Below are 69,853 nucleotides of genomic sequence, written 5' to 3'. Positions count from 1 at the left end.
ACGAGCTCCGACATTCGTTCGCTTTGCGTGGAAACGCCCGATTGGCCCTGACATGAGCCATTTTGCCTTCCTTGGACATATGGAAGTACATTAATTCCGGTAAGCAAAGTACATGTTTTCTGTATCGGGCGTCCGGACCGCTTTCCGGTCCAATCGAATCACTCCATCGGTGCTCTGACTCTGAAACCAGGGAAGTTAGGACCATTCCTAGATCATGCAGGTAGATCCAACTCACATCATGATATGGCGAACTTATGGACAGGCTAGTAGTCAGGCCACCATCGTGGCACATAGATCATGCGAAGATGGTGCCGAGCTGCCAGTACGCCTTTATGGTGGGGAGTTGCGTCAGTGATCACCTGATTCGACCGGAATCTGAAGCCAGCGGAAGGTTTTTCTATCACAGGTGTGCGTTGGCGTCCTTTTCAGTTTGAAATGCGCATAGAACCTGTCATCTACAGCGGCATTTTACATGGAAATGCACTGATTCGTTTCGATGATGATGATTGGGGTTTTAGGGCGCGTCGACTTCTAGGGTCATTTTGCGCCCATAACAGCTATGTGTTTACCGTGGTGTATAAATGGCTGTGAATCCTACGCTTCTTAAAAATGAAAACAGCTGTCCAGGGCCAAGCATGCGAGAATCGTCACCAATAAGGTCTGAAAAGGTAAGACCTGACGCATCTCGTCCGAAGTAAAGTGCCCGCTCTTCTCTGAACTGTGGGCAAGTGTGAATAACGTGCCGAACCGTATGTGGCGCATCACAGCGAAGACATTTAGGGCGTTCTTCACCGCACAAAAGGTAGCTATGTGTTGCGTGCGTGTGGCCAATTCGTAATCTGCTGAGGGTTACTTCTTCGCGTCTCAACTTACGTGAGCTTGAAGACCATAGACCCAGTTGTGGCTTGATCATCTTTAACTTATTGTTTACAATGGCGTCCCAGCAGCGTTGCCATTTCCCCTTCACAAAGGCCGCGATTGCAGGGTAAAATTCCTTTGCCGGCAAGGGTAAAGAACGGGTGCAAGGTGCACGCGCTGCCCGTTTTGCGGCCGCGTCAGCACGCTCGTTACCTGCGATACCCACATGACTCGGTATCCAACATAAGACGACAGTTTTACCAGCAAGATCCAGCGCTGTCAGGCGAACTAAAATATCCTGTGTAATGGGACAAGGTGGGTTATAGGTTGTCAGAGCCAACAGGCTGCTCAAAGAATCGGATAAGATCACATGTGAGTTGCTCTCACCAACTTCGACGAAGCATAGGGCTTTGCTGATTGCAACGAGTTCGAACGTGTAAACTGAGGCGTGTCTCGGTAAAGAAAAGGACCGGGTGGCTTGGTCATTCACAATTGCAGCATCAACGCCTACCTCCGTCTTGGACCCATCAGTATATGTGGCTTGAAAACCTATGTACGACCCGATGTGCTCCAGAGCCTTCGATCTCAGGTCGCATGGGATCGCTCCCTGTTTGCTTGTGCATGAAAGGGATACATCCACTTTTGGTGAGATTAGCTCCCATGGAGGCACTAATACGGGACGCGACCTTAGCACACCACGTAAACTTATGTCGCTTTCCCGGAACATCTTCTTCATGTGGACACCAAATGGAATAGCGGACAGCCTTCCGCTACTTCGGAACTTGCTTTCCACACATGAAAAGATTGCTCGGTGAGTCGGATGGTTGGGAAATTGAGCAAGCTTGCAAAAGTACCGCATGCCAAGCATTTCCCTTCTCAATGTCAACGCCGGTTCATTAACTTCCACGGTAAGGCTAGCAACTGGCGACGTCCTGAATGTCCCGTCACAATGCGTAATGCGGTATGGTGCACGGTGTCTAATAAGCGTTTGCTGGAACTCGGCGCGCGGTCATAAATAAAACAGTCATAGTCAAGTTTCGAACGTATAAGTGAGCGGTATAGCAGCAACAGTGTTCTTCTGTCCGCTCCATAAGATGTTCGAGACACATGCTTCAATATGTTCAATGCTTTAAAGCAGTTGTCATGTAGGTTTTTCAAATGTGACCCATACTTTAAACGGTTATCAAACTGCAGACCCAAGAAGCGGGTGCTGGATTCGTTCGGGATGGTCTGGCCGTATAGCCTTAAAGCCATAACGGAGCATCGACGACGTCGTCTGCAAAAGTGCATAGCGACTGTTTTCGAGGTCGAGAAACGTAGTCCGTTTATAACGCTCCATCTTTCCAGGCTGATCACAGCCAACTGCAAGCGACGTTCCAAAGAGGCAAAGTTTGACGAGGCATACCAGATGGCGACGTCATCCACGAAGAGGGAGCGGCTGACCGACTTTGGAAGGGAGTCACCAATATCGTTAATCATAACCGCGAACAAAGCGACGCTCAAAACGCTGCCCTGGGGCACGCCATTGTCTTGTTGGTACCTATCCGAGAAGTGTGAGCCAACACGAACTCTGAAAGAACGATCGGTCATAAAGTTCGCTAAGAACGTGCCCATGGCTCCTCGAATGCCATAACGAAAGAGCTTTTTCAGGATGCCATAACGCCACGTCGTATCATAGGCTTTTTCAACATAAGAAACACAGCGCCAACATGTCGTTTTTCCCTAAAACTGGTGCGGATGTTTGTGTCGAGAGCTATAAGATGGTCAATGGTACTGCGATTTTTCCTGAATCCACATTGAGTAGCCGTAAAAACGTTGTACCGCTCCAAAAACGACGACAAACGCACATTTACCATATGTTCCATCAACTTACAAATGCATGATGTCAGTGAGATAGGGCGATAGTCAGCAGGGTCAGCCCCACTCTTACCAGGCTTGAGCATAGGGACAATATGTGACTTACGCCACGACTCCGGAAAACCTCCATTCTCCCAGAGATTGTTGTACGTCGCTAAGAGGGCCTCAACTACTGAAGTGGGGAGTTGCTTAAGCATGGCGTTGTGAACTAGATCCGGACCCTCTGCCACATTGCGCAGCGATTCGATCGCAGAAATTAGTTCGGCCATTGTAAAAGGTCGGTTATACAACATCTGCTCCGTCGTGCTAAAGTCGACAGGGGATGCCTCGCAGCGGATCCGGTGACCTATAAAGTGTGGGACGGCACTGCCGTTACCACACCGTTCGGAGAATGCACGGGCGATTTCATTTGCTACGTCAGCTGGGTGTATAATGTCACGTCCATTGATACGGAGCACAGCGTGTGGTACAGACGAGTGCTGTCCCGCAATGCGTTTTATCCGTGACCATATGTTGGACACAGGTGATTGGCAATTTAGTTGGTCGACGTACGATCGCCACGATGCCCGCTTGGCCTCTAGAATGGTACGTCTAGCAGCCGCTCGTGCTCGTCGAAATGCAATAAGATTCTCAGTAGTGATCCGACGGTCAAACTTTCTAAGGGCCCTCCTACGCGCACAGATTGCGTCCCGGCACTGCCGTGTCCACCATGGGACAGGAGGATGACGAGGGCAGCCCGACGTTCGTGGTAAGCACCCTTCTGCAGACCGCAAAATCAGCGATGTCAAATCCTCTACCGACGGGGGTTCACTCGCTGGCTGCATAGTAGGGGAATGCTCGATCCTCGCTTGAAATTCAGTCCAGTCGGCTTTTCTAAAATTCCAGCGCTGTGGCCGAGAACCAAGAAAAACGTCAGCCCGGTACTTGATCCAGACGGGGAAGTGGTCACTTCCCAATGGATCGTCTGACACCGACCAGTCAAAACGGTTGATCAGTTGCGGGCTCAAAAGACTTAAGTCGATTGCCGATGCCTGTCCCGATGGGAGTGTAAAATGGGTCCGCGTGCCCGTGTTTAAGAGGCACAGCGGTTCTTCACGTATGAGGGCTTCGCAGCGTTTCCCGCGGGTGTTTGTCTTAACACAACCCCACGCTGAGTGGTGAGCGCTAAAATCACCTAATATGAGGACAGGCGGCGGAAGCTGAGCCACCAGGTGTCTGAGATGAGCAGACGGAAACCCGGTCCCCGGAGGCAAGTAGATTGAACATATGGTGATCGTATGGCAGTTAAACAACACTTTCACTGCGATGGCTTGAAGCTTAGTATTCAAAGCCAGCCTTTGTGCACACACGCTGTGGTGCACGGCTAGGAGAACGCCACCATGAGCAACATGGTCAGGTGGTAAGTCTCGCCGCCAAACAGCATAACCCGAAAGACTAAATCGCTGTCGGGTGCCAGTTTTGTCTCCTGGAGACATATCACCGCCGGACGCCGCTCGTTAATACATAGTTGGAGATCCTGGTAGCTTGTTCGGACGCCCTTACAGTTCCACTGTAAAACATTCGTAATGGAGCTAAGAGGTCAGGACGGTCGTTAGCTTCCTATCACTCCATGGTATCGACGCCTACCGGAGGGCGGGGGGCATGTGTGAGGGTTGTGAGTGTAAAACAGGCCTACTTTTAAGAAATACTCGGCTGCGCCGGCCACAGCAGGCCCAGACGGTCCAGCTACGGAGTGCAGGGACCCACCAAGATCTGATCCCACCGACGCCGGCCGGGTCCTGGGCCGAATACGTGGACTGCCGTCTGTGGGCGAGATTGGCCGGGGGGGGGGGGCACGCTTTTCCGGGCGCCCCACTCTAGACGGGGACGGCGCCGGCGAAGCCGTGACCCTAGATGGCGGCGCAGGAGGAGGGCCCATCGGTGGCTTCCGAACCTCGGATCCACCAGGGGCCTCTAAGCGTCGTCTGGGCGGTGGACCGGCTTCCTCCGCGGGAGCACGTCCCTGATCCTCAACTAGACGCGCTCGCTTGGCTTCGCGGGCGCGCCTGTCAGCTTCCTGACGCTCCATCGTCTCTGCTACACGTTCACATGCACTGGTGAGGGGTGTCTGAGATGAGGAGACCGGTGGTTCCTCAGATGAAGGAATACCGGACGGCGCGCGAGGGCTGCAGCCACGCCGAACCGTCGTCCACCCGTCATTTGTTGGCGATCCAACTGGTGCCGAGGAGGCCGGCAGCACGGCGGCCACCGACCGCTCGGTTGGTGGGGAGGGAGCTTGGGGTGCTGGCTGTGAGTCCGGGGCGCGTGCTGAGTGTACAACTGATAGGCCAAACGATCTCAAAGGTTCCAGAAATTGAACAGCCGTCATGTCCTCGATCACGTTGGTGTGCGGCAGCGAAGCTTTCACTTTCGATGCGTACGATGTTTTTGGGTGGATCTCGTTATAAAGTTCTCGAGCCTCACGGAATGATACGTTTTTAGAAGTTTTGCTTGATATGATTTCCTTCTCCTTAGCGTAGGCTGGACATGCACGGTCGTAGGACATGTGCGGAACCTGGTCCTTGCCGCAGTTGACGCAGTGGGGATCGTCAGAATTACATTCTTCGCTAATGTGGTCGAGGGACGCACATTTGCCACACGCAGCGCGGTTCCGACAGTTGGGTTTCGTGTGACCAAATCGCTGGCACTGATAGCACCGCACGGGGTTAGGCAAAAACGGACGAACTTTTACGCGGACGTATCCCACACGTATCTCGGATGGTATATCGGGGCGACTGAACGTGAGTATAAGGTTGTTCGTGGGCACGAACTCTCCTCCCCTTCTGACAAGAATCCGTCGAGCGGCGGTCACTCCAAACTCCGAGAGCTCCTCCACGATCTCTTCCTCATCAACGTCACGCAGGTCAAAACAGTTCACCACGCCCCTGGACGAATTTTTCGTGTTATGTGGTGTCGCCGACATTGACACTGTTTTTTCGCGTTTGCCAGCCCCATCCCGAACACTGTACAAAAATTCAGTTGCTTCCATAGCCCGACTCGCCTCCAAGTCACTAGCAAATTCAACTTCTATTTTTCCATCTTGGAGCTTGTCACATCTTATATTTTTTCCAAATTTGTCGCATCCATTTCTTCTCTGAAACGGTGACAAAACCTCCGAAACGGACGCCAACCTAATCTCGTCACTTCCGAAGTCGAGGATCCGTGGTCCGGGCATAGCAGACTCGCCTCTGCACCCTGGAGTCGTCGAGGTCCGCCCCCCTTTCGGAGGACGGGTGTTTTTAAAGGTAGAGGATGCCATGCAAAAAGGGGTTTGCATTTCGGCACCGGGGCTCCCCACCCACCACGGAGCCCAACTGGGGGACGGCCCAACACTCCCTAGGGAGGTGGTCACCGCCAGGGCTACCCCGGTGCTATATGGGGCGAACGACGCCCCCCACACAGCCAGGTGTAACCGGGGAGACCCCTCCCCGTCCTGACCGTGGTTCAGCGCCGCTGCCCCTTGACCCCTTAAGCCGCTGCGCGCGGCCAGGCGCCCCAAGCGGAGACCCGCACGGGGCACCCAACCGCAACGCGATCGACAAGCCGCTAGACCCGTGTGGGGCCCCACGGGCCCCCCACGCCCCCGGATATCCTGGCCAAAGTGGAGTGTTGGGGCGCGCCGTGACTGACCCGCACGACGCGCCCCTCAGCCACCAGGATCCGATCAACCCGGGGACGTGGGCGAGGGGGCACGGCGACCCCGATAAAACGAGGATGAGGAGTGGTGATAGGGCCGGATGCGAGAGTGCGGGTAATGTGGAGGGAGCGGGCGGGACAAGGAGCAGGAGCTCACGTACCGGCAGGGTCGCTACTTGCCGGATTGGTAAGGACGTCTTTGTATGTCCTTGTGGTGGTCGCATCGTTGTGTCGGCGTTGGGCCTCCCGAAACGAGACTCCTTCCTTCACTTTGATGTTCAGGACAGCTTTCGCTGACAAGAAGGACTGACAGCTGCGATGTGACGCCACGTGACCCTGACCACAGTTGACACATTTCACGGTTTCTGATTTACATTCAGAGTGTTGGTGACCTATTTCCGCACACCTTCCACATCTAACTTCTTTCCAGCACTTGTCCGTGAAGTGACCATACGTCTGGAATCGGTAGCATCGGACTGGATCGGGTACATAGACCCTAACAGGAACCGACTGATATCCCACGTGGACCCTATCTGGCACTCTCGCAGAGCAAAACGTCAGAATAATTGAATCAGTATCGGTCAGCTCTCCTCTCTCTCTCCTCTTGATACGTCTCATTTCCGTCACCCCTTCCTCACACAAGCCCTCAGCAACACCCTCATCACTCACACCGCGAAGGTCCCGGCAAGTAATCACACCCTTGGAGTAGTTCTTAGAGGGGTGAGGGTGCACCGATACGGGCACCCTAACCTCTCCCTGTCCTCGTACTTTGTACATAAGTGTGGTCATTTTAAGCATGCGCTGGATCTCGCAGTCGTCTGTTAGATGCACTTCTATGCCTCCGTCCGCATACGAAAAGACATCCTTGGGCGTCCCTGGCCAAAGTGGAGTGTTGGGACGCGCCGTGACTGACTCGCACGACGCGCCCCTCAGCCACCAGGATCCGATCAACCCGGGGATGTGGGCGAGGGGGCACGGCGACCCCGATAAAACGAGGATGAGGAGTGGTGATAGGGCCGGATGACGGAGAACGGGTAATGGGAAGAGGAGCGGGCGGGACAGGGAGCAGGAGCTCACGTACCGGCAGGGTCGCTACGCCCTGAGAGGAACAGCTTGCGCTGTCCATCCAGTTACCGGAGCTGGGAACCGAGGGGGCGCTAGTCCCCTACACCGGCCGAAGCCGGTGCCCCTGCGGGGACTGATTCGTTTCAGATGATACTTTATGCATTTTCTAAGATTTCGTACGCGTGGCTGACCTTTTCAGGTGAGATATGGGGGTCATCAAACACCCTCGAAGAAGAAAGTGGATCGTTGCAGGTTGGGTTGGTATCTCCGTGCTGCTGTGCAATTATAATGCTGTGCAATTATAGCAATGCACAGCATTAACAGCCTCGAGCATGCAACAAAACCCAGAAACTGTACACCATGAACGCTTAGCATACAGTGACAGTACAATTACGACCAGAAAATGACAATATTAATGCTTTCATACTTTTTCAACATGTTCTTCAACTGCTCTTTGGAACTACAGTTAGAAATCACAACTAGATCCACCCAGCTTCAATCTCGGATCGTTTTAGCGAAAAAGTATGACAGCGAAGAAAACGGGACTTCACTAGATATACCTTCGTTTAATTATTCATATACCGCACATGGTTTAATCTATTCATAATATTTTAAAAGTCTACATTGCTATTTCCATTACAAAATGCAGTTGGCTGGCGAAACCTGATCAGCTTTCCTCAAACTCCTGCGGTCTCCAACACAGTTCAACAAGCATATCATTTATAATTTAAAGCCTATCATGCCCTTGCCCAAAAAACTAACAGTGAACTCAGTGTTTTCAGTGAATTCATTGAAAAACAGTGCTTTCATTGGATTAACCAGCGAGCGTCCCAACAACAGAGGGCAGTTGACTAACAGTCAGGCAAAGATGCCGATTGCGTGTCTCGGTGACGACCCGCGTTTTGTAACAAACAGCACAAGCGTTTATTTGGGCAACTACCAATCATAACGGATATGAGGTAGAGAATCAAATCACTTCATAATAGGGCCCTAGCCGGTAGCGCAAACGCAAGGAAAAAGCATTCCATCACGGAACAATTGCACTACCGCGAACAAAGGTAAAAGCACACACAAAACCCTAGTCATGTCCATTTGCACGTATAGACCACCACCGCCACCTTACGGCGCGCAGAAGTGCCATAAATGAACCATGTCGTCCGCTAGTGACAACTCTGGCACGGTCGGTCCTGCAGCTACTCTCATATCGTATAAACGATTCATGGCGCATTCAAACGATGACGTATTAAAGAGCATGTTTACTAAATAGTGAAATGCTATGATTCGGAGCAGCGTTTTTACCTTAAAAGCATACTATTAATTACAAGTGAGCAACGACACAAGCTTTCAGTGGGGCCATCTTGACAATGAAAAGAAATGTGAGAAATGACGGTCCCACAGCTCACATTCATAATGAGACAGATGAAAGGCCTTTGCCAGCCAGAGGCTCCAGTACCCAACAAGGGGTCCTCCGAATCTTTTTACTCGGGCCGGTAACGTGAAGTGGTGTCTCGGTACCAATTCTTAGGCTTCCTGTGCAGGTAAGCTCAGGTGAGGTAAGATCCTTTTGTGTCAGCGAGGACTCTTGCGTCGATCCGGTTCCAGATGTCCCGGTCAGAGGGCCTGCCACATCACGGAGGGACAGGCGCGGTCTATGATGTATCCTTCTGAGAGGCTCCGGATCGACCAGGGGCTCCGGTCCGTATATCACTAGAATGGCAGCCACAAGGGACCCCGGCCTGGGACGGAGGGGCCCTGCAGCTCCTGATCGGAAATTTCGTCCGTGCATTTCCGAGATTGGTTCTTTGAATGAATTACCGGCCACAGTAACATGAAACATTGAATCGGAGACTAAGCTCCTAATCCTTCATCTCATTTCTCGCCTTGTCCTGCATCCTCGCGACGTCCCGCTTGTCCGGGGTACGCTGCACCCATTAGCCACGAGTGGGCCGAAGTGCCGCCTGACGAGCGCCCCGTCCGAGCGCCAGGCACACACCCGGCGGAGGCGGAGGGGTCGCTTTCCGGACAAAGTCTCGGCGGGGGTGGGTGCCCACATGTGAAGGGCTCCAGTCCAGTTAACCAAACGAACTAAAGATTACGACATTGCGTCATGAGTTCGTGGTGCTGCGCGTGCTAATTAGTTCCGAGCGTCGGTTTGAAAATTGCGCAGGCGAAAACTACGGCCCGGGATGCCTTCCACATTACTATGTTTTTTCGTGTGTCATTCTAAATTACAACTCTCCGACCGATACGCAGTCGTTTCCGCATGTCCGTTAGCCACCACTGGGTGTCGACCACGGGACCGACGCCGCGCGGTCCGTAGAGACTGCAACGCCAGGCGTCGGTGTTCTTCCCCTTGGCTGCGAACGCCGAGCGCAAATGATTAAATGGTTTTTCGCTGTATTATTAAGAAATGATGAATTTATCAGGTAAACAATGGTTTGACACGTCAATGCAATTAATTTACCCTGTTTCGATATCCCTTGCAGTTCATAACGCATACACTTGACGCGCCTTTCAGACTCAATAACTTACTACCTGACTCCACCCACGGAGCCCTCAACATTTTTTTTTTTAAAGCCTCGAGAAGATCCGACGAGCCCCTGAATGTTATTGTTTTATACAATGCGTCGAATGAGCCATCGTGCGGTGAAAGACGCTCGTGGTTTCTTGGATGTATTAATTTAATTTTATTCACATGCGTAATATATCAAATACTATATTAACACCAATATTTTGATGCTGCACTTTGCACTTCCCTTCAAACCGCGCTTTGAACACAAGCAAAGCAAAGGAATTCAACGACAAAATAACAACAGCAAATTCAGCAAGCATAAAACACTCAAACAAAAAAAAACTTGAACTCCTGCGCATCAGCCCATCACCAAGCCCAAACACAATAGACATACCTCTGGCCTTCGTCAAAATGGGGTCAGGGAAAACAAACATTTGTCGCTGTTTCTTACAAACTACCAATGCTTATTTCCATGAAAGTAGCCAACTACGCCCAACGTAAAGAGGCCTTACTTCATCTCATCCTGTCTACCCCGTTTGTATCACAGCAGCAGTTGTGAATTACTGATTCTTGCACAATGCCTATTGCCACTTACCATGCGTTTAACCAGCTTAACCTAATTTAGAGTAGCCCATATGTTGAACATCATCTCAGCTCACCTATCTGTTGACAGCAGCACTTGTAATAAGAACATGATAAAGCTAATTTTTGGCTGGTTTCAACCAGCATTTTTATACATTTTATTTCTGTATGCTTGTCGACATCAGAAAAGTTGACAACACACAAATCAAACACCTAAAATCACTTTGAACAACTCATTTTGATTGCCATGGTAACCTATGTCAAGGACAATAATGGGTATGCTCCACAAAACAATCTCTCTTTTCGAAAAGTAACATAACTTTTAGATGACCATGCCTGTATTGCTGCTCGCCTTTTCAGCTGAAGCAAAGGTATCTATTAGGCGTTTTAATTCATATTTAACGACAAAGTTTGGGATGTTCGCTTCACATTTTAAATGGGATGGTCTGACTATTTGCTACATACTAACATTTAACTCATATCGTAATTGCTATGCAGCTTAGAATATCCCTGTGTTAAAAATATAGTGCACTTATACAGTACAGTCATTTGCCAGTCAGCAAACCATGACAAGTATGGAAAACATCTGGTTAAAGCGGCCACGAGGGACCACTTCAATAAATTTTGGGCAAATAATCAAGAATATGGAACAAAATAAGTCCATTGCATGCCCTGTGGCATCATAATTTGTCTCATGACAAAACTCGATGGATTAAAACAAAAAAATGACTAACTCTGGTTACCAATTATGTGTTGAAAGCAGGTAAGGTAAGCAAGTAATTGGTCCACAGGAGACTTACTGGCTTCTTCCTGCTCCCCTGAATCAAAAAGTCAGTACCTTTTGCATGGTCTGCTGGCAGACAGAGTCCCCCCCCCCCAAATTGTGAATATCAATCATGTCCACCAACCTACAAGATTAAAATGCGAAACAAATAGGAGGTGTGCATGGTAAAATCTCCAGAGGGCAAAATTTCGCCAACAACACTTTGTATTAGGTGCTTCAGGTCTGTCCCAAAGCTCTGTATGACGATATTAGGGCAGCCTTGCCAGGCAGCCTGGTGAGTTTAGACGCCCGAAGGGCTTAGATTATCATCATTGAGCACCGCCATGAACTAAGAAAACTGTTAAGCGAGGGTTGTAACAGGGCAAAAAATTGCGGTAAAAATAAGTTTCGTGCTTCAAAATTGTTCTCTTCCTCCCGGTGAATGTTCACTCTTGGGTGATAATCAAACATATTTGGGCGGCTGACGAATTATCCAATTTATGTATGAAATACGCACAAGTTTGTAGTTGGAGCACCTTGCGGAGAAAATTGGTTCAACATTTAAGCAACAAATGGTACCTCTAAAGGCAATCAAAAAGGAAGGAAGAATGAAGGGGTATTGCCCTCGTGTGATACCAAGAAAAAAGGAGTTAAAGAAATACTGATACTTAAATATGCTTATATATTATATATAATATATATTACACACATAATAAATACTGATACTTAAATGAAAGACTGATACTTTTCTGGCAAAATTTTGTCATCAGCTGATTTGACCTAAAATATGTTAACATAAGTGCTCAAATGGTGATATTCATCTTGTAACTTAAATTTAGAAGACATTTCTTGAGTTTTTCACTCCTGCATTGAGGGATTGGTCCAATTTAGTGGTCCAGTTTCTTCGGGAAAAAGAGATACGTGGAAATACGTAAATTATCTACCAGGCCTTGCTGGTGTTTGCACCAGGCTCTGCTTTCGTGTTGTGGCAGCGAGACCAAAAAATAAGGGATGCGTGAAAACCTTGTATTTGGCACACAGCTGCTGATTGTGATGCGTTTTGTAAACAAACCAAACTAAATGTGTGCAAGCGGCTGGAGTCGCTGGGGCTCTTGGGCTTGGAGGTACCTGGCGCCCTTGCTCTGTGCATGCATAAGCATAATTCAGAAGAAGGTGAGGCAGGACTCAGCCATAGGTGTCCGAGTTTTGTGGAGCCTCGTTTATCCTTGGTGGTTTCAAGTGAGCTCGGTTTTGGATGACATCTGAAAACCTCAGAAAGGGAAATAGGGGTTTGGCATGTGCGATTAGACAATGTCAGGCAGGAATGAAAAATTCACATAAAATATGGGGCAAAAGAGTGAAAAATTGTTCCTCATAGGTTGTGCTTTACATCCAAAGTCGGCAGTTCCAGGACACTGCGCCTCCGCGTAACGAAAACGGTTGTTCATCAAACTTATCACCATGTTTGCACAATGGCCGCAGTCATGTTGTTCGAAATCTTCTGCCAGCGCTGACAAGCTCTCTCTTCGGAAGGACATTCGCTGACGCGCACGACACGTTCGTGATATGAGCAGTGAATTAGTGGCATAAAGTTTTGGGGTCACCCGATAACTTTGTATTCCAGCAAAAATTTAGAGCACTTGAAATATCTGGTCAACGGAAACGAGCATATCGAAACGAACCAGACCATTCGATATTATTTGCAATTCCCTACAATCCTACGTTCGTAGCTTAAAATCCCTTTTTGGCTAGACGCAATCCAACGGATGGATACGCAAACGGATGAAAATCTGAACAAGTAGCGGACATATATGCCTAGGTGATGATTTGGTCTTTAAAGCCATTTTTCTGGGGTGCACGAAGCATTGCGCGTAATGAATGCCTTTGAGGAAAGTTGCAGTAAAAATGGGTATTCACCAGGACAAAACAGCAAGTGCCCGCTGACATTTGGTTGGATTGTGGCGCGACTGAACAAAGACGGATGCAAAGCTCCATATGTACAAAGGTGGTGGCTTTCGTTGTTTTCACCGCAGATAACATCAGCCACGTATTCCGATGGATTGTAAGCTCGTATACGATATAAAAAAGTGCGCCGGCGATGCATCGCTGGAGTCACATTCCTCAATTCAATTTTTAGCAGTTTCGTACTCCTTCATAAGACTCAAAACATGCAGCACAAAACTTTGATGTTTTTCTGTTAATGCAAAGCCTTCTACACATCTCAGGGTTCCACATTCTTCAACCAGCAGGTCTATTGTTTCAAAAGTTAACGAATTTTACTGGTTTCGACGCTTTCTGCTACAACCGCAAACTTTTCAACATCCGTATCCCGTGATGTTACGCAAGTCGTTACGATTTAGAGTCCCTATACTGGTAACTGTTTTTGCTTTATAGTAGATATTCAAGTAACCTATTCACTGCGAGGTAAGCGACCCAAAAGAACAATTTTCTCCTGGTTTCGTCATAGTAAATTAACAATGGCAAATCTTTAGGGTTGTGCTACCGCGCTAGGCTTCGATAGAGTGTCGGATACAACTTTAAGGCATGTTGCAATGTCTTCTCCGAAATATTTAGCTTAAAATAACGGGATCCATCAGTCTATGGAAAACGTGCACGCACCATGGACCTACATATATACCTGCCATGTCTAGCCCAACGCGGTGCACAGAGGAAGATCGCATCCCGCAAAAAGATATGAAAAATAAGATCTGAAAATGAAGTGGCCGAAATCCGGAGCTCTTTTGTGCGTAGGCAGGGGTGGGGGTGAGGTGGGGGGGGGGGGGGGGGGGATGGAATGAGAGTACTAGGTTTCAGAGGGACACCACAGCGAAATGTAGCCCATTCCTGGATGAAATCATGTATGTGCCCAAACCACGATAACAAGGTTTTTTGGCTAACAGCATTTGGCAAACTTCCTTCTGAACGCTGGGGGCTGGGGCACAAGTTTTGGAAGGGAGAGGATGAAGAACCCTCGCTCCATACTGAATGAGAATCGACAACACTCAATGAGGTTAGGCAAACACAGCTGCTCTTTTTCCGATTTTTGTGCAATGGAGACCTAATCATCCGCATTTTATAATATTTTCGGCGGAAAAATAGCTCGATTTTTAAAAAGCCTTCGGGGTTTGCACTTTACCACTCGCAGGCTGCCCGTAGGAGCAACCTGGAGGAGGAGCCTCCAGGATTGCAGGAGTCTGTGATTGGTTGGAGGGGGGGGGGGGCGAATATGGCATTCTGCGAGGAAAAGGACCCAACCCCACGCAAAGCTTAGGATTACCCTTCAATGTTTGGAGAGAGCCACCGCCATTTGCCTAAGGATTGGGGACAAGCCCTCCTCCTTCTCTCCTTGTTCCCGCCTCTATGGACGGAATGTTGCAAGGCTCTAGAGCGAAGTGGTAAGAGAGGAAAGTAGAAAACGTTTCTTCGAGTGCTTCGGGGCCAGTTCGACCGCTTTGTGGCAGCCTACGAGCTGGATGCGAAGCTGGTGTAGTACTGACATCTATCGTTAAATTTTACAACCAGTACTTGTTGAAACTGCCTGTCGAGGGATCGAACGTAGAGATGGGCGCAGAGCAGAAACGGTTGTAATGTTATTATCAACGAGAGGTGTGACATTCTCTTTGGTTTTTCGCGATATTGTCATGAATAAAAAATCTGGTTGTATTTTTGGAACGAACAAAAATCCAGCTAGCGTAAAAAGTTCGTCATTGCATATAAGTACCACCTGGCGATTCATTCACGGAACACGGAGGCGTTGGCAATGTCCAGATGCTGAGCGCTGTCCGTGTCTTACTTTGTCTGCTTATGTACAGTCCTGTAAATTTACACGAACCTTTTCCACGGTAAGACCAGGGGCGGTTCGGATGACGCATGCTGATGTCATGGACATCTCCTTATTTGGGCAGCCAATGAGCGTCGAGGACGCTGGAAAACGGACCAATGAATGCGCTTGCTTTCTTCCACGATCAATGCGTCACGAGCCGGATGACGAAGCGACCGGGCTCTGACGTGGTACGGCATCCTCCAGTGAGATCGCAGCAAGCTGGTGACGAGAAATACGTAACTGGGTAAGTGTTCAGCTGTAGGAGATAATCAAAATGTGACACGCAGGTCGCACCTGGGCTGAATTTTGTGCTGGTGTGTGCTTTGAAGTAGTCGTGCTTCTAACAGAATGCGGGACAAGATGGCGTACGTACGATGGCAAGGATGTTGTGTACCGTTTTATTTTGCATACATCGTACTAACCACGCTTACCCGCAATGTATTGAAGGCCTCACATGGTACCACATCAGCCCTAGGGGAGATTTTGATAGCATTATGAATATTGGCATGTAGGAAATGGGCGTTGACATACATACATATATAATATGCCACATACATATATAATATGCCTGCTGCCCCATGCTCCTTCCTGCTCAGGTTCCTGTCTATGCAGGAGTTGCATGTAGTTACCAATAATTGGTGGAAATTGGAGTGATGATTCCCTGCTTTGTTTACACTTTCTGATTTAGGTGTACTCTCTGCTCATAATGGTCAATCTTGGAAGTAAGCTCACAGATTCATTGAGCTCAAAATGTAAATTTGATTTTGCATTTACCCTAGGAAAGTCATGAAGGCACACTTTTTATTATCTATGTGGTGGTGGTTATTTAGGTGTGTGCCATATTAAACCACACTGGGTGTCCTTTTTGGCTTATGGATACATCATTTTGCCAAACCAGCATGCAGAATATCAGGTGCCTGCTTCAGCCATAGTATATTTTCATCACCTTTACTACCTATAGTGCATGAGTGGAAGATGTGACTTCTGTGTGGAACAGGTTCAGGATGGCTGCTTTTAACTGGCATGTAAAACAGGATATTTTTGTACCCATTGGATACTTCATTGATTTAATTTTTCCTCTGGAATGGCATGCTAAAAACACAAAATTGATAACTCTTGGATGTTAGCCTGGTAATACACCAGCCTGGATATGGTTTCTTCTGAAAAATACTAGAATTATACTAACACATCCTTACCTGAAAGTGTTTGCTCAAAAATACTACACAACTTTTAGGACCAAATTTTGCAATCAGAGCCTGAGGATGCATTAGGACATTGTGACCCAGTTCTGACCTATCCATGAGCATGCAAGCTGTTTGTGAAAGCTAGTATTGACATGCACCATATTTATAGCTTGTCCAATTCCTTTTTAGCGTAAACATGAAATAGTACAAATTTACAAGGATAATTCCAGTGTCTTTTCCATGCTGATTTGTGCAACATAAATTTGTATGGCTTTGTATGTTATGGCCTGAAGCTTACATTTCATAGGCATAGAGCATATTCTGGTGGACAAAATTATTTATTCCATTTGTCATTAGAGCAGGCCTACCACTTAACTCCCTAATGAACACAAAATGTGTGACTTTGTGACTGATCTGCAGAGATTGTTTCCCCATGAGACCATATCAAATTTCTGCTATTTCTTTTTCTTCCCATGCAACTGCCAGCAAACCTGCTGGCAGGCAGGCTCAGTAGTAAAAGGATGTGTCATTATTTGTGTGTCAGAATGCCCATCAGGGGTGGTTTCACATTGACAGTTGACAGACTTCACAGAATGACACCCTCAGGTGGGCACAGTAGCATAGTTTGAATGCCAGGGCTCCCACAGACCTTGTGCAAACTGCAAAAGTCTTTCATTGAGGCTGGCTGGTGGCATATTGTGTCTCCTCATTCCCTACAGCACTTTGGGCAAGAGATGTCCATGCCAAGTTACCTAAGAGGTTGAATGAATCTTCATCTTGAACAAAGATGATAGCCCTTGGGTGAGAATGTCAGTTCATGTTTCCTGTGATGAGTTCCAACAGCTGAGTTGAGCAAATATGGTCTTTGCCATCATGCATATGCTCCTTTGCTTAACAGGTTGTTTTGCCCATTTTGGTTTGCGACATGATGAGTATTCGTCATTAGTCCCTGCAGTCTTCTGGGTCATGTCCCATTCATCTGTGCAGCCACCCAAGATGGGTATGGAAGAATGCTCAAGTGGCTGCATTGGATCATTCTGCAGGTGCCTTTTGATCAGTCAAAGTGTGTGTGTGTCGGTTTCAGGAAGTGCTTGTACGGCTTCCGTCGTAAATGCTAGTTTGAACACCCCCGCCTAATCCTCCAGCGAGCGGTATTTTTGCGGCTGTAGTCCGTCATAACACTGCGCATGTGCTGCTAGGTATGGACAACAACACCGAAGAAGGTCTGACCATCACGCCGGACGCGCCCAAGGACTCGCTCGAGGGTCAGACCGACACGAACAGTCCATCTGTTAGTAGCTCTAATGTCCGGCTAGTTCACGTGTCGATACCCAGTGTCTCCAGTGGACAGGTAGACAAAGCCAATCCTGTCACGCCTTACCAGCTGCTATCGCCATGAAGCGTCTTGGTGTGGTTTGCACCGGCATGAATAGTGGACACCCTCGTCCGTTAGAAAGCTGTTTTGACCTCTCAAAACAAAAGCATGTTTTGTCAAAAATGTTGCCCATCATTTCTTTCCGGGCAGCTTTTTGATGATGGCATACTACTCTGTCTCTGGAGTCTGGGTAGTGGGCTCTTCAGTGGTTCTGGTTACAAACTCGCTGCGGAGAGCAGATTTCCGACACTGGGTTTGCAGCTACGTTTCTTTCTTCTCGTTCGTGGTTATTTTAGCCATGAATCAAAGCTGTTTATTGATGCAGGTGGCACCACTTCTTGTCTGGGCTGCCAACTTGCCATGTGTTTGCTCAGAAACAAGAAAGTAAACTGAATACTGGCAATATTTTTTGCAATCTGGTAACTATTTCAAGTTCCTGCCATGCAACAATTGCCTGTATTTGATGTGCACCTCACTGGGTTCACATCACATCACTGTCGAACCAGTTCCAAGTCGTGGTCATATCGCATCGTCATTTTGCAGAACCAGCCGTCCGTCATCCAGTCGACACAGCCCATCGTGCAGATCAGTAAAAATAGCGCGATCCTGCTGAACAAGGCCGGGTCGGGCAGTGTCATCCAGAGCACCCCCAATTCCAGCGTGCAGAGCATACAGGTACGCAGCTGGTGTGTGTGCGGAGGTGGCGGCCGCGCCCAGGCGGGGCCCGACGGCGGCCGGCCGCTGACACGAGTCTGCTCCTTGGCATCTGGCGCTGCAAACCAGCCCCTGACATCACCGCCAGGTCAACATGGTGACGTCACCGGCCGTGTGTGCCGTCACCCCTCTTGTGATCCCATGGCACGCTACAGCGTTGCGTCATCACCAGCCCATTGTGACGCATTTTTCGTTGCAGTAGTAGTATTCGAGCGGCCTGTCGGTTAATCAGTATTCGAGCCCGGTAGCGTCCTGCGACTGTGATTTCTCGACGAGCATGCATTCGTATTGTCTTAAAATGGCGCGACATAAGTAAAGCGTGATGCATCGCAAAAGGTGCGTACTCTTAGTAGTAAGTAGAATAAAAATCAGCTCCAATATCGTGTCCCTGTCCGTCCCGGCTGCCGTGTCGTGTCCGGGTGGGGTCAGGTCGGCTCGGGTCGATGCGAGTAGGGTCGGGTCGGGTCGGACGGACACGCGTCGCCGCGGTGCTGACCGCGGCGCCGGCCACCGGCAGGTGATCGAAGCGGACGCCCTGCCACCGCAGTACGAGGACGAGGCGGCGCGGCGGCGGCGCGAGATCCTCACGCGCCGACCCTCCTATCGCAAGATCCTCAACGACCTGGGCGGCGGCGAGATCTCCGAGGACAAGGGCGACGGTGACGTGGACGGACAGGGCGCCGCCTACCAGGGCAACGGCATCATCAAAGGTACGCTCCCACTGCGGGTGGCGGCGCGGTCGGCCCGTCGGCTTGGAAAGGAGGAGACAGGTGTTATATTTGAGTTGAGGGTTCATTCTCTGTGTGAATACTCACGGTGGCCCGCTGGCTGGCCGTCGAGCGGCGGCCCCGGTGAGCGGTCATGACGCCGGCGTGGGGAGCCGCGCCGCGCTGACGCCGTTCCGCGCCGCCCGCAGTGATCCCGGCCAACACCATCCAGATCTCGTGCGCCGACGGCGTGCAGGGTCTGCAGACGCTCAGCATGAGCAGCGCCGGCGCGGCCGCCAACACCATTGTCCAGTATACGCAGGGCGATGGACAGTTCTTCGTGCCAGGTGGGTGCCGTGCGGGCCGAGCAGGGCGCACACCCCCCGGAGTACGTGCCGTCGCCGCTGGCCAGCTCTGACCGGTTGTCCAGGTGCCTCGGTTTTGGCTGTCTGTCGAGACTCTACGCCGTGGACAGGAGCCTCGCTTCTAAGCTAGGCGTAGGCCATGACAGCGCCTGATCGCGGTCGAAAACTGGCTGCGGTTGCGTCATGCATCGAATCAAGGCTACGAACCCGTGTTTGCATCAGTAAGTAATTCTTGAGGTCAGCGATGTGCCTGCCAGGGAGATTCTCCCGCAGCGGTCTCCGCGTAGCCATGCCATCGGCCGTCGTTTTCGCGGAGGGCGCCCACGCGGCTCCGAGCGCGCGGCCCGACGCCTGGCCCGGAGTCGGAGGTGGCCGGTGAGCCGTCGGGCGTGCCGGCGGTCTGTGCGCTGCGGCTAACGTGCGGCCGTTGCAGTGTCGATACCGGTGACGGGCGGCCTGAAGCTGGACCAGGGCGGCAGCCAGCACATGGTGCTCACCTCCTCCGGCGAGGTGGTCGAGGAGGTCACGAAGAAGCGCGAGGTGCGACTCTACAAGAACAGGTGAGGCGGACGGCACGCCGCGCCGGCTCGGGCAGGCGTAGCGGTGCGTGCGCTGCGACGAGGGCTGACTCGGGTCACCCTCTGCGTCCCTTGGGCCACCTTCTCTGCGATGAGGCGAGCCTTGGGCCACCTTCTCTGCAATGGGAGGGGGGGGGGGGGGGTGGCGGGGTACCTCGTGTCACCCTCTGTGCGATGGGGGGGGGGGGGTGCCTCGTGCCACCTTCTCTGTGATGGGGGGGGGGGGGCGGGGTGCCTCGTGCCACCTCTGCGATGGTGGGGGCGGGGTGCCTCGGGCCACCTTCTCTGCGATGGGGGGGGGGGGTGCCTCGGCCAACCTTGTCCGCGAGGTGTGGCACCGATGGGGTCGGGGCGCGGTGGCCGGCCGGCTCGGCCAGCGACGGGCGCGTGGGGAGCCCGTCAGCGAGGGATGCCTGGGGTGCTGGGACGTTCTCTTCGCTGTCCACGTCTCCGCTGGCGGCCGTGCGCGCAGTGCACGCTTGATGATTCATTAGTGTTGCCCCGCTGGACAGATGCTCCTTTTCGCTTGCGTGTATCGGGCCGCCTCCTGGCGTTTGTGGGCGCCGTAGCACTCCTTTGGAACGGCGTCGGACGTCTCGTGGAGCCGCGGCTCGGCGCCACTCTGCGTGATCAGTCGCGTCCGATCCAGACCCGAGGTGGCCGCACTGAATTCTCCGGGTCCGAACGGGAACGCTGGAGGGGTGCGCGTGCTCCCTCGAGTCTCGGCCTCGGAGTCACCGGCCGCCACACGGGGACCCTCCTCGCGTGGCGCTGGGTTTGCGTGCGTGTGTTGGAGGGGGGAGGACTTCCTCTCGGCACGGGAGCTGCGCGCCGAGTCGGCTCCGTGTGGCACGGCGGGCTGCTCGGCCGCCGGTCGGAGCCGGGGTCTGACCGGACGTCTGCCGCGGCGGGACGTGCGGGGCAGCCTGCTGTTATCCGGCCGGACGTGGGCAGCTGGCGGCGCCGGCCGTCTGAACCCGACGGTGTTGGCCGATACGAGCGCGCCGTTGCGATTCGAGGCGTGTTTTTTGCCTTAAGATTGCCCAATGGCCGTCGCTTCAAAACTGGTTTTGCGTCGGCGAATGCCCGGCTCGGCGGTGTTTCGGTGTCGGTTGGCGGCTCGGATGGACGGCGTCCGAGCCGGCGCCGGGAAACGGCCGGCCCGCCCGCGGCGTGATGTCACCGGCCGTCCCGGGAGGGGAGAAGGGGGGGGGGGGGGGCGGCCGCACCCAGAACCACTCGGAGCGCCGTCCAGCGGGGCCGAAGGCGGCCGCCGCCGCCGCCTGCCGCTGCTGCTGCTGCTGACGGCACCGGCCCGCGTCACAGCCGGGCCGGTGTCGGAGCTAGCGTCTGATGCTGCGGTACCGGGAGCGCGGTCCGACGGCGGTCCGTGCGCTGGGCCCGGATCGGCCGTGACTCGGATCTGCAACGTGGCCCGCCGGCGGTCCGTGCGCTGACCTGGATCGGCCGTGACTCGTGTATCTGCAACGCGGGGCCCGCCGGCGGTCCGTGCACTGACCCGGATCGGCCGTGACTCCTGGTCTGCAGCGGTCAAATGTAAACAGTTGACGGGGGGCCACGTAAACCCGTCGTTTAGCAGCAGACGTCACGGGGAGGTGGCGTTCAAGGCGTCCGGCGCGGAGTGAAGGGGGGCAGCCTTACTTGCGGCCGTCTGGCCCCGGTTGCGGGGTGTTAGCCGCAACCGGGGGTGTTCACAGCTCTCCGTAGGAACGGCCACGTGTATCTGATATCAGGACCGTTACAGCGGCTCCTGATTGTATGTGAGATATGCAGGGGCACCGAAAATTGCACACTCCAGCTGAGGGATTCAGTGCAAATAATGGGATGGCCGACGGAGACGCTGCCTTTGCGAGCTGCGGTGTTCCGAGTTCGATTTGTGACCATTCAGCGCCAGGCGTTCATTGTTCAAGTTTGGAGAAGTGCTAAGGTATTTCCCCACCCCGTGTCATATCAGGACTTAACCGGGCACTCTAAAGCGTGCTCTATGGACACAGCAGCGGTGCAGCCATTTGAAGAGATGTGGACGGTAGAATTTGAACGGGTACTACCAGTCGATAATGCTATATCTATTCTGAGGAAGGTGATGACGGTTTTGAATGGCGATATATTTAGCGACCTGAACACCGGCCGTTTCGGGGGGGGGGGGGAGGCGCACATTCCTGCTGTTTCCCCCAGAAGGCCCTGCCCTCCGCCAGAGGCGGCGCTGGCGGACTCGTGCCGTCGCCTGGTCCTTCCCTCCCCTTTCCCGGAAGTCGCCCCCCCCCCCCCCACCCACCTCTCCTGACAACCGCGGTCTGCGTGTCCGTGGACGTGCGTATAACGGTGCCGGCCCGCTCACAGGGAGGCGGCCCGCGAGTGTCGCGCGGAAGAAGAAGGAGGTACATCAAGTGTCTGGAGAACCGGGTGGCCGTGCTGGAGACCAGAACAAGGCGCTGATCGAGGAGCTCAAGTCGCTCAAGGAGCTCTACTGTCAGAAGAAGCTGCCCTGAGCGATGCAGGGTAGCAGAACTGAGGGCGGCGGCCGCGGCGCACCGCCCCGCCGGCTCCAGCCGCGGCACCGCAGAGACTGTACCTGAAGTGATGTGCAAGCCAAAGGCCCTGCGCGTGGGTCGGGCCGCGCCGGGCGCGGCGCGTGCTCTCGTCGCCTTCAGCCGCGCCCGGGCGTGACCCGCGTGTGACGCGGCGGTGGCTGTGCGAGCGGCAGCGCGTTTCAGCGACTCCGCCGTGCCGGCGGGCGGCCGGGTCCCGCCGGCACCGGCTGCGCGTCAAACTGGCGTTACGGCGTTACCGGTGCTGGGTTAGCTGTGGGGTGGGTGCGTGCGCTTGGTTTGGCTGGAGAGTCCCGCTAAATCAAAATCGACGGTAATCCCATCTGATACGCATCCCACCGTGCCATTTATTTGTAGCCTGCCCCCTCCCCTCCCCCCCCCCCCCCCCACCATCGGCCGACATTTGTGCAGAGCGTGTATTTGTATCATCAGCTGTGTGGCCATACAGGCCGGGCCGGGCCTGTCGCCCGGCCCGCCCGCGTCTGGAGTGGTTTGTCCGCGCGGCTGTGCTGTCTGACCGGCCGCGTGCGGGGGGCGCCGGCGGCCCGCCGCGCCGCCCCGACCCCTCACCCCGAGCGCTCGGCAGTGTCGCCAGCGACCGATCCAGAATGGGCGCAGCGTGTATTGGCAGGGACGCACCAAACAGCACTTCAGCCCACCGCGCAGGTCCGCACGACGGCGGCCCGACCCCAGCGGGCGGCGCGGGGGAACACGGCACACACACTGCCGCTACACAAACTGACCGGGCCGGGCATGCCAACAAACGAACGGAACAGCGCGCCAGCGGCGGACGGGGTCAACAGTCGGGCGGCGTCACCAGGTGGGAGGCGACAGCTCACGTCTGTGCGTCCCGACAGCTGATCCGATGCGCGAGAATAGAGTGAATGAGGCAGGTTAATAAAGCTGCGCAACAGTCCCTGGCCGCCATAGTGGACACTCGCGGCATGCGCGCGTCAGCGGAGAGTGAACGTCATCTCCCCGGATTTCAGTGGCTGCAAACGCGGGCGACAAGTCACCAACGCCGATAAACGTGGCTGTGCGGAACGATGCGAATGGTGCAGATAAAATCAGAGGCGAGCAAAAACAGCTCGTTGCTTTGGCGCCAGTCGACGGCAACTTACGTCGAAGAGCAATTAGACATTTGGAAGAAACTCACAAAAGAGCGGCCGACTGCAGATGTAATGTTTTAACCCGACAGGCAGAAGCCATGCTCCAGCTTTGAACAGCATGGGCATTGCCACGTTCAGACCAGGCGCTGAGCGACGCCAATGGTCTGAGCGGACTGAGCCCGCACCACATCCTGGATGCCGGGCTATTCGACCTGAAATCATACGATCCGTCCCTTTAGCGTCACCAGAGTGACCACAGGAGGGATATGCTAGTATCTCGCGATTATGCACTGCACGCTGGCGTCTGAAGCGTGCCGCGGGCGGGCGTTCTTCACGTCTGGCTCAGGAGCCCAGAGGTTCGGCTCGATTCAGACCACGAGGGGTTGTAACATGCTTGTTCCGTTTCGTCCAGAGGGGCGGGAAGACTGCTGCTCGATAAGCTATCGAACTTTTCTAGCAGGCGTAGACGACTCGTATCTTGAGATTGCGCACGAACACGAGACGGAGGAGATACGCACGCGAGACGGAGCACCGGAGATAGTAGCCATAAATCACAGAGCACAGAAACATGGACGAAGCACATTGCAAATTTTTGACTGAATCATGTGTCCGTGACTACGCGTGGCTTTGAAACTGCTACATTGATGTAAAGAATCGCCACTGTGTGTAGGTCGGGTTCAAGCGAGGCGGGTCTGAAAATGACCACCGATTTAACAAGATTACTGAACAGTCGTGGAAGCCTTGGAAGAAACGCAGGCTGTGGCTTCAAAACTGACCACTGCCATACATCCGACAGCGCTATCTGCAGCTACTTCCTGAGCAGACTCGAAGACCATACAGCCTGCACCGGAGCTGATACCGCGAGGGGAGAGCCAGCACGCGGCGACTCGCAGACGCGCGAAGCGAGGACGGAGCCGACCACCACATCCGCTGGTCAGCTTCTCCACACAGTCTGGAGGCGCAGCTCCTGACCGAGACAGGAGCGCCGGGGCAGCCGCAGCCGCAGCCGCAGCCGCAGCCGCCGCCGCAGCCGCAGTCGTCGCCGCCCCCTCAGAAAGCACAGGCCGGGGAAGCGGGCCTTCTCTGGGTGCAGCAGGTCGGCCAGAAAATACACCGTGCCGGCTATGCCTGAAAATAACCGTGCAAGCCGGATTACGCGCCGCTGACGTCAGCCGGCGCCGACCGCGCTGACGTCACGGCCGCCCCGCTGACGTCACCAGGGGCGGCAGGCAGCCGGCCGACGGACGGCATCACGCGCCCAGCGGCGCCCTCGGCGCAGGCGCACGCGCGCGGCAACAGCGTCATGTGTTCAGGCCTCGGAGCTCGTGTTAATCGGCTTCAGACCTCGGCTTAAAAAGCATCTTGCTCAATTCGTTATCTTCAGACGGTCACCGCTGCTGAAGTTGAGCGAGGAAACGTTTCGACTCGTTGCATTCAAACCTGACCATGGCCTTCGCCGCTTGCCCGGGTTACTAACGGGAAGGGCGCACGCCATCCTGCGCAATAAATACCACTGACGCCGCGTGTCCTCCCCACCGTGACCTCGTCAATACTTCCTCGCTCTCACCCCGCCCCTGACCCCCGACCACGGCAGATGCACTATCCGCGCCCCTGCGCTGCGGCCGCGAGAAGGGCTTCGGACCGGAGCGGCGGCCGGGGCGGCAGCCGCGGCCCCTCCCCCTCCCCCACCGGGACGCTGGCAGGCGCGGCCAAGGACGCCGCGTCACAGCTACGCCTCCCGACGGGCTTCGCACAAGACGCGGCAACTCCCCGCCGACGGGCGCCGCGCCGGACGACCGTAACCCCCGATGGGACGCATGCATCGGCCCCTGCGAAGAGCACCGGCGAGGGACGGGCCAGCAGATAACCTGCCATTACCGGGCCATACCTAGAGCAAACTTAAACATCCTGATCGCCACGTGCGCTTTACTATTACCAGGCCGGCGAGGGACGAGCCAGCAGAAAACCCGCCATTACCGGGCCATACCTACAGCAAACTTGAACATCCTGATCGCAACATGCGCTATACTATTACCAGGCCGGCGAGGGACGAGCCAGCAGATAACCTGCCATTACCGGGCCATACCTAAAGGAAACATGAACATCCTGATCGCAACATGCGCTATACTATTACCAGGCCGGCGAGGGACGAGCCAGCGGACAAACTGTCATTACCGGGGGTACACCTAAAGCAAACCTGACCATGCCGATCGCAACATGCGCTGTACTATTATCAGGCCGGCGAGGGACGAGCCAGCAGATAACCTGTCATTAGCGGGGGCACACCTAAAGCAAACTTAAACATCCTGACCGCAATATGCGCTATACTATTACCAGACCGGGCATCTGGACAAACTAACCACAAGGTGAAATTCACCGCGCCTTTAGCATTTGAAGCTGAGGGGAACGATGACGAAGGGGAGGTAAGCAGAAATATGGAGGACGGACGGAGTGCACCCACCCGATTTCAGCTATGGAACTGCTTACCCAAATTGCATGCCATCATTTCGATTAAAATAAGGTGCCCCTGTACCCCTAGCTTCGCTACAAGAAAAAACTAAGTGGAAATCAAAGACAAAACAGGCCATTCACGGTGCTGACTGTATCAGGTTTGCAGCGAACCTGAAAGGCGTTATTAACAACGTCATCCATAATCCCTCATTGCCTAATCGGTGCAGCCCACTGCGGGGTAATCGGGCTGGGTCGGTGGTCGAGACGACGGAGCGGCCCTTTCAGCGCGGGGGCCCGACCGAGCCAGGCATGGCCCAATGTTTTGACTAGATGCACACATGACCTTAATAGCCTACACTCATGCCGTGTGGTGTAGTATACCACACTCCATGGCGCAGTGTCTGCTTTTGTGCCCAACCGCTTTGCTTTGCTCTGATGGTGTTACCAAATATCATAACAACACGCCCTGAACTGAGCCCAACTGGCCGTTTCGCGCTGCGACAACAGAATACCATCCGCCGACAGGAGTACAGCCGGCCACCGGCGTGCTGACAGGCTCCACGGCCTGCGACAAGGCCGATCGGGCGCCCGGCTTTTTGTCATCCTTGCAGAACCCAGCATCACGCCACCGCCAATATACATAACACCAATAGCACGCGGGGTGGCATGGAGCGCAAAGCCTTCCGAACACGGGCGCCTCGACCTCCCACACACACCTCTAAGCCATGACGGAGCCTCTACTAGCACCACGAGAGCACATCCCCGGATGAAGCACCGCCCGTCGCGGCGCTGGAGATGGCACGCCACGGGTCAGTCCGCACTGGAACGAGTTTGAATGTCGGCGGCCGCGGACAGCTAGTCACAGGCCGTGAGGACGACGTCAATGGCGGTCAGCACGGGTTGGCCGGCAGGGAGAGCAGGAGGGCGGCTCGTAACCCGCCGTATTCGCGTCCCGCCGGGACCGCCGTCAGCGGAGAAGGCGCACGGGCTAGCCGGAAGGGATGATGGGAGGGCGGCTCGTGACCCGACGTACTCGTATCCCGCCGGGACCGCGGTCAGCAGACCAGGCGCACGGGCTAGCCGGAAGGGATGATGGGAGGGCGGCTCGTGACCCGCCGTACTCGTGTCCCGCCGGGACCGCGGTCAGCGGAGAAGGCGCACGGGCTAGCCGGAAGGGATGATGGGAGGGCGGCTCGTGACCCGCCGTACTCGTATCCCGCCGGGACCGCGGTCAGCAAAGCAGGCGCACGGGCTCACCGCGCCAGCGGCTGCAGCACGCTACAGCAGCAACTCTCACGTCCACGTCCACGCCCGCGTCCCGCATGCGGGGAACACAGGCAGAACCGCAGCTGGAGGCGGGCTGATGTCCTCCAGCGAGCCAGCGCGGTACGCGGCTGGCCGCGGAAGGCTGCCAGACGGGGCTCGATTTCCGCTACGATCGGCTCTGATGCGGCGTCGTTGCATTCTAACAGCCCCCTCCCCCATGGGCCCACCTTACAAGTGGCGTCGGGGTCGATCTCTAACCAGCCAGTGCGTCCTATCCTTTGCAACGATACCAGTGGGCACCAGCGGTTATTTCGTTTTGAGTTGCCCTTATCCTGGACGTATGCTCGCAGAGGACATTTTCTCAGCAGGAGAACGTACTCAAAAGGGCAATGGCATCTGCTTGCATTCCGACACCACCTACAAAATAGTGTCATTCCAGTGTAATGCATTCCTTACACTTTTTGCCCAGCTGTTTGGTTTCGCTGACGTACAACAAACACACGGATGCAGGTCCGACCAGAAGGTGCCGTGCAACTGCTGTTGTGCCTCGCAGGCCAGACGCAATCTGGTCGCAGTATACGGGCCGTTCACAGCAATAGGAACGGGATGTTCTGCGCTGCTAGCGCGGTCGTGCGGGGTCACGGGACCACGTTCATGCATTACGAGCCAGGCGGCGGGCCCGGCGAGGTTTAGCGTCAACTCACAGAGAGCTTTGTAGGCTGAGCGGCGAGGCCGTCGCGCTAGAGATATGTGCACACTGATCGAGCCGAGATACACTTTTCAGTCACAAGAAGTACAATAATTTTCGAAATGTTGTAAGTCGTTAGGCACAATACGTTTGGATGCAACCCGTTCAAGCAGCCTGCAACCTATTTTGCGGTATACAGCACGCCGGCAGACAGGGTAGCCTGTTGCAACCTCAGTTGTCTGCAACAATAACCATAAAATATTGTCGCCGTTTTACATCTCTTTCTCTTGACTATGGGAATAAGCACATTTTCCAACTGCAAAGATAAACAACGATGCAAGGCACAATTTCAGGATGCAGAAATGATTAAAAAGACTGATGAAACCGGGGCCAGGTCTCGACGACCCGGCATCGCAGAGAAACAAGACCAACACATCTCGACAGAGGAAAAAACGGACCATCGTTCTGGCAAGGCTCGTGTCCTGACATGACATGCGGCCATACGCCCTCGCACAACCACGCATCAGCCTGTTTCTGAACGCTTAAAAAACATTGATATTGAGATATGGGCAGCGGGAGCATACAGAAACGCAAAGCGAACTGCACAGTGTTGGTGAATCTACCGCCTCCAGATCCTGGCGCGATTTCGACGCTGTCCGACCCGTGCTTCAGTTATGGCCCGTAGCTGCCGACCTGGTGACCGGCCGGCAAGCGGCCAGCGCCAGTTCCCCTGAAACCGGCCTGGATTCATCACGCCGTGACCTGCACCGTGAGAGGTTCAGCGAGGTTCGGGTCAAGACAACCGCATGCGCGCACGTCCCGTGTGTTGAGCCCAGCGTCCATCCACAACCTTGCGTGATTCGCCATGCGTCGGTCACGGCCACCAGAAACAAAAACAATCCAGAGTGCATCGATATCGTTTAATAACCTGTGTCGCCTGCGTGAGAAGAAGCAGCCTGTCCAGTGAGTTCCGGGAATACCTTATGAGCCGCGCGAGTTAGAACCGCCAAATTTGCACTACCTGGCAGGCGACCAATCTGGCACATTCCGAAGGATGATCTGCTATGCTCGATCAGGCCGCTGACGTCACTGGCATAACGACATCACCCGTGAGGGTTCGAATGTCGATTTACACGCAGTAGCTCATAGAAGTAAGCGCGAGTACATGCAGTAACACATGCAGTAACTCGCATACATAACATATGCAGTAGCTCGCAGTTCTCGGCCCTGTTTTCGAGAGCCTTAACGTTGCTCATCGACTGAGGTGACTGTTGCCAGGGCCAATCGCATTGCACGAGGGCACAGCAGGTCACCATCAGAAGCCATGTCAGATCTGCTAATGAGCCGAACCAGAATGAGCTGTTACGCCCATCTACCATAAATAAGTCGGTATAACAGATCTCCACCCCAAATGACCTGTGTATGTCCGGTGAGCTGGAGAGCAGGAAAGCAATACCAGATAGGGTGTCCTGACGTTAAAAGTTGGCCTGTGTTGTGTTAGGCATTACGGTATACTCGTGAAGTGTAACCGTACGCTCTCTCGTTTGGCTCTAGTTTCAGGCGCGAGGTCAAGCTTACATTCGTTTCTACATTTCGATGACTTATCTCGCGCGACATGGGACGCAATCGGCCACGTGACCAACATGAACTCGACCATTACTGACCTAACTGCATGTAAGACTGGCCAGGGTTGTCGATGTTTGTTCGCGCTTTCCGATCAAAACATTAGATACCGAGATAATGGGAGTGGTATTTTACCCCCATTCCCCCTTCCCCATTCTGCTGTCGCATGCTGTTCGGTGACGCCAGAGTTTCCTCCTCTGCACATAAGCCGCGCGTGCTGGAGAATGAAATCCTGCTTGGCAGACATAAGCTGCTAAACGTGGAGAGGAAAATGTGTTCTATGCAAATGCGTGAAAGCGAATAATCACATTCAGGACCAGATCTAACAATTACGGAAGGGGCCACTGGGACGTTGGACGGTGGACAAGGCAGTCCAAATTATCATATAGATAACACGAAGCATACCACGATCACGTTAATTGCATCACTAGCTACGGGTGAGGCTGCAAACAGAGTGGATTTTGTATGCACTATGACAGCACCTTCAACTTGAGCAGTTCTGTGTCACGCCCACTAAAACATAATACATCGGCGCAGTGATCGCAGATTAATACAAGCTTTCGGCAACGATAAGCCCACTTATTTAAGAGCTATGTCATGTCAGTTATCACGTATTTGCATGCAAGCTGGATTTTCCAACAGCGTTGCAGGATCACCATTATTTCGCCACCCCCGTTCTATTAGAGGCAATGTTTCACATTTATTTAAAGCAAAATCAGATATCATGCAACAAGCTCTATTCGTATCCTTTTCAGTAGAGAAGACTGCTCTAGACAACACAATTTCTCCGCTTAGTAAACATGTTCCTCGATATTTGCTCGTCATTGCTCGATTAAGTTATCGCACCCTGCGCAACATTGGTTGAAAGCCAATTGACGGCCGCGTTTTCTGGAAATCGTGTTTCAAACGCCAGATATGAACGAACCGAACACCATATTTCTCTCGGCCTTGATCGCAGCATGACTTGTGGAATGGTAGGACTTAGATGACCGAATTTTAACGTCATGAATGCCAATGTGACCTTGAACTACCCTCCACGAAATATTTTACACATTTTCGCGGGTGTCTAGCTCCGAAACAAGAGATTTAAGTCTAAGGACGGGCAGGGGTGTAAACTGCATCGGAAGGTCTTCAAGATAGCTATTTCAGTTCAAAACCCCATACAACTGTGGAACGCTCCCTTTAACATGGAAACCGTACAACTTCCCAACCGCTAAAAAGTTGAAGAGCGCCTCAAGAAAAGTTCAAGAGTCCAGATCTAGACGACCTAATGTCGCTGGAACACAACACTGACGTATTTTGACCAGACGGGAAAGGACACTTGTACTGGCCAATGTGTGGGGCGACTGTGCGCAGACCGTAACGTGCCTGTCGTGCACAGGCCATGTTACCGTCCACTTTGCGGCTTTTTAAGGGGGCCGTTCTTCATAAAACGTGAAACCAAACGCACAATGCAGGGCGAGTGTTCCAGCTAAAAGCTCACTAACGGGACTGTCCAACCCAGGCGCGTCAGCAGCTCATCGGAGAGTGGTCAACATCACCTTTTCGAGACCTGTCACGAATATGAGACAATGAAGAATAAACCTAGAATTGCACAATGAAAATCGCCCTGGCGTATAACCCTGCTTATTGTCAACAATACCTGTCCAAATTATATGTGTGTCCTAACACAATCTGATCGGGCTTGCCAAAACCAAATCATAACAATTTATCAGTGCATGGATTGAAATTCCGAAGACTCATGACCGACCTTTTCAAGCAATGTCATTCACATCTTATGACTGATTTCCTCACGAAATGATGAAACTCATTGGTATCCATCGCTGGAGGCGTCTTTGGCTTCATAAACTTGCGTTTGGCGTTATCTGCGTGATAGCTCAAAGCGTTTTGTTGGTTTGCTATCAACCTATCAACGGCGTGCTCCAGAATACGGATGGAGTCGCAGTAGTGTTAACTGTGGAGGACTTAATGATCGCCAGGCCTTGTGGGGTCCAAAGCCAGCCACACGCGGGCAAGATGATAACGAGAGCAAGGCAGGCGTCTCGTCATCTTGTAGTTATTCCAAACCTCAATGTTTGCCAGTTTAACAGACGAGTACCGCGCCCTTGCACTAACGTAGGATGCCTAAAATTAACTAACGTTGTCATAGGTCACAGCGAGCTCATGCCTTTCAAAGCATACCGATAGACCGCCGAAGACCAGGTATACAAGTTACTATTCTTAACAAAACCCGACGCCAGATGGATCACCAGTGCTTACTTGGCCCACGACACACTGATGATGCGTCGTCTTCTATTTCCATAGCTGCGAGCCCGTCATGACCCTGCACACCAGATCGAGCACGAGCCCCCGCGCATATTGTCGCTATTTTCGGCGGACGTGTTCCGGTGCGGATCAGGCCACACGGGGGAACGCCACCTGGCTCTATCCGCCGGCGGAGCTCCTTACGCGGCATACATCAAATTCCCGCGGGCACGGCAGAGGCGATACGCCCTCATACAGCCGATGGCGAGCTCGTAGTCCCACCAGCCTCCTGAGGGATGAAAGCGCTCGGACCGCATAGCTCGAAAGATTAACTCACAATTAACTCCGACGCAAGAAAGATAAACAAACTTGGGCGATCAGCTAAGCCAAGGTTGCAAGTGCATCCTGTTTCTGGGTTAGCGCGTTTTGCATGAGGCATGAATTCGCCCCTCCACGACTCCGCTCTATCGCGATACAGATCACATAGGTAGTGCAATAGAGTTGAACATTCGGACCCGCTTTCGTTATTAGAATACCCTCCCTCTCTCCTCTCCCTCTCCCTCTCCCTCTCCCTCTCCCCTCCTCCCCCTCTCCCTCTCCCTCTCCCTCTCCCTCTCCCTCTCCCTCTCCTCTCCCTCCTCCCTCTCCCTCTCCCTCTCCTCTCCCTCTCCCTCTCCTCTCCCTCTCCCTCTCCCTCTCCCTCTCCCTCTCCCTCTCCCTCTCCCTCTCCCTCTCCCTCTCCCTCTCCCTCTCCCTCTCCCTCCTCCCTCTCCTCTCCCTCTCCCTCTCCCTCTCCCTCTCCTCCCTCCCTCTCCCTCTCCCTCTCCCTCTCCCTCTCCCTCTCCCTCTCCCTCTCCCTCTCCCTCTCCCTCTCCCTCTCCCTCTCCTCTCCCCTCTCCTCTCCTCTCCTCTCTCTCCTCTCCCTCTCCCTCTCTCTCTCCGCTCTCTCTCTCTCTCTCTCTCTCTCTCTCTCTCCTCTCTCTCTCTCTGCTCTCTCTCTCTCTCTCTCTCTCTCTCTCTCTCTCTCTTTAGGTCAACATTTGTCGTACGGACTGCGAAACATAGCAATCCAGTGTGCTGCTAATTGAAGGAAAGGTCAACGAGGAAAATCATTTTCGAAGATTCGCACAATAAATCAGTAATCTGTCTTAACACTTGTAAACCAGACAACTTTGAAAAAATAAACGCAGGGAAAAAGAACATGGGTAAAATCTGCACCATTTTCACCTTAACCTAACGACATATCTCGCATTGCAGCACTATCCGCGCACGGTTTCAACGTGGCCCCATGGCAGTCCAGTACACCAGTGGTCCACCAGAGTACGCGTCCCAGTTCGTTCTCCCCGGGACCGAACTGTGGTCTACCAGAGTTCGGTCTCGGGGAGACCCAGATGGTCTACTGTAGACCACTGTATAGTATAGTGGTGGTCTGCAGCAATGGTGTTCCACAACCACCTACACAGACCACTGCACCGCATAGTGTAGTGGTCTTTGGTAGACCACTGGGTCGTTGACCCAGTGGCCTACCAGAGTTCGCGGCACAGTTTACTATCCCCCCCCCCCCCGGACTTCTGACCCAGAAAGTTAATCGACTATAAGAATTCAAACTCATTCCCTTCGTCAGCAGGAAGTGAAAAATTAAGGATCAAAATGCAACTTAAGCCCAACATTTTGTGAGGACATTGCTATCTTCTTCAGTACGCATTTGACCATTCTCGGACACTCGAATATTAACTTCGGTATGCCATATTCCCCTTATACCAATACGGGGTTGAATATTCAAATATGCATCATGCAAATGCTCAGCTCTTGTGTGCGTGCACTGTGATCGCTGGCGATCGAGGGCAGGACACTGACGCGACCCCGCTCATTATAAACCTAGTACGTTGATACATGATGACTTTATGCTGCTCGCGTCGAACACCATTGCCGCAGATGTCCCTGAGCAGGAACATCCATATCCGTATCCGTTGGCACTACTTGTGCCAACAGTGCCATACATCCCGATAGTCCGCAGGCCCGACAACCGACATCGCTTCGATACCGACTAGCAGATGCGCTGGAACTCAGACAGGCGCCGCGACAGTCCCGAGTCACACCAAAGGCGCTCACGTGTCTCCGACTCTGAGGAGAGCGGGCGCAGGAGACGGCCGCGTGGCGTCAGGGAGACGGCGGTGCGGGAGACGGCCGCGTGGCGTCAGGGAGACGGCGGTACAGGAGACGGTTGCGTGGCGTCAGTGAGACGCGGCGCGGGAGGCGGCTGTGTGGCGTAAGTAAGACGGCGGTGCGGGAGAAGGCTGTGTGGCGTCAGTAAGACGGCGTGAACAGAAGGCGGCTGTGAGGCGTCAGTAAGACGGCGGTGCGGGAGAAGGCTGTGTGGCGTCAGTAAGACGGCGTGAACAGAAGACGGCTGTGTGGCATCAGCAAGACGGCGGCGCGGGAGCCAGCAGCACCGCCGCGCCAAGTGGCGAATCACGCTTGACATGGCGACCGCTGAGCGAATGTATCAGGATCAGAACCACAAACTCACTTCGGCTAGCACTGCCACACGAACGATGCCCACTTCAAGCACGCAGAATACGCCTATTGCTCCCATGCAGATGTAAGTCACAGAGGTACGAGGTACACGGGCGTACCTTCAAAGAGCGAGACGGGCCGGTCCGGGGTGCGGCAGCCGTGGCGGCCGTACTCGGAGCACCACTCGGCGAAACGGCACGCCCGGTACAGGTCGCGCGGATCCTGTCCAGAGGATATAGGGGGGGGGGGGGGAGGGTCACACGCCATGTCCGGTACGGGTCGAGGGGACAGCAGGTATACGCTCTACGTTCTGGTGTTAGCCGTGTCCCGCTCGGAAACGGCGAAACGTAGCACTCTTGAGCTGTGGCACAAAACGGCACGCAAAGCTGTCAATCATGGCGATGTCCACTTACCTTGCAAAACAAAAAAATCCCAGGGCCGAGGCAAGCTTAACTTTAGGCCTAGTCGCGCAAAAATGTGACAGCAATAGCAACTGCTCGTTGTACACGCGCCATAGCCGGGCATCAACACAACTCTACGATGGCGACGGAACGAACGTCGAGTCGGAAAACAAAGACCGCACATACTTTCCAGAATGTAATCATCGCCAGGGAGTGTTCCGCAGCCAATCAGTACGAAGCGACAGCACCGGAATACCGTAACCGATCGGTATCAATCCCCGGCACCACCCATTCAAGTCTGCTGTGAATTACTTAGCGCGTCCACTAGCGTCAGCGGAGCGGGCCTCCGCCCGGCGCCCGCTCACCTGGGTCAGCTGGTGCAGGTGCAGGAACGTATAGGCGTTGCCGGCCGTGCCGTGACAGAGGCCGTAGCCCTTGCGGAGGAGCCCGCGCGCCCACACCAGATCGGCGCTCTGGCGGGCCAGCTGCAGGTACCGCTCGTCGCCAAACGTCTGCCGGCGCAGCGGCCCGTCGATACACCGCACGCACAGACACCGGCGCCGGCGGGCGCCAGCTGCAACACTGCACGGCGCCTCCCAAACAACAGTAAAACAGCGCACCGCGCCAGACCTGCGGCCGCCTGAGCAGCACCCCACCCACCCGTGGGGACGGGATCTCACTGCCAGCTCGCAGAGCCGAGGAGTCGATGCTCAACACCGACCGGCCACACCGCCATCGACTGCAGCCAACGGCCCATCCCCGGCGGCGTGCGGCGGCGCTCCGTCCAGCAGTCCGGCACTCCTCTCAGCCAGGCTCGGTGTCACGACCTGACTATATGACCGGCATCCGGAACACTCGGCCAACCAGACAGAGGCACGTGCAGACGGCATATGACGAAGCTCGGCACGCGCTAACCCCTCTGGTCGCAGCTAAACCATTCCATTCAGCACGGGCCACAGTCAGCACGGGCCACAGCCAGCACGGGCCCCCACCCGCGCGTATACCGATAGCTACCACTCCCACAACCGTCCATACCGCGGCGTGGAAAACGCACCGGAGTCAAACCAGCAACTAGCTTCCTCATTTACCGAGTATAACACGGTCGACATAAAAAAAGATAAGTGCGGACAACCAACAATGAATGATGGATCGGATGATCCAACACATCACGTCAAATGTCCCCCCCCCCCCCCCCTCCCGCCCCCAGGACGGGGACACCGACAGCAAAGATCAGGTCACCGGTGTCTCAGCCCCACCCGGCATCCCAGACCAAACGTGCGGGGGAAGCCGAGGCGTCGGTGTCTCAACCATACCTGGTACGCCAGACAGAACATGTGGCAGAAGCCAGGCGCGCCGTGGCACCAGTGCACGAGCCGGTCGGAAGTGCGACTCTCGAGCGAGGACGGATAGTTGCCGGAAGGCAGCCGTAGCCCAGCCAGGTAGTCCACTGTCGGCCGGACCAGCTCGGCCAGCGCAGGTGGCGCCACCAGCTGCGGCACCTGTCGCCAGAGGCGGCCGTGTGGCGCCGGCAGTCACGGACATCCTCGCGCAAGGCCGTCACCGTGACGGCGGCAGCTCACACTCCACACGCACGCGCCCAGCGATCGTACAGACCAGTCTGCCGACACCCCGCGGAGACCGGCCATGAGTCCGGACACGACACTAGGCTACGTGGCCTGCTCCCGGCCGGTGCGCTGGCGCCTCCGCGTGCCGGCGCCCGGCCGCCGACCCGGCCCGTGCCGGCGCTCGCCTGCAGCAGCAGCGACAGGATGCCGCAGAGGCCGTGCGCGGCGCCCAGGTAGTGTTTGTCGTGCCAGGCGTACATCAGCGGGCACGGCGACCGTTCGCGCGCCGCCAGCCGGGCACCGCTGGACACGATGGCGGACACCGTCTGACGACAGGAGAGGTCCCGGTCAGTCGGAGAGCCCTGCTCTTGTCACCCCACCCCGGGCCGCCAGCTGAGCACCGCTGGACACGATGGCGGATACCGTCTGACGACAGGGGAGGTCCCGGTCAGTCGGAGAGCCCTGCTCTTGTCACCCCCACCCCGGGCCGCCAGCCGGGCACCGCTGGATACCGTCTGACGATAGGAGAGGTCCCGGTCAGTCGGGGAGCCCTGTTTTAGTCACCCCACACCCGGGCCGCCAGCCGAGCACCGCTGGACAACCGTCTGACGACAGGAGAGGGTCCCGGTTAGACGGGGAGCTCCGCTCTTATCACCCCACCCCGGCCGACAGTCGGGTACCGCTCGAGACGATGGCGGGCACCGTCTGACGACAGGGGGAGGTCCCGGTCAGTCGGGGAGCCCTGTTCTAGTCACCCCACCCCGGCCGCCAGTCGGGTACCGCTCGAGACGATGGCGGGCACCGTCTGACGACAGGGGGAGGTCACAGCCGGTCCGCGCGAAGCCAGCCCTCGAAACAGTCCGACAGCGAAACGTTGATCCAGGCAGTTAACAGAAAATGGAGGAGCTTCAACAACGCGAGCTTCGGGAATTGGCTCAAACATTTATCACGACCATTACGCACCGCAATATCTTGTAGTTAGTCACATACACCTATTGCACCTGGGGCAAGGCTCACCTTTTGCATTGCCTCTTCTAGATTCGGCACGTCGTTTCCGAACGTGCGACGGATATAGAGGAGGGTGGCCAGGTAGCCAGCTCGTCCATACAGCAGCTCATCCGGCAGCGATGATGACTCTTCCACCGCAAATGCCAATTTCATCACACTGCCGGACACAGGAGACTGTGCACCAGAGCCAACACGACAGACTAGGGCCTCCTTGAAACATGCCGAACTGGAACCCATACCAGCAATCAACATTTCAACATTTAGGAGCATATGGCCATAAATCCTGGCCACTGGATCTATATCAATAACACCGCAGCACCAGCGACATTGTTTTCTATAAATGCAGCATGGAATGCACTCAAAGCTCATAAACTTGCAATAAGTTTTGGGTGTTTTGTAAGACAGCCTAGCCCGGCCATCGCACCTGAGATGTAATGAACGCGTTCTGACCACCTGCTACACATCACTGGTCCCGGTATCACGCCATTATATCGAGTTCCCAGACTGTGTGGTCGGAGTAGAGCGGCGGGGCGACAGCAGTCGGCGCACCAGGCTGCAGCACTGCACCAGCGGCGGGTCCACATCAGAGGCCTGGCATCAGATGGAGCCGGACGTACGTTGCCAGTCGGCGGCGCGCCTCCTCAGTGCGCCGCTCCGCCTGATGGACGGCGGCCGTGACAGCCACGACCCCGGCGTCCCCACACAGCAGCGTGGGCCGACGGTGGCTGGGGCGCAGCGACGGCAGGCGCTGCTCCAGCTCGGCCGCCCTCTGCCATATACCAGGAGGTGACACCAGGGGCATTTCAGGGGCAGAGCAGGACTGCACAACAGGACCATGTGTTGTGAGGTGACTGGTGCACTATCAGGAGCAGGCTTCAGGAACCAGCCTTTATATCATAACTGGGTCAGTACTGCATGTCAGGAGCTGGCATCAGGATCAAACTGACACCACAGCTGATAACTGGACCAGGACTTCACAACAGGACTGAACCAACACCACACATCAGGAGCTGGCCAGCACTGCCCATCACAGCTACATGCCAGCACTGCAGCAGTTCATGCCAAACAAGGATTCAGCCTAGGGATCTGGGTATATGGACCTAGAGAGTGAGCTCATATTGTCTTGCATGGGGCATTCCCATTTAAAGGTATAACAGCAGTCCTTTACATCATGTGGAATTTGCAGGCTGGGGTCAACAGACCATTTCAAACCAACACTCAGTTACAGTCACTGACAGATAAGCAGCTTATCACATCTGAGCAGGTCAGGGCACTGGAAGTGTGCACACATTAAATCAAGCAGATTGCTCTCCTTCTGCTGTTCTGCAGAATGACATCATTGGGGGGGAGGGGGGGGTGAATCACAGCACAGCACACAATGCTAATGCCATTACCTGAAGGTACTTAGTGTCGCTAGTGACTGAGTTCAGGTGCATGAACAACAAAATCAGTCCAGCTGTTCCTGTGTAAACACTGCTGTCATCCCAGTCGGCATCACGCTCCATGTCTGCCTCCAGTCTGCCCAGCAAGTCTTGAATCCAAGACTCCAAGTGAGTTTTGAATGCAGGAGCCAGCTGTAAAAGTCCCCCATGAGATGCAAAATAGATACTGCATCATGTTCTGCACTATATCAAAAAATGCTTGCATCCCATTTTTCTGCACACACACCTTTATTCATATTCCAGGTGGATAAGACTGGTGACAACCAAAAGCTTCATTAGTTTTGCATTCTGATGCAATGACCTGTGCCATGACATCACAAGATGAGAATGGGAATTTATCATCAAGAGCCTGTGCCATGACATCACAAGATGAGAATGGGAATTTATCATCAAGAGCCAAGAGCCCAGTACACTGCTATGCCACAGTTTGTGCACCTCCGAAAAAGACAACGCATTTACCCCTGCAATCAGCCGAAGCAAACTTACCCGCCATGAAGTTCCGTCTTTTACCAATGGGCAATCTTTTAATGAAATATCAAAGTCATCGAACGGATTCCGAAACTCCCGCCTATCCGCACTCATTTTTCCACCAATGGCTGGCTGGGAATGAAGAAACAGGAACCTATCAACGATCAACCCGGGAGGCGTTGTATCGCCCTGACCCGGGAGAACCAGCCGCAGGACCCAATACCGCGATATGGGTGCTTTCCTCCACACTGTACGCCAATGCAGAAATCAAAACACCAATGACCTTGACCGACAAATTCCACCAAGGTTTGACAATCTGGTTCGAAATGTAAAAATGACGTCATAACTGCTCGGGGAAAGGCGAAATGGCTTTCGTTACGGCTGTCTTGTTTCTGTTGGTGGCTGGAGAAGAGTGCGGTGTGAAAGCACTAGCGGCGGTTTTTACCTCTGCGTGGGCGATCATTAGTCGTATATCAGAGTGAAACGAAGTCCGTAAGCATCATTCCAGTTGCGGTGACCATGCATTGAAAAAATTATTGTCTGGCGCAAACCAATTGTGTGAAGAAAGATGACGACGACTGAAGGGTGTCTTTCCCACGGTCGCACCGTCTCCTCACTGCGCTCCAAAAGATCGTCTCGTTTGTTCGCCACTTGCGCTCCCTTAGTTCCCTACAATTCCCACTCCGAACGGTCATGATGCGGTCACTGCCTTGCATCAAGACTCAACAGACTAGACTAAAGACTTAACAGTGAGCAGGGAGGCCAGCGCAAGCTCTGTGGAAACATGTATTGAGTTCACAAGTTCATCTGCGATAAACTCGCAGCGGCCCCCATACACTGAAAGCGTGTGCCATTATACCCTTCAGCGTTTAACAACATCCAGCCACCACAGCAGACCGCCCCAGATGAGCTCCACCGACCCCTTCCCTCCCCCACCGCTCAGCGGCGACCCACGCTCCCAGCGGCCTCATCACGGGCTGAAGAGCAGCTTGAACGGCGGCAGGGGCGACATGCCCAGAGGTGTGTCGCCGTGCGCCGCGAGCTGGCCAGACGTCTCCGGCGCGGTGGGCGGCGCCGTGCCCGGCTCGGTCAGCTCCGCAGTGCCGCCCTCGTCCCGCCCGCCGCTGCGCCACCTCACGCAGTATGGCCTTGCCCTCCTCGCGCGTCTCGGGGAACTCAGTGCACTTGGCCGCGTGGTGGGCCGTCTCGTCCAGCTGGCCGCGCACCAGGAAGTAGTTGGCCATGAAGCGGTAGGCCTGCGCCTGCTCCTCGCGGTCCCAGACGTCGGAGCCCTCCGAGTCGCGGATGTAGTCGGCGTAGGCGGCGGCGGCGCGCATCGGCTGCCCCAGCCGCTCGAACAGCTTGGCCAGTCGCAGCAGCGCGAAACCTGACGGACACGGCCGGAGGTGAGGTGCTACAGCGAAGTCATCTCTGACGGAGAGCGGCGGCAAGGGGCACTTCAGAAAGTCCACAAAGAGGAGTACAAGACAGTCAACGGCGTCCGTCTACTAAGCAAAAGTTTGCGGCACAAATAAGCAGAAGTATTGTTTGGTACACGAAAGATTACCGATGGATGCGAAATCATTTCCAAAGGTCAAAAAGAGTTCATGAGATACAGAAGACAACGCACCTCATCGGTCGGTTGAAATGATACAACTTCGGAACATCAAACCAAACGCAATGATGACTGACAGGGGTTCAGCTTCCTATTCAGTTCGCTGGGGGGGGGGGGGGGGGGGTGTGGGGGGGGGGTGGTCAAGCCCCTCGCCCAACTTAAAGGCGAAAGTGGACCACCATATCCTGGGAGAAACCCGTTTGTTAACGCGTTTCAGGATAGGTTTCTCATTTTTCACTGTTTACCCAACCCGTGAGGTCCTCTTAACGTAAAAACTCCCCGCGGTCACGATTGTCTTACACGAGCGGAGAAAAAGTTGTCCTTCGAGGGCGGTTGGCTCCGGCAGCACATAACCTTCCGCAAACGCTTCCTTTTGGCCAAATGTCAATCGTGGCGCAACCAATTCCAAACAGGCTAGCTAAAACAACAACAGGGGAAGAAGCTTGCTGACAAGCAAGGGTCAAGACCTCATCACCAGACCCACAGCCCACCTTCGATGTCGCCGATGCTGTGCGCTTTCCAGTAGCAGCGCTTGGCCTCCTGGAGCTTGTCCAGCTTCTCGTAAGACTCGCCCATCGCCATCAGCATGCGGCTGTCGTTGGGTCGCAGCTGGTGCGCCTGCTTGTAATAGTACTGGCAGTACAGCGGCATCTTCAGGATCTCGTACATCTGGCCGAGCCCGTACCAGGCGCGGTAGTCCAGGCGGTTGACGTCGATCGCCTGCCGGTAGCACTGGATGGCGGCGTTGGTGTTCTTCAGCTCCAGGTATTCGTGGCCCATAAGCGTCCAGGCAGCCAGGTAGCTGGAGTTCAGCCGCAGCGCGCGCTGGAAGTAGAGGATCGCCTTCTCGTGCTGGTTCTTCAGGCTGTAGTAGTTGCCGATGACGCAGCACGTCTCGACGCTGTACTTGTTGATCTGGGAGAGGTTGTGCGCCAGGTTGCACAGCTCCACCTGCATGCCCTTCACATATAACAGGTTGCTGTACGAGTCCATGTTCTCCATACGGCACGGGTCCGTCTTCAGCAGGCCCTGCAAAGACACAGAGCTAGTCAAAGAAGATCCTGATAACAATGCTGCGAAACTCTGGACAATCCGGACAACACTCCCCCGAGCCGGACGTAAGTAGCACGTGGTACGGACGCAGAGTGATGTCTCTCGTCTCCAGCCATGTCCGCGTCTGTGGCAGGGTCGGTTTCCACCGCCTGTGATGAGGGAACTCAATTCGTATGTCTATAGCCAAATACAACACAGTACCCCGACACTTGGGGTCAATGCTCGATCAAGGTCCGGTGATACAGAACCAGATGTGTCGAAGCGACCGAACCCGTTCTTTGCGTTCTTTGCCTACGATTCTTGAAGATAATTGCAGTACTTCGGCATGTGTAATTCGTGCATGCCGATGCTTTGTCTACATAGCAGGTGCTTACAAATGGACACAATCTATGAACACCTGCTCCCTACTTCAACATAGTTGTCAGCCTCATGTACACTCCAGAGCAAAGTTTCAAATCTGATTTCACCACGGTGCAACCAAAATCCGCCACTCTAACAGCACCCCCGTGCTCTCATCTGACGCCAATCGCCAGTGTCCCAGTCCACGGTGTCCTCCACACCCGCGCCGCTGGCCAGCGGTCCGGCCCGGGCGAGCACGCACCTGGAACACCTCGATGGCCTGGTCCACCTCGCGCATGTTCTGGTAGCCGATGGCGATCTGGGCGCTGATGTAGGCGGCGCGCTGCAGGCCCGCCTGCTGGAACCCCCGGTAGATGGCCAGCGCCTCGGCGTTCAGCTGCAGGTCCAGGAACACCTGCGCGTAGAACAGCTGGCGCATCCAGGTGTCGGGCAGCGTGAGCAGCGCCAGCATCTCGCGGTCGGTGACGAGCGCGGCCAGCTCGAGCCACGCCTGCCACAGCAGCGGCTGGCGCGTGACGGCGCGCACCAGCGCCTCCACCGCCGGCGTGCGCAGCTCCAGCCGGCGCAGCACCACGCCGTACAGGTAGCTGACGAAGCCGTCAGCGTCGGGTCGTGCGTGCAGCGCCTGCAGCTCTGCACGCAGCTCGGCCAGCTCAGGCGACTTGAGGCGCTGCGCCGGCGTCAGCGGGTCGGGGCTGTCCTCGGCGCGGCGCCGCTCCGCCGCCAGGTAGCGGGCGTACAGGTGCAGGAAGCGGCCGCGTCGGCCCACGCAGCGGCCGCTCTGGTGCGCCGCCCGGTCCAGCTCGCCGCACAGGAGGTAGTCGTGCGCCAGCTCGGCCGCCTCCAACTCGGACTCCGACTCGGACTCGGACTCGGCCCCGGGCTCGGTCTCGATGTCACCGATCGGCTGCGGGCGGAGCGATAGGTCGGGGGGACAGGCCAGACCCTGCAGGGACGGACCGGCGGCCAGCGCCGGCAACAGTCGGCTGCGGGCGGAGCGATCGGTCGGGGGGACAGGTCAGACCCTGCGGGGACGGAGCGCCGGCCAGCGCTGGCAACAGTCGGCTGCGGGCGGAGCGATCGGTCGGGCACACAGGTCAGACCCTGCGGGGACGGACTGCCGGCCAGCGCAGGCAACGGTCGGCTGCGGGCGGAGCGATCGGTCGGGCGGACAGGTCAGACCCTGCAGGGACGAACTGCCGGCCGGTGCAGGCAACAGTCGGATACGGGCGGAGCGATCTGTCTGGCGGACAGGTCAGACCCTGCAGGGACGGACTGACGGCCAGCGCAGGCAACAGTCGGCTGGCGGTTCATCGCACAACCAGACGCAAATGTGACTGGTCTAGCTGCATGCCTATGAGGCAGATGACCATTACTTGCGAGTACATTCCGTTATACTGACGGTGTGGACTCAATCAACAATATTCTGGAGTGAACAAACATTCAACAATTTTATGGGGGCCGCTGATTGAAAGTTAAGTTGAATACACACCTTACTTATATATTAATTAATACAGTTAGTCCAGTCTTAATGAAAGGCCTTGTGATATTAGTCTATACTAGGCAGGGCTTGTTGTATGAGACCTGCTCCCACCACACGATCGTGAAAGTCCTGTTCAATGTATGCTGCAACAGAAGTCTAACGTGCTGCAATGCTCGAAGCGATATCCCCCACCTTTTGACCTCGTCTGACTTCACACAACCACTTCCACCAGCCACAAACCATCCCAGCTAGAGGCAACTAGCAAGTGCCCATGTGAATAATCGAGCCCACACAGGAGCCCATATCAGTTGTGTACCTCACCATGGGCCTGTTGTGAGGTAGGTGCTATAACTGATTGACCCACTGTAATGGAAACATTACACATGGTCTGCAAAAGGATGAAGATGACTGGTAGAAAACTTACCTGTGATGCATCTTCTTTCACATCTTGCAGTGCCAAAAGCATCTCCCCACACCACTTGCTACAATGTCGCAAATACCGTTCTCGACATAGGCCACGTATGGTTCGAAGATCACGCTTCATTGATGGCAGGTCCAAGACTAGCTCTTCAACTTGTCCAGCCATGGTGCTTTAGATTGTCTGATGATCACTGGAGAAGAACTGTGTCACACTGGTTAGAGCACTGGCTCAGAGATGCCTGTCTCTAGTCTTAAGTCATCTGGTGAATTGTGTGTATTCAACAGCATGGCATAACCTGCTGCTGTGGTTATGCATGGTTACAGGAAATGTTTCACATTTGAAGATACTGAAGCAAGCATCAGACATGATGAAACAAGCTCACTTATACCTATTGGTATACTTTTTAAGTGGAAAACACTGCTCTAGACAGCACAACTCTCTGTTTAGTAGATATGACCCCCAATGCACCATGGCTTGGTACCATCATTATACCTTGGAAAACACTTGACTGAGAACCAATTCATTGCTGCTATGCCTGGAAATTGTGCTCATAAATGCCAGATATGAACAAATGCCAGGACATGAATGCCAAACAAATTATATTATTTTTGGCCTTGATTGGTTGCTTATGGAATGACAGAAATTGAATGACATAACTATGACATAATCAATGCCAAACTGGCTTTGAAATACCCTCCCCAAAAGCCTTTCCCCATTTTTGTGGGCATGCAGCTCATAAACTAGAGGGGCTTGGGTCTTAAGAAAGGCAGGATTGTGAACAGCACTGAAAGGTCTTCAAGATAGCTATTTCAATTCAATGCCCCATATCAATGTGGAACACTCCCCTCTGCTGAGCAGATCCAAAATGCAGGGGAAAGTCCAGCAGAGATAGATTGAAACACACCATGCATTACTTTGGGTTTTGTAACATCCATCTCTGTATCATTTCTTATGTTGTCAACAATCAGCCAGAAAGATAATGAATTGAAGGCAGCATCAGATTTTCCCAGAAAGTACCTGGCAGTCAGCCTGATTACCAAAGAACGATGGGGCCTGTAGGTCCCAGGCAGCCATAATCACCAGCAGCATGACCTATATGACAATTTTCACCTTTCAGACAAGATTGGCTTAGTAAAACAAGATTAAAAGCTAGGTTATGACAGGCCCACAAATCTGCACCACTCAGGGAAAAGATGATCTTGCACTGAACTAGCTTTATATGAATGCAGCAGAGTGAATCTTCAGCACACATGGGATCAAAATATCCATCACACTCATGCCACCCAGATTGCTGTTCCAATAAAACACATGGGCATAACCTATCTATAGCTGGGAGAGCAGTCAGCTTTCAGGTGCATCTTCCTGCAGTTTCTACACAACCAGTTCATACTTTCCGAAGGTTTAAGCTTTGCCAAAGTTAGGAATGAATGCCCCAGTGTGGCTCTAAGTCAAATATCATGGCGCAGTGCTGCGATGCTCAGCACAGTCCCACCTCCCCTCTGACATCAACTGATAAGCAGTCACAGCTTCTGCCACAAGTCAAGGGCACACAGCCAGCACATCAAGTGCCCAAGCCTACCCTTCCATGGGTGGTGAATCAAAAGGTAAGTGATCTAGCATGTTCTCAGCATGCTGAGATTGGTGGCAATACTGTGCCAAACTGCTGCATGAGACCTGAAATTGTTGCGGCAATTGCTATAGGTGCCCAGCCCTGAGGTATTCATTCCTGTAATTAGTGCAATTTATTTTGCCAGTTGTTAACATCAGCAAGTGATCTGGAATTGGAGTGGCATGAGATGCGCGCCCCTACCACTTACCGAACGGCATGAGATGCGCGCCCCACTATTTGCGGAACGGCATAAGATGCGCGCCCCACTATTTGCGGAACGGCATAAGATGCGCGCCCCTACTATTTACAACACCCGGCGGTTTCAATGCCCTGACCAGCTTTGACCAATCATGCCTTACGTTGCATAACCCGCCTTGGTACCAGTCCTTCCGGCGCCCACGGCTCTTCCACATACGCGCTAGATAGGCACCCAGCCCCTGTAATCAAAAGGCTCTCGCAATGACCGCCGTTTTCGTGCTTGAAGTGTGCAGAATGTTTACAGTGCGTTCATTAATGCTGAAAAACTAAGAAATGACCAATAATTTTCATGATAATACTAAACAACCAATCAAAACCATAATCTTTCGCTCGCACGCGCGTTTCAAGCACACTGACAACAGACAACCTTTGCTGTCGACTGCGTTGGTCTCGTCTGGGTCGCGTCAAGGACGTATGAGGCCCCGTGTTATTGTGCGGAAAGTGGTCTTGCTGACAAGTGAGCTTGGAAATTCTGCCTGGTGCGTATAGAGCTATAAGTTGCTTACGAGATTGATGCGTTCATTTCTGCTTACCTGAAGCCATGCTTAAATCCGTGAAATTTTGTGTAAGGTTTTGGCCTTAACGAAGTCCTCGAAAGTAGCAGCCAAGTATCATGCGGACATGACTGCCCTCATATGATCATACCATGATCTGCACATACCAATGGGTCGTGTGTGTGTGTGTGTGTGTGTGTGTGTGTGTGTGTGTGTGTGTGTGTGTGTGTGTGTGTGTGTGTGTGTGTGTGTGTGTGTGCGTGCGTGCGTGCGTGCGTGCGTGTGTGTGTGTGTGTGTGTGTGTGTGTGTGTGTGTGAAACCCATGTGCTCTGTTGTAATCTATGTGGCTTGTTATCTTTACTATGACATATGACATTTTGGCATTATTACAGATAATCATGTCAACAGAACACGATAAAGCAGTTCTCAACAGTATTTTAGACCCAACTCTACCACTGGGTGATGTTTCCAACTTTGATTCACTTCCTTCAGAGATATCAGCCATTGAGCTAGATGGTATGTATTTGATAGTGGACTTGGCATATTTTTGGGAATGTTAATGGCTTAGAATTGGCGGTACCACTCCTTTATCAGTTATCTCCATTTTTTATTGCCACTTGTTTTAGCATGCAAGTTCATTCTTGAGCTTAAAATAATGCCTGTAATCATAAACTTGGTCAAACTGATGCTTCACCAGCGATCTGTGCACATCATTTGTAATGTAGTCTGGCTGCCACCAAGTCATTGCTTGCACAGTTTGCTCATGCTGGTGCATCCAGTTCTGGCCAAGCTGTTGTTTGTACTGTGTGGCCCAGTGGTGCAGCCAGGCTGAACCAAGCCATTGCTTGTACTGCATGGTCTGGTTGGTGCGGCCAGGTCCAGCCGAGAGCGACTCGCCCGAAAGTCAGCGCTCGCGCGAATTGGAGCTGCAGGCGGTGAGGACCGCTGAGGAGGGGGACCAGGAGGCCGCGCTATGCCTGCTTACTGAGGCCGTCACGCTGGCGCCCCAGCGCGCCTCACCCTATAACAACCGCGCCCAGCTGCTGCGTCTCATGCACCGCAACAACGGTGAGCGGCGTTCAGGGAGGCCTGGACAAGGCGACGGGATGCTCCCGACCATTGGAGAATAGATCGCCCTCTCCTCCCCAGGCGATGGGTGGCGCTGGGCGCTGGCAAAGATGCGGTCTGTGATGCTGTTACAGAGGCGATGAGGGCCGCCGTAACAGATGTGGTGCGTGACGTCGTTACGGAGACGCTCCGTGACGCTTGCCGCCGGTACAGAGGCGCTCAGCGACGCCTGCCGCCGTTACAGAGCTTGGTGACACCCGTCGCCGTTACGGAGGCGCTCGGCGACGCCCGCTGCCGTTACAGAGGCGCTCGGTGATGCCCGCCGCCGTTACAGAGGCGCTCAGTGAGTCCCGTTGCCGTTACAGAGGCGCTCAGTGAGCCTCGTTGCCGTTGCAGAGGCGCCCATTAAGCCCCGTTGCCGTTACAGAGGCGCTCAGTGAGCCCCGTTGCCGTTACAGAGGCGATGGGTGACGCCGAGCGGGCGGTGGAGCTGAGTGAGGCGCGCGGCCTGGCCGGCCGCCAGGCGCTCTGCCAGCGTGCCCAGCTGCACCAGCTGGCCGGACAGCAGGAGCTGGCGCTTGACGACTACCGGCGCGCCGCGCAGCTCGGCAGCCAGTTCGCCAAAACTCAGGTGCGTTCGCCTTCTGCCGCAGCCACCGCGCGGACATTCGCGAGGTATGATGGCGGTCTTTGGTTTCCCGAAACGATGTTTTACGTGCTTTGTGGTTGGCACTCCGCGAACAACATTCTCTTCTCAGTGTATGCTCTCACAACTGTGTCGAACTCAAGCCTGAAATAATTTAGGTGCCATGAGTTCGAAAACCTATCTTTGTTTTATCTTGTATATCATGATTTTGATAACAAGCGTCTGTCGTACTTTCGCCTCTGCAGCTGGTGGCCCTCAACCCGTACGCCGCACTTTGCAACCGCATGTTGAGCGAGGTGATGAGCAAGCTGCGCGAGGGCGAGGTTAGCGGCCCGAAGACATGAGGGGGCGAGGCATCACCGACACGTAGAGCCGCTTGATGCCGCCACAAGCCGCGGCGGTACACGAGCTGTAGTGAAGGGGCGCAAATATGGTGAAGGTACGCTAACTGCAAATATTCCGTCCATAGTTCCGTCCGAAGAAGAACGGTGTCCCATGCAGGGACACGCTGTGTTGTACAAGTCCAGATGATGCTTAACGAGACGAAGCGCGCTGTCGAATGAGGTGAAAAGTCGTTCAGGTGTCCGGGGCGAGATTTTGGCTTAAGGCCTTCTTCTTGTCCGGACATTGTATGCTTTTACTGCGCTGTGCATCCAGCGATACGATTGTGCCATATGATCGGGCTGTGGCCGAGGGTCGTGCAATATACACCCCCGATCGTATGTGTCTGCCTTCTCACGTCTGGCTGTACCATGCACTGCCAGTCGCAGACTGTGGGTTGTGCCCACGACCCGGGGAACCGGGGCAGGCGGGCCGCTCGCCATTAGCCCGGTATCAGGCAGTCCGTGCCAGCTGCCTAGAAGGACCGGCCGTTCAAAAGCGGCCGGCGAGAGGCCTCACAACCCGTCAGACACCAGTGATTTATTTGCCTGCCCTGCGTGTACCTCGGCTTTGTGAGCAGGGCGCGGCGGGACGGGGGCGACCGGTGTGTCGGTGTGAGAGCGGCGGAGGGGACAGACCTGACGGCACGACACTGCACGATTTTGTCGCTGCACGGCACGGCCGGCGCGTCACGCCTCGAACGACTTTGTGATGAGGTTGATGCGTCGCATCTTGTCCTCGAGCGAGGATCGGCTGGCAGCAGTCTCCGCCGACACCTCGCGCAGCATGGCCTCGATCTCGCGCACCTGTCGGTGAGGCTCCGTCAGGCCCGGGGAGAAGCTGCAGCACGACTGACTCGATTCACACAGCGCCCTGGCTCGCAAGGCACGCTGGCTTGTCTGGCACCCCAGGCCCGACTCACGCGGCACCCCGTGCACGGCTCATGAAGCAAACCGGGCCCGACTCACACGGTACCCCGAGTCCAACTCGCGCGGCAAACCGGGCCCGACTCACACGGTACCCCGGGCCCAACTCACCCGGCAAACCGGGCCCGACTCACACGGTACCCCGGGCCCAACTCGCCCGGCAAACCGGGCCCGACTCACACGGTGCCCCGGGCCCAACTCGCCCGGCAAACCGGGCCCGACTCACACGGTACCCCGGGCCCAACTCACCCGGCAAACCGGGCCCGACTCACACGGTACCCCGAGTCCAACTCGCGCGGCAAACCGGGCCCGACTCACACGGTACCCCGGGCCCAACTCACCCGGCAAACCGGGCCCGACTCACACGGTACCCCGGGCCCAACTCGCCCGGCAAACCGGGCCCGACTCACACGGTGCCCCGGGCCCAACTCGCCCGGCAAACCGGGCCCGACTCACACGGTACCCCGGGCCCAACTCACCCGGCAAACCGGGCCCGACTCACACGGTACCCCGGGCCCTATTCACAGCGTCGTCACGGTCACAGACACATCGCTTGCTACCGGAGGCGGCTGTGCCAGCCGTGACCAGCCGCGACTAGTGCCCGTCAGAGGAGCGGTGCATCGTGTGCCTGCTCACCCGTTCGGCGCTCTTCTGAAGCTCGTGGTCCTTGGAGGCGCGCATGCCGTCCAGCTGTGCCTCGAACAGGCCGTGCATCTCGTCCATCTTGGCCTGATACTCGGAGTCCAGCGTCTGGCGGAGAGGGGTCTGCGCAGTCAGGGCCCGGGCACAAACAGCTATAGTGTATAACGGGCAACTCAAAGGTGCAGTTCGATCCGATTCATCTGGATTTGGCAGCACCGTCCAGTCGGACACGGACTTTGTAACAGGGCCAAGCCCGCCGTGGTGGTCCCCCACTAAGTGACGACTGGCACAAGGGTTTGGTACTGTTAAGAGGCATATGATTACACGACGGGCAGCTGCGGCCTCTCCCTCCACCCATCTGGAGCGCCAGGTGAGCCCCGCCTGCTCCCCGCAGTAGGGTAGCATCGCCATGACAACAGAGGCCGGCGCCCCCTGTGGTAACCTGCAGCTTCCTGGCGGCCTGCTTGGCCAGGTCCATGGCCCGGTCGCGCTCCTGTCGCAGGTTCGCCACCTTGTCGTCGTTCATGGACCTTCCCATCTTCACCTGCCGGCCGGGGCGGGGTCAGACGTCGCTGGATCCGACCGCTGACGTCACTGGATCACGGTCACGCCGGGCGTCCGACCTCTGAGCGGTGGAGAGGACTGCGACTGGTGCGCCATCGCTCCGCGGCCGGCGGCCCCGCACCGCCTGCAGTGGGGGAAGACGCGACCGCACCGCCGCTCGCCAGACCGCGGCCGCGGACTTCAGAACCGAATACGCCAGGCGGGAGCATTGACCACGTGCGGTCAGTACAGATGATCGACTCCAGAGCACTTTGCACAGAACCTTAGAAACGACCTGTCGCTCCGCCGTGACCGGGAGGCGACGCGGTCCTTCACCGGCCGGCCGTCTCTGACCTGGGTCTCCAGCTTGCGGATGAGGTCGACCTTCTCCTCCCAGAGCTTGGACCAGCCCTCGTTCTTCTTGGCGCAGCGGTCGAGCTCGCGTTCGGCGTGCTCCAGGCGGCTGATGAGCTGCGCCTTATTCTCAGACAGCCGGTCCAGCTCCACCTGCCGTCCGGCGGCGTTAGGTCGGGCACCTCAGCGCGGGGTGGGGTCCGCTCAGCACAGGACGGGGTCTGCTCAGCACGGGATGGGGTCCGCTAAGCACGGGGTGGCATCCCCTCAACATGGGATGAGCCCGCACAGTCCCCGCACTAGCGCACCACGAGGTGCGCTGGCGCAACTCGTGGTGCACCTCCACTCCCGCACCTTCGCCCATCACGTTAAACCCCTGCCCCACACCGCCATGTCAGATAAGCTTCCGGTCAGCCCTCGCACCACCGTAGACGTCCGTCCAGTCCCCCCGTTGCCTGTCTGGTGGCCGCTCGCTCCCCGCACCTGCAGCCGGTGACAGCGGCGCCGTTCCGTCTCCACCTCGGACGAGGCGTCGCCGCGGCCGCGGGACGCGGCGGCCGACTGCCGCAGCTGGCGCAGCTGGTCCGACAGCTCGGCCGCCTGCTTCTCCTTGGCGGCGGCCGCCTCCTGAGCCTTGGTCAGCTCGGCCCTGGCGGCGCGCGCCGACACCGGTCAGCCCCGAACGGCGCCCGGCCGAGGCTCGTCCGGCGTCGGGGGACGCCGCCGGTCAGGAGGGACGGGAGGGACCCACCGCCGCGGACGGCGCCCGGCCGGGGGTCGTCCGGCGTCGGGGGACGCCGCCGGTCAGGAGGGACGGGAGGGACCCACCGCCGCGGAGGTGGGACAGGCCCACTACGAGGGACCGGACAGACGCATTGCAGAGGACGGAGAGCCAACGTCAGGGGATGGGGGAGATGGACGGTGGTGTAACGGGGGACGCTGATGTCAACAGGACGGGCCACAGCTTCCCGCATGCGTGGACAGCTGTCGGATGTTGGCATGCAGGCAGTATGACGACACGAGCCGTAACCCGCGAATGCATAAGGAGGGCCGTAACCAGCGTGACAAACGGCGCGACAGGGCCGTTGGACAGTCGGCGGCGGCGAGACCGTGGGAGTTGCGTCGGACGGCCGGACGGACCGGAGCGCCGCACCTCAGCTGGTCCAGCTGCGCCTGCAGCTTGCCGGCGCCGGTGGTGTGCTCGGCCGTCATCTCCTCCAGCTGCTGCTTCAGCACCGAGAGCCGGGCGTCGCCGGCGCGGCGTAGCGTGGCCTCCTCCGAGCACCGCTTCTCCGTCTCCTCCTGTGGGCACCAGCCACACCGTTAGGTCGAGCCGGTGGTGCCACGGGACACACACCTCGCGCCGGCACCGGGACGCTCAGGGAGCGGCCTATAGCAAAGTTGAAGTCGAGATATAACCTTCAACAGGGAGTCGTTCAGCAGGCGTAGTCACATGTAACCGGGAGATCATAGCCCTCAAAGGTTCTCAGACACCCAAAACCCAACCGCGGCACTCTCTAAACCGCACGTGAGGTAACAATGGGCCGGTGGATTATTGGCATTGACATAGTCTCCGCTCATGTTTGGACTTAAATTCGTTGAGGCCACAGACAATGCTGCTCTTCTTAGGGAGAATTGAATGAAATCTCCTGAAGCCACCGACCGCTTTTGCATTGAGGGTGAGGGTGACGTACCAGCTTCTTCTTCACGCCGCCCATCTCAGCCTTTTCCTGCGCCTGTTTCTGCTGCGCTGCCTCCAGCTGTTTGACCTGCGCGGACCGGGCCGAGGTCACGAGTGTCCAACTTTGTGGGATGAGCAGCACCAGCTCCGAGGGGCTCTCGAGCACGGCGAGTCATAGTCACGTGTGACGGCGCAACTCACAGTGCTTCGTCCACGTTTTGCTAGGCTGTCGTGGCGTCTTGTCTACACTACACGACCGGACCGCCGGGGCAGATTTGTTTCGCTTATCGGGGTAAGCAGGCATGCCCATGGATGGATGTCATCACGTCTCCGCACCATGACGCTGGAAGCCGATGTAATCAGCGACACTCGTCACACCGATTATCGCGCCATCGATGCCCGCCAGCCTCCCCCGGCGGCCGCCGCGGCACGGGGCCGTACCTTGTTCTCCAGGAAGGCGACGGCGGCGCTGTGTGTCGTCTGGTCGTTCTTCCGCTGCGCCTCCAGCTTCTCGATCTCCTGCCGCACCGTCTTCAGCGTCCTGCGAGCGGCAGCGAAGAGCGCGTGACAACGCTGGCAGCGACGCGACACGATCCGCAGCCAGACAGCGAGCCACACTGTGACGGCTGCCTCAACGCAACTCACACGGACGCCGGGCAACGCGCGCAGACTGAAAGTCCAAGCGTTGCTGGGCGCTTGCAGCTGATGCGCCGCTCGCCAGCCGGACAGATTCCGTGTGCGTGCCTGCTAGTGTACTAGTTAGGCCTGTCAGCGTGCGCGCAGGCTGCTTTGTTGCGCGGGAGCCGGCCCGTCGGGCGTCGAAGCTCGTGAGGCCGGGGTGGCCGGACTTACTGGCTGAGCTCGGTGACCTTCTGCTCCTTCTGTTTGGAGGTGGCCAGCGCCTCACTCAGCTGGCGCTTCTGCTTGTCCTGCTGCTCGGCCAGCGCCGACTTTTCGTCGGCCAGCTCGGTGAACCTGCCGCCGCGGCCGGCCGTCGGTGGTGGGCCGGAGGGGGGTGGGACGGGGTGGGGCGGGGAGAGTCAAAATATTATCTAACACACAACCTCGGCAGTCAAAACATTTCCTAAGCGTAACTATCAATCGAACCGCCACCACCAATGTGTAAGCCCGCCCGTCTGCTGCCCTGCCTTGGATGACTGTGTGTGGCGGTCAGCCGCCGGACGTACCGTTCCTTGAACTTGGCCAGCGCGGCCGTCATCCTCTCGCTATCTTTGCGCAGGCCGTTCGCCTCCTTGTCGGCCTTGGCGCGGACGGCTGCCGCCTCCTTCTGACAGGCGGCGCGCGCCTCCTCCACCGCCTTGGAGATCAGCTTCTGCACGGTCGGGTTGTCGGCGCAATGCCTGGCGCGGGCGCGGGCGTGAGGCGTGAGAGCGTGAGGGTGTGAGGGCGCGAGAGCGTGAGGGCGTTAGGGCACGAGAGCCTTACGACCTGCACCGGCGGCCCTGCTACCTCCCCACGATCTTCGCCGGCGCAGACTCAACACGTATACAGCAAACACTCCTAACGAGTTAACGCAACACGCTGTGCCGTTTTTAAAAAGCGGATCAAGTAAATGAGGAATCCCAACGTGTTAGTGTGGATGTGATGTGGGAATTAACATTTAATCATTGTGCGCATGAATGCGCAGAAGGTTTGGCCCAAGCGCGGCTGCTGGCGTCTACGGAACCAATCACTTTTTCTTCATCTCAGCCATGTGCTGCTTCTCCCTCTCGGCCAATAGGTCCTTGAGCTCGCTGATCTTCTGCGCCTGGCTGGTGCCGTCCGTCTTCAGGTGGTGGAGATGCTCCTGGGCCATCATCAGCTTATTGGTCGTCTGCAAATCAGAGGAAACGATGAATCGTCCACCAGGCGAACGTCACGAGTGCCGCCCGCATGCTGGCACTGGCGTCATAACAGGCGGGAATGTGTTGTAACCGAGCAGTGCTGGGCACGAGGCCCAGAACGAGCGATCTTTAAGGCCCGATCACCACACACAGGCGCTTGGCCCGACCACCACACACAGGCGCTAGGCCCGACCGCCACACACAGGCGCTTGACCCAACCACTACACACAGGCGCTTGGCCCGACCACCACACACAGGCGCTTGACCCGACCACCACACACAGGTGCTTGACCCGACCACCGTACAAAGGCGCTTGGCCCAACCACCACACACAGGCGCTTGGCACGACCACCACACGCAGGCGCTTGGCCCGATCACCACACACAGGCGCTTGCACCGATCACCACACGCAGGCGCTTGTCCCGGCCACCACACAGGCGCTTGCCCCGACCACCACACACGGGCACTTGGCCCAACTGCCACACACAGGCGCTTGACCCAACCATCGCACACAGGCGCTTGGCCCGACGTCGGCCTGGAACGAAGCGGTTGTGCAGTAGCCTGAGCGGTACGAACCAGATGCAACCCCGTCCTACGAAGCACAACCACCGGAGACCCAACTGCCAAGAAGAATAACCGAGATATTACTGGAGTGAATCATGAACTACCAGTGCAGGGGAAGGGGGGTAGTCGTCCTTCCGTATGCACTCCCAAGCGTGATTTGCATCACAGCCTTGCTCACAGCGATGCCGCTGACACCGAAGCTGCTGCTGCCGCAGCTGCTTCCACGACCAATCACAGTGGAGATCATTCAGAAGCCCAGCGACGCAAGCGCGTAACCTCAGCAAGTGACGCGCCCTTAAACCCCAGTCACTGCTACAGGAGCCCAGCGCGGGGGTGGAAACTGCGGGCGTGACGTCATACTTACGCTGCAGGTACCCCTGAACAGAGCTTCAGTTACGGCAGCAAACAGGTAGGCCATGCTTACTGTGACACCCTGAGGCGAATGCGAAGCGTCGTAGTGAAGATCATAGCTGCAGGCAAACTCCCAAGTTGTCAGATATTACTCTTTTGTGAGTGGATGGTGATTCTATCGGCTAATATATGAACATGCCATGTTCAATTTGCGGGCACTGGTCATGGCACGGGTTAGCCTCATTTAAGGGCGGTGGCAGCAGCTCCCTGTGTTCAGTGTGCCCTCCCCCCCCCCCCCCCGCCTACCTAGTGCTCGAGCGAGGCTGATTACCGGCCGCAGCGGCACAAGTGCCGTGGCCATGCCTCGCGACTGTGCGTCTGGACTACGAACGAAGCACCGCCGACTCGAATGCAGCTTCGGTTGCCGTGAAACGCGAGAGTGCCTCCGACGTCGCGAGCCTGTACCGCCCAGCCCGCCGCAGAAACTCCTCTCGGGAGACGTGCGGCCGTGTTCCCCCACCGCAGCACAACGTCAGCCACCCCGCTCGTGCCCTGACTGTCACCCGTCCAACGCCTTCCAGCCAGCGCTGCGCGACCGCCGACTCTACGCTGGCGGCTGCCGTCGGCGGCAGTCGGCCGTCGCGCCCCCGACCGGCCAGACCGCGCGGCCCGTACCGCGTGCCCCTCGTTTTGAGCGTCCTTGAGCCGCCGGTCGCGGTCGTCCAGCGCCTGCCGCTGGATCGACAGCTCCAGGTCCCGCTTCCGCACACACTCCGACATGACCTTCAGCTTCAGCTGCAGATCGCTGCGGTCCTCCTGAGGCCGAGGTCAGAGTGCAGGTCAAGGGCGATCAGAGGCGGCACGGCTGATGTCATGTCATGGCATGTAAGGTACCCCACCGCCGAGCTGACACTTCTACACCAGCTAATGACACAACAGCACTGGAAACCTACACTAGAGCGCAAGTAGATGATACTGCTGCACTTATAGATGGCACGACTGCACTAGAAGATGACACTACTGCACTAGTAGATGACATTGCTGCACAAGTAGCTGACACTTCTGCACTGACAGCTGACATAAGTGCACTAGTAACTAACACAACTGCACTAGCAGCAGACACAAATGCATCGGTCATGCGTGCATGATATCGGAGGTTGAGTGACGCAACGAAAGACAACGGTGCGATCCTGCCGGTGGAATATCATTTAGGCAGTCTTGCAACGACCCCGTGCGACCATTGCGCTCGATGCGGTGCGCCGCGCGCCGAAATGAGGTACGTGCAGATGGCTAATTACGCGTAAGGTGTCACGTAACTTATTCTCGTACCACGTCAGCGCCGTGAAATGGGTGTCGATGAACACGACACAATCAGGCCCTGCAGCCAGCCCAGGGACAAAGCCGTGTTTACCGTCCAGTCGGACAGGACACATTAATTCACGGCGCCACCCCATCAGTGCGCCTTATCGCCCGTGGTCACCAGCCTTCTGCATTAGAGGGACCCGTTCGTGGTGCAGTATCGCGCGTCTCGCGGCCGGCAAGCCCGCGCCCACCTCTGAGCGTCGCAGCTCTCGGGACGTCTTCTCGCGGGTCGACTCCAGGCGTACCGTCTCCTCCTTCATCCTCTGGATCTCGTTCTGGGGACAGACCAGCATCCCTCAGTCCTGGGAGGCGCCCCCTCCCCCCCCCCCCCCCCCCCCCCCCCGACAGGACATCGGCGTTACATCGGACATTGGCTTTGTAGCGTCACACTCTGGCGATGGAGACCGTCTCCGGAATTTGGAATCTGCCCCTCTCGCCATCAGTTTCCCCCCCCCCCCCCCCTCAACAAATCTCAGTCGCCGGAGGATACATCCGTTCTCTGTCGGTTCTCAACGACTCTGCTTGCTCCCTGACAGAGGGCCCCATTAGGCATTGCCGTACTCACTGCCAGCCCCCAGCAGCCACGCTCCGTGTGGAGCTGTTTCCGCGTGCGTCGAGCCGCCGCTACAGGCGGCCGCGGACTGGTACGGCCGTGTAAAAGGACGACAGTGAAGCGGCTCCAAAGCCCTAAATTGACTTTTCGTTCCGCCGCTGATGCAGCCGACCATGGGACCCAGCAGCAGGGCTTCAGTGTCGGCCACCGCGGTGTAACTGCTGTCCATCCGCTTCATTCCGTGTGTTCCCATCGCCCGTCCGTGACCAGGAAACGCCCGGGGGATGACCGGAGGATGACGGGGGATGCTGGTGCAGTGGCCAGGAGATGACGGCTGATGACTGGAGGATGACTGGGAGATGACTGGGGAATGACCGGAGGATGACGGGGAGATGACTGGGGAATGACCGGATGCTGACCGGCGGTGACCAGGAATGACCGGATGCTGACCTGAAGATGACTGGGGGAATGCCGGTGCCGTGCCCGGGGGATGACTGGGGGGATACCGGTGCCGTGCCCGGAGGATGCCCGCTGCGCTCATGGCCCGCGAGGCGGCCACGGAGGCCGCCTGGGCTGATTTACGGCCGGTGCCGGCTCGCTGACGCGTCCCATGTGTCACGTCTCGGAGATACTGCTCCGGCCGGATCGAATCTCGTACATCCCCGCCTCATACAAGCCCGCTAAATCACGGCCGGACAGAGCTGGTCTCGTGTGTCTCCTTCATAAGGAAGAGGTGAAGAGGAGTCAAGCCAAGCATGACAGCAATGTGTGCCGCTCATGCAGCGACAAACCCGAAACGTTAAGTGTGTGGATTGGGGTGGGGGTCACGTTGCACATAATATCTTTCCAGTGAATAACCAATCCTTCAATGGAGCCGTTGTGAAGCGGTTTTCGTGATAGCCACAGGCATCCAGCTGGAAGTCCATATTATATTCTCATTACGCAAAATCCGTCATTTCGGAGACTGCCGAATGTGCTGACATTTTCCCGGCACGTCAACAGATCAGCCAGTGTGGACGACGTGGCTCTCCAACAGCTCCCAGCAGCCGCGTCCATGTCACCGCGACGTCCGGTCCCCACGCCGCCGCGCGCGAGCCGGACCCCGGCGACCCGAGCTCACCTGGATGTGCGCCAGGCCCGACTTGAGCTTGTCCCGCTCGGCCTCGGTGCCGCAGAGGGCCTGGCCTAGGGTGGCCGCCGTCACCTCCTGCTTGACACGCTCGCGCTGCTCCTCGCGGTACCGCTGAGCGCCGCCGACCGTCGGGTCACGGCACGCATAGTCAGACGAGCACACACGCTTGGCGAACGCACGCGCCGCCGTAGAGCGGGGGACGGGGGGGGGGGAGGGGGTCGGACGTGGTGAGAAGAAGTATCCGTCAGCTGGTAGATATCGGTTCACCAGGCGTCGGAGGACAGCCTGAACGGTCACGACTGGTACATCGCACGGGTCACCGACAAAGCAACGGGTCAGACGCTACAGGCAGCACACTGATGCCGAAGGTGCGTTCGCGCCGCACCAAACCCTATCACCAGTACGCGCCGAATTCAGGAGGCAACGATACAATATCAGTGTTGCCATCTCTTAAAACGCGTTCCTGTCACGTGGCACGGGTCTGAAACCGTCGCCCAAACGGCATACTCCCGGCGTCCGGTGTCGCGGGACGGCAGGACGGCAGCAGGTGCCTGACGCGACAGGAGCACGCAGCAGGGTGGTCATCACCTGAGCGTAGGCGTTGCATAGCTTGCACTGCTGCGGCGTGAGCATGGCGAGGATCTCCGGGTCGGACGGCAGCTCGGCCGTCATCGCCTCCGAGTCTGATGTCGACCTCTCGCTGGCGCTCACTGACAACGCGGAAACGATGTCACGCACGCGGCGTGCGGTCGCAGATGCTGTGGAAATCACCTCCACAAATGTTCACCAGATATTCTGCTGAACGTGAGCGATATTGGAACAAGGCGCGTTCCGGCATGTCACGTGCATGGGCAAGGAACAGGGAGCAATAGCCACTTTCGTTAATGGCTTTTGCGTTAAATGTTTTAAACAGTTCGTACTGTTTAAAATGTAATGTTTCGACAAGTTGTACAGAAACGTTTAGGCTCCCCAGGGATTGTCAAGAATCATTTCCGGAAGAAATGGCCCTCTTAAATGAGAAAAAATTAAAGGAAGCTGTAGGTGTTGGACCGCAACCACGCAAAAAAGTGAGCATCCATGCACGACTTAACGAAACATTTTGGAATCTGTCAGGCCACTTTACGCCCTAAACCTTCGTGAAAAAGTCAACGCCACTATTCACATACGAATAACGGATCGGCAGGCACATGAACACGGCGACGATCGCCCCCGTCGCTGATGGGCTGGAGCGACGCCTCGGTGGGATCAGCTCCGACAGCGGCGCCCACCTGCGAACGTCACGCGCTTCTCCCTGGATCCGTCCTTCACGGGCGGCGACGGAGACCGCGACTGCTGCGACGGCTGCGGCTGCGGCTGCGGCTGCGGCTGCGGCTGCGGCTGCGGCTGTGGCTGCGACTGTGACGATAGCTGTGAGGACGACCTCATCGCGTCCAAACGCTGCTCAAGCCGCGAGATGCGTCGCTGAACGCCGTCGTCGCCTTCGCCGATCGGCGCGCTGGCCTGCCCACCGCGCAGGCGTCGACAGGCGGAAGAGACGCATACAGGTCACAGTGCAGGTCTTTCAGCCGACCTCCCAAGTGCACGACAGCTGTCGCTCGTGGGACACTCGAAAGCTCGGGAGACACTCGGAATTTTGGGAGACACTCGAAGTTTGGAGACACTCGGAAGCTTGGGAAACACTTCGAAGCTCGGGAGACGTTTAGAAGCTTGGGAGATACTCGGAAGCTTGGGAGACACTGGAAAGCTGGGGAGGCACTAGGAAGCTCGGGAGACGCTCGGGCTTCCTCCCCAGAAGGTTAATTTTCACCGCAAACCAAATTGATCCACTTATTAGGCTGGAAATCTACGTAATGTGCTATAATCCCGCCAGTCCATAGAATATTGTTGACATACTTGCGAAAACATTGCAACGTTCCCAACCGAGAGTAAGGATGTATTTTGAGACGCACACAGCCTACTTGTTCGGAGTGCTGCACTTGTCATAGACACCATCGTTTACACGTCTCGGCAGGCTATTTCTCTGGGACCGTCAGGTGCAAACAGGACCAAGCAAGCAGGTCGGTGGCCATGAACAGGACCTCATGCTGTTTAACGTGCTGTTATGTATGTGCCTATCCTTGAAAGCGTTTGGCGGCTTTGAGCTTCGAATCTAAGCTGCGGCGATTGGTGGACTCGCGCTCCAACCAATGGACCGCCAATCACGAAACGGGTGAACGGTGCTACTGCTGCCGACCAGGATAAAAGACTAGCTTTTCGTCTGCGCTGGATCCCCGTCCCACCGATTCCATAAAGTTGTCACTGCGATGTACCTGTGTCTCATTTTTTCTAGCTGCGGAATCTTCGTTGCCTGATTTGTTCATGGGTGTGAGCAGGAACTGGATGAGTGTGTCCGGGTCCGGCAGAGATCCCGAGCCCTCGCTCCACATCGTTCCCTGCCGAGCGCCAAGCACACCGCTGTCAGCCTGCCGAGTGACGTCGCTGACAGCGCCATCGTCGACCGCACAGCGACAGCACACAGTTGCCCCGCTGGCCTGCAATGCATCCGGTGAATATACGCACGATTCGGCGGCGGCGGAGTATTGGCTGACGTCATAGTGCGCGCCATTACAGAACCGTCAGCACTGATTCAGGGCCGACTGCTCTCGTACCGCCAGACCGAAGAACCACATGCAGAGCTTCTTAGGGTGCCTTCTCCGCTATTGCGGGCAACTTTGATAAGCAATGGTGCCGATCCCTAAGCGTCACAACTCATTCATATGCCTGCTGTCTCCTCCAACCGGCACGGTGCTACCGTTTGACACGTTTGAAACGCGTGCCGCCGCTAGCGATGGGGGCATTGGAACCTGGGATACGGGCGTGGTAGTGCTGGGCTGCTCGCCTAATTCCGACGCATCAGGCCTTTTGTTCTGGGTCAATTTCAAGGTCGCCACTGGCCAAATTCAGTCATGCGGGCCGCGGTCATACCTGAAAGTATGTTGCTCCCAATGAGGCTTCTTGTAATTCAAATTAGTTATGACGAGCTAATTCATGGTTTTGCCATACTACAAGTGATATTATTGGCATAAGAGTTGGGCGGGTTAACGCCCGGTTTGCGTTATCTGAGGTCAACTTAGCATGAAACACATTTCACAAGCCCACCACCTTCAGATCACCTATACGGGCTTCGATGGGTGTTTTGTATGCTGATTCCAAGGAAATGTTCGTCTTGGAGAAGTTAAAGTTGATCTGCGCATGTCTTGAGTCATATCGGTTCACGCAAGGTAACGCGTGCTGTATGCTGCAATGTATTCCGCAAACCAATCAATCTGGAAACGCCAACACTAAATATGCTCGACCATCTTTTACTTAATTCAATTTACCCGAGATTGCCAGGCTACGTCAGGGATCAAGCCAATTATCGAGGCAATCTAAATGACTTGCTACATAGGCAACGCACTTTTTGCACGACTTATGAAATATGTCGTGGGTTAAATTCTTAGCCAACCAGACTGCTGCTTTTTATTATAGCCTTCAGTGCTATGCTTTCACGCACTGGGAGTTGCATTTTTTCACAACTCATGTACATAGAAGTGAACTGCGAGTCCTCACCACTGGCAGCTTTAGCGCTGACTATCGCAAACGACGCGAAACTCTCGAAAATTAAGACAGCCTCGAATTAACAGCGCCGTAGACTCAAATACGAATGTCTCAAATACTAGAACCTGCAGCATCTCGGTAACCAAAAGCGCAATTCCAGCTCGCTAAGAATGAGGCCCATGGAGCCGCCGCCCCCCCCCCCCCCTTTCTCATCTTTGATAACATTCTGTTTCACTGGATCCAGTGAGCCTATCTGATACGCCCCTGCATACGCTCTGCTTCGCGCCCAATTTGCGGACAGCTGAGCTGGTATGTGAAGCAGGTCAGGTAATCGAGAAGTCCAGCCTGGGATCCGTTTTGACAGGCAGGTTTCGGCTCTCCCCAAAGAATGAAAAGCCTGCCAACCCGCTGCGGCTCTGTGTTGCATGTATATTTTTAAGCTTTTTCACGTAACGCCCACTCGTAAGCGTGGGCAACCTCCGGCACGTTGGGGAGGAGCGACTGTGGCAAAGTACAGGGGAATGCAGCTTTTTATGACCTTATGCAGCATCACATCGCTAAATTTTTACTTGGTATTGAGGTACGCCCATACGTTACCCTCCTGTTGGAGGGTTGGCTCCCTGGATGGAGGCTTGACCCCAACCCCGCGGCGAGCCCTATCGTCCATGGCCAAGCATTTGCCCACCTACCAGGGGCGTAGTTTCGTAGAAGAAGAGTGTGGGGCTTACTACGAGAAAACGAGCATCCCAATGGGAAAATATGCAAAAAACGGAATACACCCAATTTCACCAGCTTTTTTAACAATTTGGGGACAACAGGGCTCTCCCTAGCAACAAAATAAGAAACTGTACTTTTGCTACCCGCATGGTGTCATAACATTCACGCGTGTATCTACACGGTTACCCATCATCGAACCAGATCATCCTCACCCTCTTTCCACTGCCAATGGAAACTATGCACGTAATTCTCCCCATTTTTACAGAGAAGTGTGCAAAACATACTTATTCGAACGAGGTGTGAAAACAGCTCCTCTTCATTCTTGACATTCACTTAACAATATTCTGGGCAACAAGTAAGCGTAACAATAACTTCTTTATCTCACAAAGGCATCAGCGAAGGACCATGCCGTGCTTCCGCTCTCGCTTTTCAAAGCAAGTGACGGTCCACGTGCGCGACATTTAGTTGCTAACACTCAATGCAAACTTTGAAATAAAGGAAACTTGACAAATACAGTGCGGAAGCTGAACTATGACACCATTTCCCCAGCCATGCATCTTCACAAAATTTCGAGGCAAACGTACGACTGTTCAAGGTTTGTTGATTGCTTCATGGGTTCAGGCTGTTGTCATCTCAATGTTGCTATACGTTTTTACACGATTCGGCTGATTAACGTCACCGGGGATACACCTTCATGGCCTTTTCAAACATTCCTGCCCTTTAAGGTAAGACTTTCTGGGATTTTGCGTGTAAGTTGAGTCTATTTTGCTCAACTTCAGTTATTTTCATTCCTTCTGAGATTTATCCTTTTCCATTCAGGCTTGCCAGTAAATTAGAGAACCGCCATGTCGGATTGCAGCACTTTAAGGCGATTTATGCCGACGGGTCCACCGGTTGCCATGACGACGGCCTGACGCTTTAGAGCAGGCGCAAAGGCGGTCGAAGGTATAGTGGGAAGTATGAATCGTTTATTATTGAAAATATCGGAGGTACTGCTATTTCGAATAGTCAGTGATGTATTCGGGGCGAAGGCTGTTCTGTATTTTGCAGTGTGTTGTAAGTGTAGTGCGATATTTGTCTCGGAACGAACCAGTCGCAGTGGAACACATGGTGATTTCTACCTCCCTCCTTTCCATGCACAGTCATAGAGTTAATGGTCAATGCTGTCCGAAGTTGGAGGGCAGGGCCTATTCCTCTAACCTGCCGCCCGCGGTAAGAACCTCTGACGCTCCGACTCCCGGTTGGCGGTTTGTGTGTAGGAAAACGACCATTAGCGTTTGAAAACTGCATTTTTCATCATCTATCTGTCGAATACCACACCATAGATAAATCACAGATGTTGTACCAGTGGCGCACGCTGAGGAGGGAAGGCACAGAGCACGAGCCCCCCCCCCCCCCCCCCCCGCCTCTCCTCAGGCCCCGAGGGGCCAGAAGGGCCCACCGAGACTAACGATCAAGGACCCGATTGGAAGGCCTGAGGGCACGTAGGGGTGGACGGAGTCTTCAGAGGCCCCGACCTGCGGGGACGGGTCCTCAGATGGCAATCAGAGGGTCCTTCGCGCCTTTCGGGGGGCCCCTGAGTCGACAAGGGCTTATATGTCGGTCAGACATCACCAGTACCGCGCAATTGGCTCCGTGTTCACATGGGCCCGAGAACCCTCTTCTAAAGCAGCGACAAGTTCGAGGCCAGTGATGTACACTGGTCGGGGCCCCTGAATCTACCAGGGGCCCACAGTGTCTACTAGAGGGTCCTGTGTTGGTAAGTGATCCTAAGTCGGCCAAGAGCAGTGTTTAAAGAGGCCCAAAGATGGGTCCGGGGGCTCGCCGGGGCCGGCGATCGAGAGCCTGATTGGAGGGCGTGAGGGCCCGAAGGGCTGGCTATAAGTCACATCGGGGTCCTGGCTCGGCACAGCCCGTAGGGCCGTAACCTGAAATATCACAGGATCCTGAACACCAATTGAGGACCGTTTGAAACAATGCAGGTGTCTTTGCTGCCCGGAGACAATTAACACCGAACAGTCGGCTCCGTGTCAGTCGGAATCCTGGGAGCCCATTTCTCAAGCGAGAGCAAGGCTGAGGTTCGCGATGTGCATCAGTCTGGGTCTTTGAAGCAATGATCGTGGCACTATGTCGGTCATGGGTCCACGGTGCCTAACAGGGAGTTCTGCGTCGATAAGGAACTCCGTGTCGGCTAGGGGAATATTTTCTGAACAGGGATAGTGAAGGGATGCAGAATGCCGGAGGGCATTTGGCGTTGGTCGGGGCAACAACACAGCATTTCTTCAGCTTCCACTCAGCCTCATTTTGTGTCAGCCCAATAGGTTTAGATGTTCATAAAGTTTCACTCAGAATGGCACGTTAGCGCTCTGCAAGCTTCATTTCAACATCCCGTGAATTGGGGGTACTATGATAGCTGAGTTCAAAATTGCACGTACCAGTGTTTGAGCACTTAGCCTCACCCTGTGCCAGGTCAGTTCTAAAACGAACGGTGTAGCCGGACGAGACTACATTGGAAGGAAGTGGGCTTGACTACGCCTGTTGTGAATGTGCTAGGCATTAAACAAACGTGACGGGTGGAAAAAGCTACGCACGTTTCGCGTCACTAACAGTCTGGCAGCCCGTGCTGTGTGTTTTTCACTGTCGGAGCTTTTTCCATACTCAGGCCTGAATTTATCACCGGAACGTGAGCAAACCTGTCTGACTTTCGACGCATGAAGTTTCATGCTTAGCACAGAGCTAACCGTCTGAGCTGGCGTCGGGATCGCTTGCCTACTGTGTCAGGTGTCTCAGCTCCTGCGGATTACTCGCGACCAGCAGCGCGCCTAGACCGAGGGTGTTCAGCCGGCAGCGACTCAGTCACTTGAACATAGCAACTCAGCCAGCATCGACTGGCCAAGGCCCGGTGGAGGGATTGGAAGTCGCCAATACTGCCGCACTGCGCTCCATCAGCCGGAAGACCTATGCATACGTCCAGCATGTCATGAACGTCCCCCACTTCTAAACAGCACGCTATCAGGGTGGATGCGTGGCTTCCAAGTTCCAGCTCGATGCTGGCATCATCCATGCGGCGCTCCGGTTGCTGAAGCCGGCGCTGAAGACAATGGACCACCTCGAGTGCAACTGATCTTGCTTCTGCGTCAACGAGATGACATTTCATGGTCGGCAGTCGTATAACCAAAGCAATTTATCAAACGAAGAATATCGTTGTTTATTGATCCGCTGCATTCAGTGTGAATGGCCAAAAGCTTATGAACGTGAATTGCGGTGCGCCCTTGCATTCGGTTTTAAGCTCGAGCAAGTTTTGTCTGGTATATGCTGGGCAAATGTGGAGCAAACTAGCGGAACCCTTCGCATCATGAAACAGGCAACCGCTAGGGCCGAGCTATGGCAAATAGCTGGGCCCCAGTGTGCATTGACATAGCTGTTCCCGTTGGATGGAGCCGCACGAATGAGCCTTGCCAGGTCCAGGTCGGGAGCCCTGGCCGAGGAGCTTGAGGCACCTTGCAAGCTTCTCGCGCTGTTATACCCGACCGCACCTTGGAGATATATCAGCCAGGGGGTGGGAGATACGCCCGTACTCGCTTCGGCCCACTGCCCGAGGCCTTACCGACATGGCCATGTTGTATCGCCGTGTGATCTGCCCGAGCGAGGCCCAATCTGATGCCAACGGAGGCCCAGAATTACGGTGGATTCGCTTGGGTTAAGCTCTCGAAGAGCGGCATTTGTGACGCACAAAGTAAAGTGGCATCTCGGGGCTGCAGTTTTGAGTCTTTCAGACGCTTCTGAAATCATAAATAATTATTTGTGATAAGTGCTTCTCTGGCGTAAAATGCGACCGATCGTCTTCAATAGCTTGATTCCTGGGTCCTTTATTACCGCCTTCGCTCTTGTACTACACTCAAAACCAGGCATACTGTGAAGTGCATTCATTTCTTCATCTTTACCTTGATTTGACTAATCAGTCCACCCACGAAACGTGTTGTAATACACGCGGTCACTCACGTTCGTTACCATGCGTGCGGTTGTCCCGGAGTTAAAGGTGCACCCCAGTGACGTCACACAGAGAGCTTTGATTAGAAGTGCGAAGTGTGATGATAGCACCTGGTATGTATCGCCTTGCGTAGGTTCTGCAAGACGAATGCTCAATAGCACCTGCTTTAGGAGATAAGGTGCTTCCGCGTTTGTACCAAAAAAATTTCATAGCGCGAATAGTGTCATTGGAAACCTCGCAATAAATGTAAATGTAGTCACTGGATGAATGGAAGTCCCAATTGAACTGGTTCCGGTATTTGAATGTCCGCCGAACCCGAATACTTCGCAAGAAATTCGAATATGGAAGAATTTGAATTTAATGCTAAGATATTTTAGGACAGTGGGATATTTTGATCCACGAGGACCTAAGTAACGAACAACGCTTCAGAGTGTAGTATGGGAGCACTTTTTGCGTGCGCGCAATGGACAAGCGGCGGTCCTCGGGCCGCATATAGCACGCGAGCGCACCTGAAACGACCCGCTAGAGTGGTCGCAGATATGCTTCAATGCAATCTAACGGGAAACAAAATGGGTCAAGTCCGCACTTGGACTGCACATAGTGCGAACTCAGATCAGAAGCCGAAATGGTGAGGGTGGTTTACAAAACAAAGTCGAACATCTTACGGTGTGTCCCGCTTGCGTCAACCAAAATCGGCCATTTTGCGGTTCAGGCGAACACTGCATTTCACGAGACCCTAGAAGTTGCCCATTCCTGTTTCTTAGGTTCTATAGCTCGTTTTCACGATTAAGATGAAGGGAGGAGGATGTATAGAATCTGCCCATTAGCACAGACAGCACAAATTCTTCTCTCCGGCATAATCAAGCTTAGCCTTTTGAATACAAAAACGTTACGCTGGTAATATCACGACGACTGCATCTAATTACATGCGCTATCGTTCACTTTGCTCTGTGCGGATTATAACCATTTCATTCACCAAACACTGTAACGCACGTAAATATTCATTCTGAGCGCATCATCTCATGGTATCAGGGCATTGTACAGAATGATTTCGCTATAACTGACCTAAATTTAAATAATAATATAAAATTGTCCGGCAATACATATCAAGGATGGACCCACGACCATTATCAAGTGCATCGCATTTACTAATCAGACTCCGCAATGGGGCATAAATCCAGATAACAGGGGTCTAAATAGACGTTCGCTATTTGCGGATACGCTTGACTGGCATAATACAGCATCCCTGTCCTTTCAATGACTCGAAGCTGCTCATGGTCATAAAACGCTGCGTTCTCCCAGTGACACGTTCGGCGCACCCGACCATAAGACGTCCTTAAAACGTGCGCCGCCGGTCCGCGGTTGGGCTGGAGCTCGTGTCGACGCCGTCTGGCTGCCTCAACTCCCATCCGTCTTCCGTCGGACAAGTGTCTATTTATACGTCAGTGATCGGCGAGCGGTCGGAGTTGGCTGCCGTGGTGTTCCGCCGGATTTATCACCTCGGCCGGCGGCGTGATGAAGTGGGCCATGTCCGCGTTAAAAGCACGCCAGCCGGCGACGGGACATCGACCACGAATCGCGCGCAGAGGCGTTTACAGATGGACAAGAAGCACAGCGTTATGCAGTGCAAGGCTCAAATATCACGATAGGTGCTGGTAGGCGAACTAGGATAATGTCTGATACTTGCTGGTGGAACTCCTTAAATATTATTGCGGGAGCACGACCCATCATTGCAAGGGTAAATACTTGTTAAGACACTGTAGGGCTGCGCAGTTCCCAACGCTGTCTGAAGTTCACCAGGCTCACACAGACTTGCTATATTCATAATCAGTTTAAATGCGGCCGTTGTAAATCCACGTATGCAATTTTCGGTCATACAAAGATCCCGCTGAAGTGTCTCATACTGGAACGGGTTATTGGCTGTTGTTACGTGTATAATGCGCGCAATTGCACAAGACAAACCAATCAGCGGGATGTACCATCAAGCAGCGTCAGGTCATCTCAAGGCACCACGCTGCTCACGCCATGTTAGAACATCACACCGCTCACGTCATGCTAGAACATCACACCACTGACGTCACGTTAGAACATCTCATCGTCTACGTCATGTTAGAACATCACCACCACGTACGTCGTCCTCGGAAATCACGCCGCACATCATGTTAGAACATGACACTGTTCACGTCATCTTAGAACATCACACCACACGGATGTTTCGCCACAAAGGTATTCGAAAGCAACAATGGAATGTATCGTGCAGGGAAAGCAGTGCCAGGCTTCGTATCGTGCCAGACTTCATCTGGCAAAAGAAAAGGTCACTCCCATCTAGTGAAAAAGGCAGCACGCTGCCAACTGCCTTGATAACTGCTCAGTCCACGTGAACTGCGGAGTGCATTTGTGAGTAACATTATACACATATATAGGACAGTACTGCCAGCCTCATTCCTCGCCGGATTACCAGGAGAAAGGAGAGGTAGGTGCATATGGATACGTATACGATGTGATGATGCACGCGTATCATACGTGAAATCGTTTGCATGCATAAGTGGTTTCTGATGCGTGATGCCTATTTCTCGAAATCGCCTGCATGTATGAGTGATGTGTGATGCATGTATGCTGGAGTTTGTTCGCGCGTGCACGTATTTTTGCGTATTTTCATCCTTACATATGCGCAGTATCGCGTTAGTGGCTGGTATTTGTTCCTTGTTAATCCCCCGAATGTCAGTGACCTGTAAAACCGTGGCTCGCTGATAAACAAATCTGAAAAACCGAGTGGAATCGGTAGGCAGTTTTGAGTTTTGAATTAATTGCTCATATT

General features: G+C 55.0%; 4 protein-coding genes and 1 pseudogene across 8 annotated transcripts; 2 read left to right on the top strand and 3 right to left on the bottom strand.

The window, feature by feature from the left end:
• Nucleotides 1-15,275: 15,275 nt before the first annotated feature.
• Nucleotides 15,276-22,568, top strand: LOC119097200 (cyclic AMP-responsive element-binding protein 1-like; annotated as a pseudogene).
• Nucleotides 22,569-23,613: 1,045 nt separating this feature from the next.
• On the bottom strand, nt 23,614-39,614 carry LOC119097199 (lanC-like protein 2). Its single transcript, XM_037220254.1, has 10 exons — nt 39,429-39,614; nt 38,895-39,074; nt 38,118-38,269; nt 37,510-37,657; nt 36,678-36,818; nt 36,241-36,426; nt 35,293-35,439; nt 34,646-34,748; nt 24,799-24,865; nt 23,614-23,620 (listed from the first exon to the last, which is right to left on the bottom strand). Exons 1-10 carry the CDS (start codon nt 39,522-39,524, stop codon nt 23,614-23,616), a joined length of 1,227 nt encoding a protein of 408 aa, XP_037076149.1. The 5' UTR covers nt 39,525-39,614.
• Nucleotides 39,615-40,182: 568 nt separating this feature from the next.
• LOC119096791 (cell division cycle protein 23 homolog) lies at nt 40,183-46,428 on the bottom strand. Of its 5 annotated transcripts, none has more exons than XM_037219724.1 (5): nt 46,160-46,428; nt 44,346-44,532; nt 42,680-43,345; nt 41,517-42,054; nt 40,183-40,797 (listed from the first exon to the last, which is right to left on the bottom strand). In XM_037219724.1, the coding sequence occupies exons 2-5, from the start codon at nt 44,505-44,507 to the stop codon at nt 40,280-40,282; spliced, it is 1,884 nt and encodes a 627-aa protein (XP_037075619.1). In that variant the 5' UTR covers nt 44,508-44,532; nt 46,160-46,428; the 3' UTR covers nt 40,183-40,279. The 5 variants fall into 5 exon arrangements, with proteins under 5 accessions (XP_037075619.1, XP_037075623.1, XP_037075618.1 ...); XM_037219728.1 differs by having other exon boundaries at nt 46,311-46,427; XM_037219723.1 differs by having other exon boundaries at nt 44,346-44,543; nt 46,160-46,426.
• Nucleotides 46,429-47,730: 1,302 nt separating this feature from the next.
• LOC119096929 (tetratricopeptide repeat protein 36) lies at nt 47,731-49,140 on the top strand. The gene is made up of 3 exons (XM_037219935.1): nt 47,731-47,772; nt 48,231-48,403; nt 48,664-49,140. Exons 1-3 carry the CDS (start codon nt 47,757-47,759, stop codon nt 48,760-48,762), a joined length of 288 nt encoding a protein of 95 aa, XP_037075830.1. The 5' UTR covers nt 47,731-47,756; the 3' UTR covers nt 48,763-49,140.
• A 184-nt stretch (nt 49,141-49,324) lies between these two features.
• LOC119097198 (leucine-rich repeat and coiled-coil domain-containing protein 1) lies at nt 49,325-63,421 on the bottom strand. The gene is made up of 18 exons (XM_037220253.1): nt 63,329-63,421; nt 61,061-61,183; nt 60,020-60,251; nt 59,340-59,461; nt 58,740-58,862; nt 57,258-57,341; nt 56,380-56,520; nt 54,640-54,779; nt 54,133-54,306; nt 53,798-53,920; nt 53,387-53,486; nt 52,959-53,033; nt 52,453-52,566; nt 51,748-51,783; nt 51,265-51,417; nt 50,810-50,911; nt 50,362-50,475; nt 49,325-49,605 (listed from the first exon to the last, which is right to left on the bottom strand). Exons 2-18 carry the CDS (start codon nt 61,175-61,177, stop codon nt 49,489-49,491), a joined length of 2,067 nt encoding a protein of 688 aa, XP_037076148.1. The 5' UTR covers nt 61,178-61,183; nt 63,329-63,421; the 3' UTR covers nt 49,325-49,488.
• Nucleotides 63,422-69,853: the final 6,432 nt, after the last annotated feature.

Source organism: Pollicipes pollicipes, unplaced genomic scaffold, assembly GCF_011947565.3.
Source record: "Pollicipes pollicipes isolate AB1234 unplaced genomic scaffold, Ppol_2.1 Scaffold_4295;HRSCAF=5057_pilon_pilon_pilon, whole genome shotgun sequence".
NCBI classification, from domain to species: domain Eukaryota; kingdom Metazoa; phylum Arthropoda; class Thecostraca; order Pollicipedomorpha; family Pollicipedidae; genus Pollicipes; species Pollicipes pollicipes.
The sequence above is the reverse complement of the archived record's forward strand: the minus strand, read 5'-3'. Positions and strand labels throughout refer to the sequence as shown.

Coding starts and splice junctions, on each gene's coding strand:
- LOC119097198 (XM_037220253.1), bottom strand. CDS start 61,177: ATGTGGAGCGAGGGCTCGGGATCTCTGCCGGACCCGGACACACTCATC. Junction 59,462..60,019: donor GAAGCGCGTGACGTTCGCAG/GTGGGCGCCGCT, acceptor CCGCGTTGTCAG/TGAGCGCCAGCGAGAGGTCG. Junction 49,606..50,361: donor TTCAGAAGAGCGCCGAACGG/GTGAGCAGGCAC, acceptor CCTCACCGACAG/GTGCGCGAGATCGAGGCCAT.
- LOC119096929 (XM_037219935.1), top strand. Junction 48,404..48,663: donor GCCAGTTCGCCAAAACTCAG/GTGCGTTCGCCT, acceptor TCGCCTCTGCAG/CTGGTGGCCCTCAACCCGTA.
- LOC119097199 (XM_037220254.1), bottom strand. CDS start 39,524: ATGAGTGCGGATAGGCGGGAGTTTCGGAATCCGTTCGATGACTTTGAT. Junction 36,819..37,509: donor TAGAAGAGGCAATGCAAAAG/GTGAGCCTTGCC, acceptor TCCTGTCGTCAG/ACGGTGTCCGCCATCGTGTC. Junction 36,427..36,677: donor TCCTGTCGCTGCTGCTGCAG/GCGAGCGCCGGC, acceptor CTCTGGCGACAG/GTGCCGCAGCTGGTGGCGCC.
- LOC119096791 (XM_037219724.1), bottom strand. CDS start 44,507: ATGGCTGGACAAGTTGAAGAGCTAGTCTTGGACCTGCCATCAATGAAG. Junction 43,346..44,345: donor TGAAAGAAGATGCATCACAG/GTAAGTTTTCTA, acceptor CTCCGCCCGCAG/CCGATCGGTGACATCGAGAC. Junction 40,798..41,516: donor CAGCATCGGCGACATCGAAG/GTGGGCTGTGGG, acceptor CGTGTCCGTCAG/GTTTCGCGCTGCTGCGACTG.